General features: G+C 37.1%; 2 protein-coding genes and 1 long non-coding RNA gene across 4 annotated transcripts; 2 read left to right on the forward strand and 1 right to left on the reverse strand.

Annotated features, from left to right (window-relative positions):
* Positions 1-2,770: 2,770 nt before the first annotated feature.
* Positions 2,771-6,127, reverse strand: LOC137404300 (uncharacterized). 2 transcript variants are annotated; one of them, XR_010979663.1, is made up of 6 exons: positions 5,974-6,127; positions 5,507-5,613; positions 5,170-5,289; positions 4,215-4,854; positions 3,671-3,921; positions 2,771-3,187 (listed from the first exon to the last, which is right to left on the reverse strand). It is a non-coding gene; the product is annotated as an uncharacterized lncRNA (long non-coding RNA). The 2 variants fall into 2 exon arrangements; XR_010979662.1 differs by having other exon boundaries at positions 5,170-5,292.
* A 15,681-nt stretch (positions 6,128-21,808) lies between these two features.
* Positions 21,809-39,298, forward strand: LOC137404136 (uncharacterized). Its single transcript, XM_068090291.1, has 13 exons — positions 21,809-21,987; positions 35,147-35,297; positions 35,394-35,527; positions 35,633-35,797; positions 35,982-36,159; positions 36,493-36,660; positions 36,776-36,962; positions 37,070-37,233; positions 37,375-37,477; positions 37,651-37,819; positions 38,224-38,372; positions 38,636-38,846; positions 39,095-39,298. Exons 1-13 carry the CDS (start codon positions 21,809-21,811, stop codon positions 39,240-39,242), a joined length of 2,106 nt encoding a protein of 701 aa, XP_067946392.1. The 3' UTR covers positions 39,243-39,298.
* A 12,915-nt stretch (positions 39,299-52,213) lies between these two features.
* LOC137404137 (tigger transposable element-derived protein 6-like) lies at positions 52,214-54,263 on the forward strand. Its single transcript, XM_068090292.1, has 2 exons — positions 52,214-53,438; positions 53,953-54,263. The coding sequence occupies exons 1-2, from the start codon at positions 52,214-52,216 to the stop codon at positions 54,261-54,263; spliced, it is 1,536 nt and encodes a 511-aa protein (XP_067946393.1).
* The last annotated feature ends 17,826 nt before the right edge of the window (positions 54,264-72,089 follow it).

Here is a 72,089-nt window from a genome sequence, read left to right on the forward strand (position 1 = left end):
TATATTATGTTCTCCCACACTTACGCGCTGGCCAAGTGGTGGAAAATCAAATTATAATGATGACGATAATAAGAGATCTGACCAACTTACGTTGACCCGATAGCAAAAAATACCGCCAAAATAGTATAAAACAGCATGTAAAATACATTGTTGAACATTCATAATTATTGAAAATTGGTTACATAATTTATCAAACACATACATGTACAGTCTCACAGACAACATGTGTAGATTCTTCTTGAGACATATGGCTTGTGCGTGGAAAAATCTAGTTCCTATCCAAAAAGTCCTGCGATCGCGGTGCGCGATATACGGTATATACGGTAGAAGAATTTCCTATCCTAAAAGTCTCGCAACAACCCGCTTAATCTCTCTCACTCCAATCCTGCGTGTAATTGATATAGGAAGTAATAAGTAACTGTAATTTATTCAGAATAGTGCACCATCCTCATTTTGCTACTAGCCCGAGGTGAGATAAGTAGTTAGTGAATGGAGCCTTGTTGTAAAATAATAAACCAGCACCAAGTCTGGCTTGCATACAGGCTAGACCATCCACAGAGGGAGAGCAGAAAGTTCAGCAACATTTGTTATTGAGCTTGGTGCTTTCCTTCTGTGATAGCTAGTTCATCTTGAGTGGTATTATTGTTTACTAGGTTTATTTATTTTAAGAATCATTATATGACGAAACATTTACGTCAACATCCCAAACACCCACCCTCTTTTTCCTTGTTAATATTATCGCTTTTTGTGTGGCAGACTGATTGTAGTGGCAAACTTTTGATCGTGACTGTGTAGACTTATTAGGACTAAAGGTTAACATAAATCTCAGTCAATCAATAATCAGTACAGGCCCAGGCAAAAGTAAATGCAATGTAACAGTAATTATACCTTGCACAACATTACCCACTTACTTTAAACGACTGCAGCTGTACCTTTTTCACTTATCAGCATCACTCTTTAGAACAAGATTGCATTGGTCAGTAGATTTGCAATAGGGTTTGATGTTTGTTAGTAGTAGTCTGAGCCAAATACCGGTATTATTTCCTAAACTACTGTTACAGTACCCGTTCTGTTTGTTTACAGCTTGAAGACGGTGGTTACTCCATTACCATGTACACGGTAGGCTACATGCACTCAGTACTTTAGATGGTCTTCAAGCACCCATAGAATAATATGAGCTGAGACACACGATGAAGTATGCGGTCGCAAAGCAAGACAAGAGCTTCACTGTTCCACTCAATGCCGGTACGCTCTTAACGTTCTGAAACTGGTTACTTACAGGCTTAAATGTGTATATATAAATATATTTATGTTATATATATTTATATATAAATATTGATAATAAATATAATTGAACATTATATATATTTATATATAAATATATATAATGTTCAATTAGGCCTGCCTGGGCTAGCAGGGAGTCTGGAGTGACAGATTTTATTGCATGTATAACAAGCTTTCAGTTTTTGTTTAGTGATATTACACTAGGTTTTTTGGTTTAGTTACTAATAGGGTATGAATCCTTGAAAGACTACGCAATATATGAAGACCTCAATGGAAGAACGATCAATGTCACAATGCTCAAGCATGAGATATAGCCATTTTAAAGTTTAAAAACTAGGACATTGATCAGTTTTGCAAAGAGGTAGTTTATTTTAAGTAGGGATATCCCTAGACCTGGATCATTTTTGCTGAAAGTTTGTCAGAGACTAAACTTTGTGACCAGAACTATCTAATGGAAAATAAACCTAGTATTTTGAGAAAATGTGACATTGATCTTTCTTTCGTTGAGGTCTTCATATATATATATGTATATATATACGTATATACACGTATATATATATAAACTTTTCTTCTGTTTGGTGTGCTATAATTTTTTCTATTTCATTAATCTTTAGAAAGTCTTGCAAAGAAGTCCAGGCGTTTCGTCAGAAAGATTCCGAGTGCGATTGTTGGTTCGAAGATAATACTATGCAAACATGGCTGAGATATCAACAGAAGGAAGAAGCAGCAATACAAAGACAAAGTGCAAGTGAGTGACAGCGATATCTTTGTGTATAGGGCTGACGTACTGCACTCATGGTAGATGTCAATAGCAATGCTACTTTTTTGTACATGTATCAGGCTCGTCTGCTTTTTTCTTACCCAAATTATATTTTGTGGTTTCAGTGTAATCTTTTATCTGCTTCACTCAGTGATTTCATGCTTAGTTGGGTCATATAAAATATCTATCTAACTGTGTTGTAGAAAGAGATTAATTCTGATCATCCATCAGTGAGGAAACGGCGAAATCTGGTTCAGGATGCGATAAAGATGATTGCACTGACAGATTGACAATAAGTCAGAATTGTGCTCCTCAAAAGTTACAGAGGAGTCATTGTGGCCCATAGCCAAACGATAGGTTTAGTGAGCACCTGGGACCCATGATATCATTATCAACAGCTAAATGTTTTTACTGTAGTGTCTACAACTTAACATTGTCTCTTTTTGTTTGTGCACACACACAATATGCAAAACCAGTCGCTTTGAAATAGAATATGCATGTTAGGCCAGCGTAACTGACGCAAGATCTGTGTTATATCCACATTATCTTTGATATCAAAAGAAATGCTTTATTCACTACCTCACTCATAAAAAGTTCAAAATACATTATAAATTTAAATATCAATAAATCTATAAACAAGTATTCAAATATCTCTCAACATGTACATACTAGAAACACATAAAAACATTCCACCCTGATGGCTTGTGGTGCTAATTGGCCGTGGTGCTAATTGGCCATAATGAAAACAGTATAAAGCATCTCTCTCGACATATAAATGAGACGTTACAAAATATAAATGAAAACAGTGGCTGTTGACACAAGCACGCTTCATCATGAGCGTATACATGTTTGTAAAACTTAAAACTATTACTTAGACTAGAACAAGTTTATACATATCTATACATATGCCATAGCGTTAATCTTGCATCATGTATGTAAATAAGTAAAAGCCTAACCTAGAGGATCACACCTTCTACATTGCTATTCATTATCCACAGCTCCAGTGAAAGGCTCCAAATCTGTAGGTTGGATAATGATGCACCGACGATGAAACCATTCGTTGCAACTGTCACATAGTACCATCCCTCCGCCAGGCGCATCGAAATCGGTGTTGTCATGAGGTCTTCGACATGTGCAGAATAGCTAAAATGAACATAGGCTGGCTTGTTAACAGAAAGTATGGAAATCTTATCATAAATGTTTCTTTCATCATCATCGAAATATTTTTTTGGTGAATTGACCATTTACTATGAATAATAAAATGCCACCATCCAATGTGTTCCAACAAATGAAGAAGTTCTGGTATTTTCTCATTTCCCGCAAACTAAAACTGATAGCGGCAACTCAGACCAGATGTTAACTTTTCTTTAAACCAATGCATTGTGTATATAAAATTTTTGAAGAGCCAAAAGTTTGCAGAAAGTCTGTTTGAAACACCCCTTCCACTAAGTTTTAACGAGGAGAAAACCGTTTACTGGACGTTTTGCAGGATAATTGAAACACCCCCAGGTGTGTTTTGTGAACCCCAAGGTGTGATTTATGAATTTTGTTATCGACACCAAGAGGTTTGTTGACATGCAAAAGAATTGTGTGATTATTCGCGTGGTTGTATCAATGATTTCTTACCTTGTCACGGATGGTGTGGGCCCGGGTCCGTCTGACCTTTGATGGCAGTTGTAATCGAGGGAACTGTGTCCATTCACCCTGCTGGAGGCATGTCACAACATGTGCCCTGAGTTTCTGCTGATCGAATGCAGTTTTGCAGAGATTAGTTCCAAATAAGGTTTCGACCAAGTACATAACTGCAAAGAGGCCACAATCGGTGGAGCCATTTTGTGCTTGAACTGATTCAACTGCCAATGCCAACTCCTCTAAGCCTTCAAAGAGACCATCGTAAAGTAGTGAAACATTTGTCCCGCACAAACTGTAGTGGTAGAATTGGCTTCTATGCAACAAAAACAGTGGCTAACATATGACATTCAATTTAGTGAAAGTATAAAGTACATATATAAAGCCTGGCTATTTTCAGCGCAAATTAATTCGATCGTTAGCAAATACAAAAGAAAAATGATCGATTATGTGACTTTTAAGCATTGTCATAAAAATTCAATGCAAACACCCAATGAGAATCTCAGCTGTGGAATGAATACTACTGAAATTCAATACTAACATCATGGAAGAGAATGCAGAATGCATGTGATTGGCAATGCCACGATCTATAGGCCAATATCTTCTATTCGATCTGTCAGGAAGGGCATCATTGAACATGGTTTTAAGATACTCCAGTATATGTGGCCTCATCTTAGGTAGAAAGTTAACTCCTTGGGACACCATAAGATGAATGTGACACTTGATTCCGTCATCGACATTTTGAAGCACACCTGCTTGCTAAAAAGACTATATACAAGTGTGGGTGTCAGATAGAAAATAACTTGAGAAATGCGCAAATTTATTTATAACATATACAGACTGTGGGCACAATGTGTAATGGGGTACGTCTGTCTCTTTTCACCGATTCAATTGCATGGTGGAAAGGAGCAATCACACTTTGCTCAGCTTCTGTGATAACAATATACAGTTGCAGGGTTATTCTATTTTTTATGAAAGTCATACAAATATATCCAAAGACATTAATAGTAAAGATGATATTTTTAACATACTTTGCCAACTGGGTGATTTTGATGGCATTCCACTTTGAGTAGACTGAGTAAAAAGTACTCTTCTAGCCTCAATGGCCAGGCATCCTTCATGCTCCTCAGCATCTTAGTCTTCTGTGTTCTGACAGAAGTGTTTTCAGACATCGGCTTCAACTTAGAAACAAATAATGGTTTTTGTTAGTATAAATGTTATCATTGATAACTGCATAAATGACACTGAACAGACCAAGGAGACAGAATAAGTGCTCAATATGACTAGCAAGTTTGGAAAAATTGGACGTTTATATAGTTGACGTAGGACAATACCTAGAATGTTGGTGTGACATCATGTAATTTATTTCAATGTTGGCATCGCTATCTAGGGTAGTGAATAGTTTTAAAAAAGGTTTATACTGGCATTGGCGCGGTATTGACATTTGTTGACATAAATGTATTGACATAAATGTTGGACAACTTTGAAACACCAACCTGAAAATCAGGATATCTGACTATTCTCTTTATTGTCAATCTGACAGGGCAATCCATTTTTACCGTGTCCTGAACCAGATTTCGCTGTTTCCTCACTGATGGATGATCAGAATTAATCTCCTTCTACAACACAATTGGATAGATATTTTATATGACCCAACTAAGCATGAACTCACTGAATGAAGCAAATACAAATATTACGCTGAAACAACAAATCATAATTTGGGTAGGAAAAAAGCAGATGAGTCTGATACATGTAGAAAAGTAGCATTGCTATTGACATCTACCATGAGTGCAGTACGTCAGCCCTATACACAAAGGTATCGCTGTCACTCACTTGCACTTTGTCTTTGTATTGCTGCTTCTTCCTTCTGTTGATATCTCAGCCATGTTTGCATAGTATTATCTTCAAAACGAAACACCTGGACTTCTTTGCAAGACTTTCTGAAGATTAAGGAAATGGAAAAACTTATAGCACCCCAAACAGAAGCAAAGTTTATATATATATAAACTTATATGTATATGTATACAAGTATATATATCTCTATATACTGCATAATCTTTCAAGGATTAATACGGTATTAGTAACTAAACTGAAAACCTAGTGTAATATCACTAAACAAAAACAAAAGGCTGATCAATCATGCTTGTTATACATGCAATAAAATCTATCACCCGAGACTCAATTCTAGCTCAGACAGGCCTGATTGAACGTTATATATATATATTTTTTTTTATATATATTTAGATATATATACATATTTAAGCCTGTAAGTAACGAGTTTCAGAGCGTTAAGAGCGTACCGGCATTGAGTGGAGCAGTGAAGCTCTTGTCTTGCTTTATGACCACATATTTCACCGTGTGTCTCAGCTCATGTTCTTTTATATATGCTTGAAGACCATCTAAATTGCTGAATGCACGTACCGTGTACATGGTAATGGAGTAGCCACTGGTCTTTTAGCTGTAAACAAACAGAATCAGTATTGTAACAGTAGTTTAGGAAATAATACCGATATTTGGCTCAGACTACTACTAACAAACATCAAAGCCTATTGCATATGTACTGACCAATGCAATCTTGTTCTAAAGAGTGATGCTGACAAGTGAAAAAGGTACAGCTACAGTCGTTTAAAGTGGGTAATGTTGTGCAGGGTATCTGTTGCATTGCATTTTGTTGCAAGTCAACCTTTAGCCTTTAGTCTTAATAAACCTGTGCACATACCTGCCAACTCTCACGCATTGGGCGTGAGACTCACGCAATCACCCCAAAGAAAAACTGAAAATGCGTGAGATTTTTGCCCCAATTTCCATAGTTTTATATATACTATCATTGATGCATCAATTGCCCCAAAACCAAATCTCACGCATTTCCCCACTCTTGGGTTGGCAGGTCTGCCTGTGCAGTAATAATAATTAAGTACTCAGCTCAGGATGGTGGCAAAATGCTTATATAATTATATACTACTTAACAATATACCACTCAGTCAACAATACACCACTCCAAGTCCACAATACATCACTCTGAGTCCACAATACACCACTCTATCATCATATGTCAACGATACACCGCTGAAAGTCGACAATACACCACTGAAAGTGAACAATACATCACTCAAAGTGAACAATACACCGCTCAAAGTTAACAATACATCACTCAAAGTTAACAATACACTACTCAAAGTTAACAATATACCACTCAAAGTTAACGATACACCACTCAAAGCCGACAATACACCACTGAAAGTTAGCAATACACCACTCAAGGTCAACAATACACCACTCTATGTCAACAATACACCACTCAACGTTAACAATATACCACTCTTAATTAACAATGAAAATGATGCACTGTGTATTCCGAGTATTCTCAATAAATGATCATTAGTTATTACCTATTTGCTCATCAAGGTTCTAGCGGAATGACAACGAGAACGAATTTCGCGGGTTGTAGCGAGTTAATGGGAAATGAGACTTTGAGGATAGGAACGGAAATTTTTCTACCGTATATGCCGTATACCGTGGCTCTCCCCTAGGACTATTTGGATAGGAACTAGATTTTTCCCTTGTGCGTAGCCAGAGCGTGAACCGCAATAATAAAACATAATGCGCTCGCGGTGGAGTAACCTTAGTTCAATAGGTTAGCCTAGGTTGGTACGCGTCGTGTCATATCAGTCATATCAAAATCATATCAGTCACCGCAAAATCAGAATTGCTACTTTGGAACTTCCGTTATAAGTGCTTGCGGCTGCGTTTAATTACTACATCCGACGTCATTTATGAATCGTGAATGACAAATTCCAAGTGGTTAGGTATTAAAATTTCTGATAGGTTTTGCGTCACATTGTTCTATCAGTTGCATCGTCTACCATGTACGGGAAATTTCTCTAGTAAGAGTTACGTCTATGTTCTGAAAAAAAACCAAAGGAAATTATCTATTATAATGATCAGCAAATACGTGTGTACGTCCTTTATTATTTTTTGAACGAGTTCTCGACAAATAAGCCATTATAAGCGACTCAATTTGAGAAATGGAGAAAATTCTTAGAAACTCGGCAGTCAGCAAGACTATATGATTGGTCGGTTTGAACGATAACCGTCAATCTCTAGGCCAATCGCTTATGTAATATAAATACTGCTACTAATTTTTAGGCAGTTCAGCTTGGGTGTGACTCTTGAATTGGATGCATGATTAGTATTACTATAATAAAGTCGTTATTGTTGGAGAAATATCGTTTATAATCGTCACTAACAGCAAGCTCACACAAAATGACTACAAATAAATAGGATAATTAAATAATTATCCTTACAAGAGTTGTGTTCTCTACTGTTGGTTTCAGCAGGTCATAGCATTGGTTTTAGCGCACTCTGTTGGTTTCAGCAGAACGGAAGTGAGTTGGGTTCAGCTCCCTCCTGTTGGTTTCAGCAGGTTGTACAGTCAGCAGCGTTGGGTTCAGCGCACTCTGTTGGGTTCAGCAGAGCACAAGTGAGTTGGTTTCAGCTCCCTCCTGTTGGGTTCGGCAGGTTGTACAGTTGGCAGCGTTGGTTTCAGCGCACTCTGTTGGTTACAGCAGAACGGAAATGAGTTGGGTTCAGCTCCCTCCTGTTGGTTTCAGCAGGTTGTACAGTCAGCAGCGTTGGGTTCAGCGCACTCTGTTGGGTTCAGCAGAGCATAAATGAGTTGGTTTCAGCTCCCTCCTGTTGGGTTCAGCAGGTTGCAGCGTTGGTTAAAGCGCAGAGAACTAGAGCTAGGGGTTGTCCCCACCCCACTCTTGCGAGTTTTCTTCACCGCCAAAATAGTATAACACAACAGATAAAATACATTGTTGCACATTCATAATCATTGAAAATTGGTTATATAATTGATTAAACACATACATGTACAGTCTCACAGACAACAGGTGTAGATTCTTCTTGAGACATATGGCTTGTGCGTAGCCAGAGCGTGAACCGCAATAATAAAACATAATGCGCTCGCGGTGGAGTAACCTTAGTTCAATAGGTTAGCCTAGGTTGGTACGCGTCGTGTCATATCAGTCATATCAAAATCATATCAGTCACCGCAAAATCAGAATTGCTACTTTGGAACTTCCATTATAAGTGCTTGCGGCTGCGTTTAATTACTACATCCGACGTCATTTATGAATCGTGAATGACAAATTCCAAGTGGTTAGGTATTAAAATTTCTGATAGGTTTTGCGTCACATTGTTCTATCAGTTGCATCGTCTACCATGTACGGAAAATTTCTCTAGTAAGAGTTACGTCTATGTTCTGAAAAAAAACCAAAGGAAATTATCTATTATAATGATCAGCAAATACGTGTGTACGTCCTTTATTATTTTTTGAACGAGTTCTCGACAAATAAGCCATTATAAGCGACTCCATTTGAGCTTTTTATGACAGATGCGCTGGCAGCCGTGTTGAAACCACTAAATATTCGCCACGCGTCTGCCATTCCGAACCAACAATGAACTTTCAACTGGCATCAATTTGTATAAATATAACTATACACAAGTTTAGGCTCAACTGTAAGTAAGTATAAGTTTACCAGTACGACGACAGCCCAAACTAAATTGATTGGAATTGGAGAATCGTAGGTACCATGAAAAAAAGAAACATTGCATTATCATTGTAAGCCTAGTGGGTTGCATTAGGTTTTGTATAATTTTGTTTGAATACCACTTTTGAAGAGTCTAAAAAGAGCAGATTGCACAACCAAGTGAATAGAGTAAACCTAATAAAATAGTTTGTAGGGATTGGCTAAGGATTTAAATTAACCCTTTAGCGACCGCGAGGTTACGATGGAAAAACCACTAGCGTACCAGCCAATAACTGGCGCGATTTGAGCTTTCGACATGACCGCATAGAAACTGCAGTAACTTACATCAAAATTGTGGCAGTTACATAAATTGACATGCATAGGAAAGCTGAGAAATTTATCTACAAGCTGATGCTTCTGCTATGTAGATAGCTTGCAAATATTTACCAACAGAAGTCTCAATTTGCTGAAGCAATGATTTTTTTATTTTTGTACGTCATTTTTAATTGTATTTTTCTAATTGATAAAGGCAATTGACAGTGTTGTCTAAATAATTCTTGCATAGATTCATATCTTTACAACAATTTGCAAAAAAAACTGGACGTCAAAGAGCATTGAAAGTGTAGAAATGAGCTCCGTTACAATGCAGGAGCGCCTTTCCAAATTTTCACCGCGTGACCCTAACGACCTGCGAAAATCGAGGCTTAACATGGCCGACTAAAATTGGCAATAACTCGCATGCAAATTAGCATGGAGCTATAAATGAATATGCATTTGAAAGCTTAGAAATCTCTCAACGGATAGCCATTTATTCCCTGCAAATCGGCTGTGCACACGCTAGTCAAAAATCTGATTTTTAAAAATTGTCACCTCTCTATCATGAAATATCGATTACAAATATATTTTTAAAAGCAATATCTCTGCCAAAACTGGTTTATGATAAACATATGCACGGTGTCATATGTTTACAAGAGTTTGCAAAAAAATTGGATTATTCAATCGCATCAAAAGTTGAGTTAGGTGCTTCTGTGCATTGCGGGAGCAGACCTTTGAAATGCTCATATCGCAATGGCGATAAGCAGTGCAACTGTTACCCGACATGGCTTCTCAAACTCTGCTATAACTCTCGTGCAAATTGGCATAAGACTGCAAATGAATATGCATCTGAAAGCTGAGACATTTTCCTTCAAGCAGCTTGTCGAGACTGCAACTTGAGATGAATATATTCACAGATATGATTTTTTACTGGCAGATTTATGTGCATTTCTTGAAATTATAGATTCAAGTAACAATTTTGCATATAAACTCATTGCACGGATTCAGGTGTGATGCAGCTAAAATCAATGTGTGCTGCAGCGAGGATTAACTGGTTGTGCACAAGAATTGAGTGGTGAGCCTGTATTCACACATTTTGTGAAGCAGCAAAAGACAGGAAGCAACATTTATTATGAGCAGTTACAGCAAATGATGGAGAAATCATTCTGCTAGATGGCAAAGCAATATGAGAACTGAACTCTTTTGATAAGGTGGGTGATAAGGGCAATGGGCATCAAATACAACATATCAATACACAACAAATACAATAGATAATGACATTTCAGCGAACGTATGTACAAAAGCTAGCAATACAAAGCGAGGAAGCATTTGCAGAAACTAAATAAAATACAATTTGTAAATAAATTTATTTTGCATGGTCGGGATCAAAATATGACTCGCATAGAGATATTCCACAAGAGAATCTGCTGCCGGTACCTTCAGCTTTACTTGCTCATCACCCATGTATACAGACAACTTGTGCACATAGCCAGAGACAGCATCGGAGAGCAAATAACTTTGATCCATATCTGTTAGATGGAATACACTGTCTGAAGTTGAGCCGTCCTTTCCATGCCAGCAAGCTTTCATCTATAGATAGAAATTTATCAGGCAGCAAAACAGAATATAACTAGTCGCATATCGTGGCAAAAACATTTTTCAACTTGAACAATTTATTGCCAGCAGGGTCTTCAAAATTGTCTGTAAAAGGTAAACTTGCTTCTATTTTTCTTTCTACTTTCAATTTTATTAAAAATCCGCATAAATGATGAAGGATTGTGGACCAGTAAGACAACAGAGTATGCTTTTTGAGAATACCTATATGCAAAACTAATCCAATAACTCGTCACATATATTTATCATCAACAGGCTCCGAAGCATCGCGATGTTTTTGAAAGCCATATTTATTCGTTTCGTTAAATATTACATTTATCATGGCCAATGTTATAAAAAGCTTCAAATAATAAAAAATACTTACCTGTTCAAGTATTCGAACTTATCTCCTGCCATGCTGTCATCAAAATGTAATTATCTTGGTTTTAAATCAGCTCCTCTTTGATATCCGTCATTATTCCCTGTTTCAACGCCGGCCGTTTCAATCCCACTTTCGCAATCCAATTCACTCTGGCGATCTTCTTTTTCACTTTCATCGTCTTCCCCACATTCTTCTGACCTGAAATCCTCTTCACTTTCGAACCAGTCGATATCATCCTCTAAACAAATTTTTTAGCCGAGCTCAAATAATTACGAACGTCCATGTTGATCAGCTTTCCATAAAGAAAGATCAAATCTTTACAACGTGTTCTTTTTGCACATGCGCATAAAATTTATTATTTATAGCCTCAAAACAGTAGTAAAAAACTTACTGAAATTGCTCAAATTTTTAATTTTAATTTTTAGCGTTGTTTTTAAAATAAATACAACGTTTTAAAAATGGTCTATCGAAACCGGCAAAAATGTCGGGTTTGTCAGTTTTGGTACGCTGAGACATTGCTCGTAAACCGACAAAGGTCGGTCTTGGTACGCAAAGGGTTAACCGATTATTTTAACAGCTCTAGTTGAGACAAGAATAATTTGTATTCATATTTTGTTATGCTTATTTCTTTAATTTTAATTTATATACCAGAAGTTCCCCTGTCATACAGCCCACTACCAAAGTGATAATTGAAAAAGAAAGGGTACTGCCGGTTGAGAAATGCAATATTAGCAGTCGAATGACACTGCAGTGCAATAGGAGAACTGCAATGGTAGCTGTAATGTACTGGGTGTTATTGTGTACAACAAACAACAATAATGAAAGGAAGAGGTTATATGTTTACATATCTCCCATGCATTGGGAGAAATGCAATATTAGAAGTAAAATGGCAAGCTGCTGTGTAATATACACAGGCTGGGGGGGTGTATATCATTGGTCATAGCAACCAATACCAAGAAGCTGTGATATTCATCTAGATTTCTGCATTTATAGCTATACAATTATGCTGAATTCAAAAATCTAAACAGATTTTAGCTGGTTGTCACAGAAATATATATGTATATCTATAAGAAAATGTAGGCCTATTACTTAATTTTGCAGATATTAAAAACGGCTTAGCAGTGCCGCATAATAGGCCACAGCCGCAGTATCATCAACAAAATCTTTAGAAAAATAATAACAGTAACATATTGCACACCATCGGTCACTATAGGCCTGCTTTGATCTTGTAAATTTGAAAGGATATTCTTACAATTAAATCTTATAATAATCCTATAAAACCGAATAATTATTCTTATAATTTAATATTGTAATAATCTTATAAGAATCGTTAGAAAAATATCATCGTCATTTTCTTTACTTTCACTGCTTTAGACATCAATTGGAATACCGAAGTACTCATTATAAGTGTCCAAAATTTCAGAGTCCGGTATAATCGGCAAAAAAGAGACGATTACTTTTCAGTACTTCTACGTTGATTACAGAAACCTTTGACAATTGGACAATGCCATAGACTGGTGAAATGTGCACGATTTTTTCGTGAAATGCGCATGACTTAATGGTTCTACTCTCTGTTGCACGGCCTCATCGGCGTTTCGTTGGCCGGTCATAATTTTGATTAAAAAAAGGCTTGTCAAGTTTTTATTGCGATCTTAGGCCAAACTAATCTGTCTATTTATGTATAATCTGATCAGATGGGTCAGTTTTAGGATATTGCAGAAACTTTTCAAAGACTTAGTAACATATTTAAATATGTTTATACGTGTTTTGTATCATTATTAATTATTATACTTGAGCGGCTCTACACAAAAATGGTTAATATTTTTGATGGGATTATTGTACAAGGGTTTGATAACGGCCGTGGACGGATAATTTTCGGGAGTTGTGTGCGCATATGCATTTATCATTAAGCTCCCAAACATTTGTTTCGCTCGTGTTTGGTTGTAGGATAATTGACAAGGTTTAAAGATGTAGTTGCGTCAAAATTTAAGTTGATCTTAAAAGAAAGCATTTTTTTTCTCTATCAGTTGATATGTTGTTTGTTGTGTTACGCGATCGCATTGCCAAGATATTTGAAGATTAAAACCGAAAAAATCTGATCGCCGTAAAAACGCTCAGGCCACAAAAACGTGCCCAGCCTCGCCAAAAATGATGTCACGCGTTTGGCAACCTGTCTCTATCTCTCGTATTCACATCGGCTATTTGCGATAAAAGTCTAGTCTAACGCGGCTCTATTGGCATATATCTTATTTTGTATTTGCTCATGTTGGCTAGAATAAAATTTTAAATCCTGCTACAGATGCATTATTATGAATGTTTCAAAGGCCTCAAATAACGAAAATTGAAAATTTGTTCTACTCACTTTCTCCAAATGTTGTTTAAACATTTGGGTACCGACTACCAATTCTACCGGTCTACGGTAATTCTGTAAAGTCACTTTATGTAGAACGCGGTCTTTGTATCAGCAGTTATGCAGCTACCCATACAAACGATATACAGCCTCCCATAAGCCCCGCCCACATTATGTCGCCTATTACATATTGCCTACGTACTAGTTTCTTACTAGTAGCAATGATATACAGCTGTATACATTGCTGCATATCATTGCTAGTAGTATTCTTACCGAATACTAGATTAGTGAAATAAGCAAGCCACCTCTTTGAAAAGAATATAGACAGGGATAGAGTTTTAAGGATGAGAAGTCTGCTGCAAACTGGATTTGAACTCACATTCTCCAGTTCTGCGGACACCCATATACCATATCCGATTCACTACAATATTCTGCAAATCATGTTTTGCATTATCTTCAACAATATTATTTTATTATATAATTTTGACAAGCAAAAATATTTTCATCTCGGCATAAAGCTTTTATTAAAAATATTCATCAAGTCGTGGCCACTCACATAGTATTAGCTGATACAATAAGACAAATTCATCTACTGCAACAAACTCAAACAAAACATCATCCAGCACGCATTCAATTCTCGCTTTCTCCTTTATGGCAGTTTCCACACTGACAAAGCTTCTTCGGCTGGTGGGACGACATAAACATTCTGTAATCAGTAAAACAAGTAAATTTAAACAAAGTAGATGCAATAAATATGTCATTCATAGATATGTCATTGTAAAGCGTATCTATTGACAGCTTCCAAATTGGGAGTTGAATAGATTGTGAGTGTAATTTTAAAAACGAATAAACATTTAATAAAGGCACAAGTACGCCAAGTCAACGATTCGAAGCTTTGGTTCTGGAAATTAAAGATTTGCAATGATCAATCGATTTTACCCACTTCCTACGAGTGAAAATAATTTGTAATCATGACTCTAATTTACCAAAGAAAATTCGAAAAGAATATTATAGCTAGGTAAAACGGCAGATAAGCTATGAAACGATGATTGGAGATAGCAAAGAATTATCATTTTATTAATTAGTATATGTATTTATGACTATAAAAATATTACATTTACTAAAGTATAGAAGACTCTAAGTTAATTTACCTCTATTCTGTCTTCTTCTGCAGCAAAACGCTGCTGACGCCTGTCAGCTTTGGCCATAGGCTGTCTACTCTAATATTTTACTTAAGGTTGCTCAGAAAACTCTGAGTAGCGGTCGCTCGAACTTGAAGCCATTTTAAAACTATGTATAACTTAGTAAATGTTGAAACGCGTTGAATCAGTAACGAGTATTGAGATCTAATTAGGAGAATCTTCGAGATCACAGACCACGCGTTTTACGAGTGATAACATTTATTACGGCCTATATAAAAATTTCGCACGCATGATTGGCTAACGAATCGACCTCATATTTATTGCTCGTGGTTTCGTTTCAGATACCTTGCTTGTGACGTCACGAAATAGGCACCCGCTGGAACGTGAGCTTTTTAAAAGAGGGCCTCATTCAAACGCATATATCTCTGGACAGGGTTGGTCTACAAAGACAAAAATGGCATAAAATTGTAGCTGATGTTTTCGCCTTTTATGGGTCCTAATTTCATTTTTGACGCAACTACATCTTTAATGATGGAGAAAAAAAAAATATATTGTATTCATTGAAATTTTTATTATTTTTTTCATAAGACAAACAAGACAGAACAGGACACTAAACGTCAAAACAAGTGAATTACCTACATCAAAATACTTTTACAAGAAATATAATGTCCTACAGCGGGTTATAGTAAAACACTAATTGTTGGGAAAGAGACTTTGGGGATAAGTGAATCAAAGGCTATGTTATTATTTTATTATTATTATTATCAGTTATTATTATGTTACAAGTACAACTGTAGCCTGTGGTCTGTTACAGTTACAGCAGGTAGAAGCAGCATTCCAAGCTGCTGTGACTAAAGGTGAACACTTGAAGCTAAAGAACAACTTGATCCAGGTGATAGAGTTTACTAATGGTATGAGGTCTTGTAATAATTTGAACCAATTGTATGAGGTTTTACAATAAAGCTAACCAATAGCGAAGAGTGGTTCATAGCTGTAACTACTATTAGGAGGTCTTACAATATTTCCAAGACTTTGTAATGAGGTAGCCGACCTTCAGGAGAGTTTTCATTCAGTAGTATTTTCACACTGTGGTCACACTATACACTCTATGCTCTAGCTGCAGTTGTCTTGCCTTTTCCTATCTGGTAATTGTCTGTCCTATGATAGGGCTTAGTTTTCTATAAATAAACATTTGAGGGAGAAAGTGTGGCAGAGAGAGAGATGAAGAAAGAGAGAGTGCAGGAGAGAGAGTGTGCAGGAGAGAGGAAATGAGAGAAAGACGGAAAAGTAGAGAGAAACGGGGAACAGAGAATGGAAAGGAGAGGAAGGGAAAGTTGAGGGAGAGAGAATGAGTGGGAGGGAGACCGAGAGAGTAAGCGGGTGAGAATGAGCGGGAAGAGGACTGAGAGAGGGAGCCGAAGAGAGAGTGGGAGCGGGAGAGAGGGGGAGCGGAAGAACGGGAGAGAGTCAGAGAGAGGCGGAGAGGAGGGGGTGAAAAATAGAGAGTTGAATAAATAATAGTCAACACAATAATCAAAGAATAAAGATTGGGTTGAGACAAAAAGTGAACAGACAGACAACAGGCAATACTTTTATAAATAAGGTAAAGATGAACTGCATCTATTGCCGGAAAGCTAAATATCAGACACAGGTGCTTAGCCAAATACTCTGATGATGACTTTTGGTACTATAGTTGACAATCTTGGTGAAATCTTTCTACATGTTCTCTATAGCAGCCCTAAAAATGCAACACATGCGGTAAAGAGGCATGATATCATTCCTTCAGATAACCAGTCAGGTAAGTATTGAACTGTTTCCAAAAGTATTTAAGCAAACAAGAGAAAAGATAAAGTCTGAGATAGTCACCTAATGACTGGCTCACTAACAATGACTCAGGGTTATGAGACTAAATATACTTGTAATATATTGGAAGGCATGGAGCATATACATACAAAGTTTGGCTGAAATCAGTCAAACTTCATAATCTATGTGCTTTCGAGTGTGGAAAACAAGGAAACGCATGGTGTTTGTGCAGACCAACGGACACACACTTAATGAAAAAGTGGGGTTTGTTAATATATTACTAGACACTATATTAATATAGATAGTAATCTTTTTTACTAGGATAAGAGCCGTGTCCGTCTCCCTGCAACCACGGTTGCAGGTTGTGAAAAAACATTGCAGCTTATGGGATTTGAACTCCTCACATCTGGCTCAACAGCTTTTTACGCTTTCAAATGCCATAATCTGTCTTCTAAAAAAATTGGAGTTTTAGGTGATGTGATTGTCAGGATGTTTTCAGATTAAAATTGGCAAAACTTGATCGCTGTTAAAATGCTCAGAAGAAAAGATATATTTTTCTCTCGAGTGTTTTAACCAAAACAAATTTTGCTGATTTTTCTTTAAGCTTATTCGAAGGTTACAGACAAGCTGTTTGTACAGACTAGCTGTTTGTACAGACAAGCTGTTTGTACAGACAAGCTGTTTGTACAGACAAGCTGTTTGTACAGACAAGCTGTTCATATTTGCCGTGCTACCATTTTTATTTAAAGATATACTGTTCAAACATATAGGTATGTTGTTAATATGTATAGACATGCTGTTCATATGTATATGTATATGCTGTTAATATGTATAGACATGCTGTTCATATGTATAGACCTGCTGGTCATATGTATATACATGCTGTTCATATGTATATACATGCTGTTAATATGTATATAAATGCTGTTCATATGTATATACATGCTGTTCATATGTATATACATGCTGTTCATATGTATATACATGCTGGTCATATGTATAGACATGCTGTTCATAAGTACATATATGTTGTTAATATGTATACTTTTGCTGTTCATATGTACACTTTTGCTGTTAATATGTATACTTTTGCTGTTAATATGTATACTTTTGCTGTTCATATGTATACTTTTGCTGTTCATATGTATACTTTTGCTGTTCATATGTATACTTTTGCTGTTCATATGTATACTTTTGCTGTACATATGTACTGTCTAGCAGTACATATGTACAGATATTTTGTATCTAAAATTTCCTTGCTCATTTGTACAGATGTACTGATCATATACATAGATGTAATGTTCACATGTATAGATGTGCTGTTCACATGTATAGATGTGCTGCTCGTATGACATTTGTCCAGTTTGGCACTTTTTGCATCGTTTTCACCATCACTTTTAACCAGTTTGTCCAAAAAACTTTCTTAAACTCATCGGAAAAAATAGACAGAGTGATGCCGTTCTCTAAAGCTGCCTCTCATATTCTAGGGCACCTTGTGGTCGCTTCGACCACCCTTTCAAATGCTTGTGGCTTATATCACATATATCGTGTATATATATATATTGCTTATATTGTGGACACTCGTATGCTGAGATATGACTGTATTGATAATAGTCACCATAATAATCTACCTTCTACTAACTACTTTCTTAGAATCTATAACTTTTATTAATCAATCACCAACTGTTAATTTTCAACCAACTCCTCTAATTTAACCTGTGTACCATGAACCTAGAGAAGACAAGTATACTCGATACCAGATAGTAAAGTACTTGAGGCTGCAGCTAGGAGGCTAGTAGCACTGGTACTACTTGTGCTTGTAACTCCCCTCTGCCATGTGGATAGTAACTATTGGCTATTTTATTAGCTCATATTGATTGGTATTTCGTGTATAGGATGTTTGTATACTAAGGCTAGGAAATGAGTGGATGTATGTTACCTAATTCATATCTTAATAAGGTTCAATATTTCCTGTGTGCTTAAAGGCATTGCTACATGCCAGACAAAATATGCCTTTTCTGTAGCCAACCTTTGGAGACGCATTTATAGTGGAATAAACTTTGAATCCTTTGGAAGAATGCCAATTGACCAATTGAGGTCAATTGCAACATGCCAAATGACTTAATCAGCCAGTAGCCAATAGAGATAGATACCGCCATGACAGGTGCTGTAACTGGCTTGAGAAGGCTGGATTGTGTCTGACACCTTGAGAAGTCACCAGACACAATCACTAACATTACATGCTAGCATTTTTGAGCTTCAAAACGATGGTTTTGATCGTAGAATGAGGAGGACGAACTTACAGGATTCTCAGTAGTGGTCGCACAACTCCCAATTGTTTGTAGCTGACGAGTTCACACGCTACAACAAAATTGTCCGAGTTTTCTATATAAGCCTGTCGCGCTTGTAGCTACAGAGGGGCGCATGTTTTACATCGCAGCTGACACTATCTATTCAGCTGAGATGTAAAACACAGTTAATTCACAATGACTACTTACAGCTGACACTATTAAAATGCATTCAAGGTCAAATGTAAATCTTCCCCTTTCAATTCACAATGACTATTTTTCGTTAACGAAAAGTTTAAAACTACCATTGTTGAGTTTAGTGATGACTAACTCGTCTGAAAACAGAGAGTTCACCCTTTTGGAAAATAACTCTGAATTTAAAAGAAAAACTTCCCACAACTTTTGGCATTTTGAAATATTTATAAAATATTTGTGTTTTAACATTTTAAAATAAACATGTTTTTAAAACACACACGTTGAAAACAGAGCTGCATAGAAATGCTGTGAAGACGTCATCGATGAAGATGATGAAACTCCAACCTCCGGTCGCAAAGATTTGTGCAATAATACGAATATCGATGTTTACACCATACGCAGTACGTCGTTGTTGATACAATGTTTTTGAAAATACCCCTCCTTGAATCGGAGGTTTGAATCGCTTCGAAGAAGTAAATATGCCACTTTTCAAACCATTCATATGGTACGAAGACAAAAAATCTGTCAAAAATTGGTGGTATGTAACACTAGTGATTGAGAAGGCCTCCAATGTTTCTATAGAAAAATTAATTGTCACATAATCATGAAGACGCACTGCAGGTTTTCCATAGTCAAACTCCCTTGCTCCCTTACATAGCTTATTCTGTGTGTTGAATTCCTTGTGTGTTAATAAAAATTTATCAATGTTGTCTCATAAATTATTCTTTTGAATTTCTCAGAGCTATGACAGTGCAGTGATTTCCTATGTTTATTATTTATAGGTACACGAGGGTATTTATAGAAATGTCTCACCTCTGCTCTACATCTGGCTGTATTCACCTTGATTTCTACTGTTACTTCTATGGATCATCCATACATAGACTTGAGGTGAGTCTAGATCTATGCATTGGGAATCTTGTCCATCCATCCGTAGCCACAGGTTAAGATGGGAAAAAGATTACATCATACAAGATTTGAACTCCTGATATTCAGCTTGGTAGACTGACTCTCTAATATTTGGGCCAATCTACTACCCTTTGAAATATCAGAATAATCACACAGATAGTTATTGTTTGTGCTCTATCATCACACCTGATAATCTTTTACAGCACACTAGACTAGCTGCCTGGGTGCCAGTTTGATATAATTGTGGCAGACTTTCTTGTTCAGCCTCCACTGTTTGAGTTTTTTTCACAACCTTTGTAAAGGATAACAGGATAACATTTGAGTTATTCGTGAAAGCTTTGTAAAGGAGCGCGTAGAACAATCTACCCTACCAATTGTTGTTACGTATACGAATACAGTCGTTATTTTTATTGGTTATTAGGACACGCTATCTAGTTCTGTGTAAGATAATAGAACTTCAATCCATCTGATCTGATTGGCTGTTACAGAGGATCAGCCGTTTCGTAAACTGATCCAGTACAAACGACAGTTTGGCTGATTTCTTAAAACATTTTTGTTGATCTAATCAAGACTGCTAGGTGGATTGCTAGCCCTATGTGCACGACTCCTGTACCATAAAGGGGGTAGATAGGAAACTATTTGAAAATCCTTTGTTTAGTCATGCATATACCCCTAAACTTGAAGTTATCATCTACCTGCTACTCTCAGTGATTTGTGATCAACACTCTAGCTATTTATCTATGGCTCATGTACAAACCTCAGAGTGCAACAAACACTCTTATAAGATACAAAACCATCCTCAGCCAATTTTATATCATGGTTACTTAACAGTTTATGTATCAGAGTTATCTTACCACAACTTTGGCTTTAAACAACTATTGGAAAGTTTTATTGTTGTTATAAAATGGTGTTGATAATAAAAAGTTGTTTAAATTATAAATTTTTAATCCAATAAATCAACAATTGTAAACAAGTTCACCAATGAGAGAATTTAGACTATTAGTCATATTGAAATTGCAGAAATACTTTTTTTGTCATGTTTTACAATTCATGTATCATACCAGCCTGTTTTTATGGGAATAATTGATAAAGCTTCAATATATTTTATTTATTTCTTATGTTGAAAGAGGTGTGACACAAAACTGTCTAAGCAACTATCCATACTTAACAGCAGGGTGACAACTTCTTCTAAATTGGATTCGTTAGGACATGAAATAATATCGAATAATTATGCATGTATGTGCAAACTATGGTACAGGTCAAAAATAATACAATATCCTTTTGTTATCATTATATAACCTACTGTTAACTATAGTAGAGTGGATGCCAGAACCAAGGCCTCATTCAGGTTATTGTTATGGGTAGAGCGCTTGAGGTCATTGATATGTATGGAGCGCTAAAGGTCATTGCAATGGGTGGAGTGCTAGAGTTCGTCGTTATTGGTGGAGCACTAAAGGTCATTGTTATGGATGGTGCGCTAGAGGTTACTGTTATGGGTGGAGCACTAGAGTTTATTGTTATGGTTGGAGTACTAGAGGTCATTGTTATGAGTGGTGCGCTAGAGGTTACTGTTATGGGTGGAGCACTATAGTTTATTGTTATGATTGGAGTACTAGAGGTCATTGTTATGGGTGGAACGCTAGATGTTATTGTTATGGGTGGAGCGCTAGAGGTCATTGCTATGGGTGGAGCGCTAGATGTTATTGTTAGGGGTGGAGCGCTAGAGGTTATTGTTATGGATAAAGCGCTAGAAGTCGTATTTATGGGTGAAGTACTAGAGATCATTGTTATGGGTGGAACGCTAGGGTAATAGTTATATACATAGCGCTAGAGGTCACTTTCATAGGTGGAACGCTAGAGGTCATTGTTATTGGTTTAGTTGAAGAAGTCATTGTTATTGGTGGAGCACTAGAGGTCATGTTGTTGATGAAATGCTAGAGGTCATTTATATGGGTATAAATACTCGAGGTCATTGTTAAGGTGGAATGTTAGAGTTCATTTATATAGTGGAACGCTATAGTTCGTTTATATGGGTCAAGCTCTAGAGATCATTTTTTGAGTGTCTTGCTAAAGGTTAGTTCTACCATCCTCTATAGGTCTATTTTCTAAAGCTGCTTTCAGTCATCTGTTACTGACACAGTGATTAATCTGACAATGACCTTGGTCCCTGGGTCATGGCTTTTGTTGATTCATCATCATGTAACACCCATATCCATTGTCACCAGACCAAATCCAACTCAGTCATCATGTGTCACTGTGTACCCAACTTAACTAAGCTTAACTTAGCTAGCTTAACTATATGCATGTAATTACATATATGACTTCAATACATTAGCCTTGGGTCCTAAGGTTGATAACGACATTAAATGAAGAGGTAAGACTTATAACCATGAACATATCATAACAACTAAATACACTAAAGTTATTGTAAGCAACTATAGTTACTCAGGTTAACATACTATTTTGTTACGAATATTTAATATGTTCAGTACAGGTATAAATTTTAAGGCCTATTGCCAGGGTTTTGCATTAAATAGTTATTATTTCGGAAATTTCCACCCTTTGATGCCAAAACAGGAACAGATTGATGTCGTATGGCAAAGGTCTATTGTGGCTCCATTGAAGTGATTTTTGCTGTTGCATTTCTAAGAATCCATAAGCAAGCATTCTTCCCAGTGCTTAAGCATTTGTCCCAATCAATGCAATGATCTAAAACCTGGTTCCCATATGCGTCACAAAGCTGCAGCGACAGCACCACAGGTTATTAGCAGTGAAATGGGAAAGTATGCGCCGGGTACCGCCAAGGACCGCTGGTAGTTGCCGGCGGCAACGCAAGAGTTTAGAGCTGTTCAACTTTCTCAAATAGCTGAAATGCACTGTACAGGTGAAAGTCAGCATTATAAAAACGGCATAGCAAGCGTAAATTTTTATGCCGTTATTAGTGATGCAGTTTTAAGTGAACATAAGCCGCCGAGCCTAGCGTCGCAAGCGTTTTGCTCCGCATTATTATTGCCTGAGTCTCGAAATCGATGTGGGAACCAGGTTTAAATTTTTTACTTGTCCTGGCTGTTTACTACTGTTCTATAAATATCCTGGGATGAGTGATTCCTATTTGGTTAGCTGGCCTGATCATTGCTTGGTCATTTTTGTAGCCTGTAGTCCAGTTGCTAGTTAAACTCTTTATTATAATGATAGTATTGTCTATTTTTGTTTTTATCACAGGTAAATCCATAGTTACACGGATTCGAAATAATATCTGTAGTTTTTCTGTTCTGTTTTTGCAGCAGTGCTCATCGTGTCTACTGAAATCTCCTCTCTGCATATATACAACCGATGTGGAGCTCTGACCAGCCACTATTCATTAGAAAATACCTACAAACCATGATGATGACAGGGAAGTAGATGACAGCCTCCACCATAACTGATGCTGATGTCCGCAACAGAAGTGAGTTAGAAGTTGATGCTGTCTGTTTTGAGAGTAAAGGTACAACCACACTTGGTGATAATTAGAGCGATAATACACTGTGTGGCGCTAATCTGCACTAGAAATCTCTCAGCCAGCTCATGCGGAGCGATAACCCTAGACATTCTCATCACAACTTTATTGCTTGTGAGATGCATATTTATTGGTTGTTCCCATAATCCAATATGGCGTGTTTTTGTTTCTTGTTTATGCTCACCAACATACCGCGGGAACATTTCGCTATTTTGGTTACAATTGAAACATCATCAGAATGAACACTGAAATGTTCATAAGTTTATTATAAGTATATATAAAAATAATAAAGTATTAAGTACTGTTGAAAATACAGGAATCATATATTCTTGTCTTCTCGTAGTGGAAAATCCAAAAAAGTGAGATAGGCCTAAGAAGCTAATGATACGTAATTTCATTGGCAGTTTGTGAGTGTGCCCACGTTATCGTGCCCACGTTATTGCCTGCTTGTGAATGACTCATGTGTGTTTAGGCTAACCCCAGTGATATCTCCACACTCCTCATGACGCAAGAGATAGAAGTCAGATTTAGAAGTCTCAGATGGCTCAGCATACGGATAGATCTTAGTGAGATGCAGGGTGCTCCTTAGGGGGGTGGAGGGGGTGCCAATTTTTTATAAAGTTTCTTCTTTTATATAGACTAGTACCCTGGCTGTTTAGTTTGCCATGAGAGATTGTCAGGTGTATTGTATCTACAATACTCAGAGAATAAGCAACTACTCAATTACCCTAAGACACTTATATTTCGCTAGTATTCAGTTTCGTGAGTAGCATAAAGAGTAAAATTTTGCTGCAGCTTAATTTCGCAGCTCTGATGAGTGCGAAAATGTAGTGATGCCAAAATAAATGCAGTGGAACAAACATAACTAGATCCCTCAGATTCAGTTCATCGGTAAGAAAAAAAAAATTCAATTTGGGACAAGTTAGCAATTGTGAGCCGCAGGTAGAATTGTGTTGCTAAGACCGATATTGCAATTTGATCGCTTGCTGCCATTTGTTTCTTGGACTATCAATAAACAAAGCTATTTAATTCCGCGTTTTTTCTCGTTCGTTATGATAGTTTAGTTCCGCTCATGAAATTTTCGAAAGAGGATGACTCCGCGAAACTGTGAAAGTTAGATGAAGCGAATACATAAGTGTCCTAGGATATTCAAAAAGACTTGAAGGCGACCGATGGGTGCAGGTGTTACAGCGTCGGTCTACCAATCTGAATGTCATGAGATGGAATACTGTCAAAAGCTACCTTTTATCATAACTTCAAACTCTGGTGATGGATAGATGGACAGACGGATAGAGATCAATCTGAGTTTAGTAAAGATATATTTTCGTTTTACCTTGTTTTAAACCAAAAATATTATTTAGTACCTTTCCGCTACAAAATAGATCTGTTCCTGTGTAGAAAAAAGGAAAATAGATATGTATAAATCGACATTCAAGGTGTGAGCTCCCCTTAACTTGTTGTTAAATTACCATAATCATAGACCATGAATCGCATGAAATTGATACGAAAAAGGAGAAAAGTTGTCAATATGAACCAATAATACTGCAGTTATGGTAGTCATTAAATTAAAACATTATGTCTGGTCCTCCTTTTTGAATGACCAAAGGGGGTGAATTTGAAGATGTTTGAAAACAGTTTAGGCTATTTACATGTATTTTACTGTTCAGATAACATAACATTCATATAACATGTACATTCCAGGAATGGATTATTCGCATTGTATGAGCATCTGCTGCATTGTACTGATCCAATTTCTCTCGGTGCTGGTGTGATGTCAGTCTCTCTCTGTGTTTTACTGATCTAATGTCTCGACCTAACACTAGTATGATCGGTCCCATGGACAGTGGTTCATAGACATAGAGACCTTACAGATAGTGGGTGGGCCCATGGCTCCCTGGTTCAGTGTTTACAACGGTAGCCTGAGATCTTGGTAATAGGTAAACTTTGAAGGCTGTGACAATCAAGCATTTGTTTGCTTCCCATGAGTATGACTTAGAACACATCTCACTCAGTTCCTTTTGCTAGCGAATCAGCAGATCACAAATGTTTTGTTTTTATTTATTTGACAGTTTGGAGTTATGGTATATGTAGCATACATGAGAGGACAACTTTTGTTTTTTGACGTTCAAGTTTGGTGTTTTCTGTATGATAATTGTTTGTCGATTTTGCCGCTGGGAAATACTTACAATTTGAATTTTTAAGCACACTTATCCTAAAAAAACCCGACACAGCAATACAACACCAACGTATTCTGAACACTGTCGGAATAGCAGAATGGTATTCAGAACTGGTATGCTGCCAGTTTCGTGCACTGGGAGAGATTATCATGTGCAACAACTATGCACACGATTAGTTTTAGTTGTGCAAACTTAGTGATATTCAGTGTCTGTATATCAGTGTTCTATTCTTGTGCCGTGCAATCTTTCTTCTTCATACACTTAGTGTGCTTTTCGACGGACACGACACTTATTATAGTAAAGATCAATATGGGTATATATCATGTTCATATATGTTCCCGGAATGCATTGTACGGGTGAAGGTCACCATTATAGAAACGGCATGGCTACCAAACATTTTATTCGATTACGCGATTATGTTTAGCGATGCAGCTTATACGTGAACATAGAATAGGCCACCGAGCCTAACGTCGCAAACGTTTTGCTGCGCGTGTTACCGCCGGAGTATCGCAGTTAATATGGGAACCAGGCTTTACAATAGCTATGAGTTTTTCAGCTGCGATCAATTGAAAATAAAAAAGCACAAATACTGAAAAATACTAAATTTTCTAAAGTTATACTAGACACATTATCACTCACATAAATCATTAGTCTTCTATGATATTAAAGATATTGTACAAATACTTATTCTCTGTGTTTTATTGAAATACCTGACTGTCTGTATCAGCACATCTGACTGCTAGGCTACTAGTAATTGTAATAATATATAATGGTTATGGTTATAGCAAGTATCTATGCTTATGGCTAGCTTTTCTTATAGTAAATAAACCAAAGGGTAGCTTTAGTGTAAGGCCAATATGATTTCTAATCACATTGATTTAGGATCTTAGTCTATATTTACTTGCAGGTCTTATATGTAGAATCAGTAGCTAAGGCAGATAACTATAATTTGTTTCATGAGGAAACCATCTTTGATTAACCCTTTCACTGCCGAGCATGTACAAATTTGGGTATCTACCAAGTGCCAGCCATTTTACCGAAAATTGCCGATATTGCTTCATGATATGTAAACAGTATTTTTTCCAATTTCAATCTCTATTTAGAGCAATTTTGTTACATATTTTAATTTGCTAACATTTTAGCCATCATTGCTATGCAAAAAATCAATGAATCTATACTTTGTGCGATGATAAAGCTGTGTGATGCTATGATCGATGCGAAGCTAAAACGATCTTCTATGTTTCTTACTCTTACAAAGTTATTAATTTCACCACTCTCACAGACAGTGTTGCTGCTTTAATTATCTGTATAATCACGAAAATCTGAATCTGAAATGGCTATAATGTCATCAACATTACTAATTACCTGTTTTGTGACTCGCGCGCGGTAATTAATGAACTCACACAAAAAAAAGTTTGTTATTGAATTAGAAATTCTCTAACAAAAGTTCAAAATTGCTTCGTTATTCTAGGCTAATGTTATAGACAAACTTTCGGACAACACTGTCAATTTCATAATAGCCTTAAAGACCGTGGGTTATGCTGTCAATAAATAATAAAATGAGGTAACTACGCAATTGCAGGGAAAGTCGCAATAATGCGTCTACGGCAGTAGTCCCACGAAAACGCATTTGTGCGTCTACTGCAGTGAAAGCGTTAAAATGAAATCGTTTTCTCTGCAACTGGTTTACCCCAATTCCCTTGAATATGCCTCTAAAAGCTGCTTTCAACAATGAATTTCATATTCTCCTCAACCTAATTTTTTATCAAACAGGTAGATAGTAGCAGGTGTTTGAATGTTGGTCCGCCCTGCCAACAGTTGAGTGTTTGAATCCTGTTGAAACTAATATTTTTTCCTAACCTTTAGGTAGGGCCTCATATAGACAGACCCGCATAAATCTTATTATAGTAAACTTCATTAACCCTTTCACTGCCGAGCATGTACAAATTTGGGTATCTGCTAAGTGCCAGCCATTTTACCGAAATTTGCCGATATTGCTTCATGATATGTAAACAGTATTTTTTCCAATTTTAATCACTATTTAGAACAATTTTGTTACATATTTTTATTTGCTAACATTTTAGCCATCATTGCTATGCAAAAATTCAATGGACCTATATTTTGTGCGATGATAAAGCTGTGTGATGCTATGATCGATGCGAAGCTAAAACGATCTTCCATTATTCATACTCTTACAAAATTATAACTTTTACCACTCTCAGAGACAGTGCCGCTGTTTTAATTATCTGTATAAGCACAAAAATCTGAATCTGATATGGCTATAATGTCATCAACATTACTAATTACCTGTTTTCTGACTCGCGCGCGGTAATTAATGAACTCACAGAAAAAATGTTCGTTATTAAATTAGAAATTCTCTAACAAAAGTTTAAAATTGCTTCGTTATTTTAGTCTATTTTTATAGACAAACATTCGGAAAACACTGTCAATTCCATAAAAGTCTTAAAGACCGTGGGTTATGATGTCAACAATTAATAAACTGAGGTAACTACGCAATTGCAGGGAAAGTCGCAATAATGCGTCTACGGCAGTCGTCCCACGAAAACGCATTTATGCGTCTATGGCAGTGAAAGGGTTAAATGGCGAGCCATGATTTATATCTTAAGTTAATCATCATTTCGTCTTGATTTCTAATAAAAATGCAGATTAGAAGTAAAATTACGTTTTTCAGTGATCCCTTTGGCTAATATGAACATTTAAATTTTTAGTAACCAAAAAGCAAAAAATCCTAGAATAATTCCTGCGTGCAAAGAGTGCACAAATTCCTAAAGTTCTGGTGCACACACTAGCATAATACATGGCATATGTATAGTATAGATATTGCCTTGGGCTATACACATCAGCCTTATTAAATGTTGTCATGTTGACAAATAAGTCGACCAATGAGAATTGACCTCATTCGTGAAGGCCAATGGTATCCTCTACGAATTTTTCAGCGCTGGTATCTAATTAACAATCAAAGTGTTTTTATTCTAATATAGATCATCAATATTGTTTCTGGAGCTATTTCTGTTGTTTTATTTTACTTGGGGAAAAGTGCTCCACTTTTACGGGGGAAACGGAAATGTAAAAACTTACTCCAGGTAATGACAAAACTGCGAAGAAATATGGAATGTTGAGAATGTACGAGTGAGAATATCTTGGAATATATAAAATAGTTGTGTATAACAAGTACAGTTGACACTATTCTAAAGTCACTCTCAGACACTACTAGCTTGTATTGGATATGAATAACATGGAATCCAGGTGGTTATAATACACTATTTCAGCTAATCATATATGCATAGCTTTTATCTCCTCTGATGCAGACTAACACGTTTATTTTTAAATGAATCCTTGCCGATGCGACCATGTTGGCAAATCATCAGCAATGTCTGAAGGTCACAAAACCAAACTGAAGGTCACGAGTTGAAATCCCTCACAAACCGGCTTTTTATAAGACTTGTTAAAAGTTAATTTGCACAAAATTGTAGTAGATTTATCAGAAAGTGTTGATATTTTTTATTATTTGCGATTGTTTTTCATGTTTGAGGTCATCTGATTGTCAGAATGTTTCAAGATTAAAATTGATAAAACTTGATTGCGGTTAACCACTCGTATCAAGCACAAGTGTAATTATGAAGTCTATAGTTGTAAAGAGACAGAGCAGAGACACGTTACACTGTAACTTGAATATAATAGTCGGTATCAACCACCACAACGACAACAACAAATGACATCATTTTGCACGTGTTTTTCCTTTGAGTGTTTTCTGTTTGAAGTTTTTTCAATTTAAATTCTGGAACATGTTAGTCAAATCATCTCAAGAATCAACAAAAATTTCAAGTTTAAAAAATATCCACACATTCCGATAAAGTCTACTAAAGTTTTGTGTAAGTTCATCATTAAAGAATAGAAAAAGCATAATATTATTATGTTTTATTATTTATCTTGAGGTGTTGACTGGTGTTTTAAAAAAATAATCATAGAGATTGACCGACTAGAAGCTGAGATATAGCCAGCCAAACATGGGTCTACCTAAAAACGAATCGGAGAGAAAACCCTTCGAAAACCCCAAAAGTTGTGACGTATGAAATCGACTTATTGGACATGTGCCGGAGTTGCGCACCCTTACCTCCATTGCGTATACTGATTGTTTTAGGCTGTGAGATGCGAAACGCTTCTCGCGGTAGTAAATACTTGTAATTTACAGACTAGCTTTGGTTTCTCAAAAAAATCAAGCAAATATTGTGTGGTTAAGGCAATTGCCCACAACCCCCTGCCATGATTTGTCAAAACAGAAGAGGATATTTTGACTATTGTGCCTCAAACTTTAACTCTATATACACCGATATGCTCCGGAGATCGTCTGTTGAACAAACGGCGCGTGTATAGTCTATGCCAGTCTATAATTTACAATATCCGCTTTTCGCAGTTTGTTTACCAGTCAAATAAGACACGCAGATGTAAATCTTTGTTCCTTCTTCATTGTTGCACCTACTGCAGCATTCAGTTGATTTTTAGGATTATTGTCACTGTTAATTAAACTGTAAGTTCACTACAGCCATATTTTTGAAAAGAATAACTTGACTGTGCTGCTCTTGTTGTAAGATAAGAAAACAACTTTTGATTTGATTCTATCTATGTTATCTATAATTGTTTTTTATGATTAATTAATATAATCATAATGCATATTATACAAACTAATAATATAACTTTGTATAGAATCAACGATGTAATTAATATAATTTGTAGAAAATTCCAAATGATAATCGCGATTGATGATTGATTGAAGAAAACACTATGCAGATACTTATGCTGAAGTTCATATCTTATCATTTAACATTACTTACTGAACTAAACCCAACTATCATCAATATCCATTTAGTTTTTGGTCATGGTAGTCAAATTGAGTATGAAGTGCTTTGACACTTGAGACTGAAGTGGTTACCAGCAATTTCATTGTTACCAGATTTATATATATATAATTTGCTGATTCTTGCTTGGAGATGGAATTGAAACTAAATGATATTCTTCTGCTTGCCACAATGAATATCATGCTCAGCAATGATTTCTTATCTTTGTTTAGACTAACATTGTACGCTTCTCACCATACTGTTGGACACTGTTACCATGGCAACTTATGGCTCTAAGAAGTCTGAGCGTTCTCACTGTTGTTGCTGCTCTCTGTGAGAACACAGAGAGGCTATTTCATTGGCCAAAGAATGAGGCGATTGCCAATAAATGGCAGAGCTGCTTTCAAATCACTTTTTTATGACTCAAATCAAATCAATTCATATCCAGCGAACTACAAATCAAATCAAATCCCCATCCTCGTCAGCAGATTAGAAGCAAAGCAGATCAAATCGAATGAGCCCAATAACGAATTCAAATCTTGAATCATTTGAGAATGATTAGAAATACTCTTTCAAATTGTTCGCTCAATTGTTGCATAGTATGATCAATTTACAGTATAGCCGTAGCGGCGTAGCCTGTACTCTTATCCATAGAACCTGAACCAGGTGGAAAGAGTAGGGGGTTTGGCCCCCTGCCCGTTTTTGGTTCTATGGATAGGAATAGTATAGCTGTATCTCTGTAGCACTATATGTATTATGTATGCTAAATTCATCATTAGATACGGTTTTGTTTTTTGTTCTACAAGGTATGTTAAAACATAATTGCAGAGCACATCATACCATTGGCTCGATACATCAATGAATGAGTGGAGGGTTATGTAACAGTTTATGGTCATGGCTGTAACTTTGTTTTTATTGAAGCTCTTAAGCAAGAATGTACAAATGTAAAAAAAAACTTTAGATACTTGTTTAAAGTTACAAAATACTGGAAATTCCACGGTCATACAGCCCACGACCAAAGTGATAATGGAAAAAAGAAAGGGTACTGTTGGTTGTTGAAAGAGTAGTTCTTAGCAGGAATTGACAAAGTATAGTGTAAATGAGACTTGTTTGAAATAGAAATTGAAATAGAAATGTTCTAGAAATATATTGAAAAGCTTGGTTTAATACAATAATAAATCACACCTAATCACACAAACAATCACACCTAATCTACTACTACACCTAATCTCAAACTTGTTACGATAAAAAAAATTAATTTAAGCTGTAGGCCTAACGTACTGTAATGTATGCATTTTAACAACAACGACAAAGGAATATGTTTATCATAACTCTGAAAGGAAAAGTGGAAGTAAAATGGCAAGCTACTGTGTACTATGATTCAAAATGATTTGGTGCAAAAGGTGCAAAATGATTCAAGCAAAGCTGGCTTGTCTTTGTCCTGACAAAGTTATTTACCTTAATTCACAGAAAGAGGTGTTACTAGTTTAAATCACATCATAACACGGACCACAAATATAATTTACCAGCTCAAGGAAATCACTGCTAGTGCTGGGTTTAGGTTAACAGACCTAGGATGGCTTTTGACATACCTTATCCAACACAAATCTAGTCCATTTATCAGAGCTGCTCTAAAATCATGGTGATTTGAATATTTGAATATTCGAATATTTGAAACAAATCATATTGTACTGATTTGACACAAATGGTGATTTGATTTGATTCGATTTGAAAAGTTTTGGAACTAACTTGATTTGATTTGAAGTTTCAGGCTTATTTGAAGACTTGATTTGAAAATTAATTCAAATCACATCGCTATCGATAGCCTTGTTTTCTGTAACTGATCGTAAAACATTTACGACGTTTGCGAAGTTAGCCCAAACTTTGGCAAGAAATGCGCACCATCGATACCGAGGCTAGGCAACCGCGTGCGTGTCCCTCTACAGAAAAAAGAAAATAACTGCGTGTCGTATGTGTAAAAAAAATCAACATGAGCAGCTCTGGTAAATTGTGGAATAGGCATGTTTGTAGTTTTGATGCTGGTATTGAATACTTTGATGTCAATTATTGTATTGCTAGAAACTGGTTGTGACTATCCCACTCTAAACTCACAGTCACTAGTCAAAATAAAAATTACTTGTGCTGTGCCTACGGTATGAATGTGAATGAATGAATCACAGGTATCCTTTAGCGGGATATTGCCGAAGCCGAGGCCGGGTCATAGTCTACACACACAAAAAACAACAGAGGTCTACGTGGTTATGAGCAAAAACATAAGTATCCACCCAAATATCTCACCAATCCGATGAGCAGCACACACAAAAACTAAACCAATCGTCAGAGCCACCCAACATGTCAAAATATTCCAAGTTTCAAGTTATGTCTTGCACAACTCACCTTATGGTTTCTCAAAACTTGTACCAAAGTCCCTATTAATATGAGACTGTCCGATTGCTGTTTTAGAAATGGCCGCTGCTAGCCTAGCCTAATGTCCTAATTCAACATCTCAGTAACTATCGGGGCATTGCTGAGTGCTCTCGAACTTTTTGGTTCCCTCTTTTAGCAATGCCCTGATAGTTAGTGAGATGTTGAATCAGGACGTTTGGTTAGGCTAGAAGCGACCATTTCTAAAACAGCAATCGAACAGTCTTAAATTAATAGGGACTTTGGGACAAGTTTTGAGAAACCATGAGGTGAGTTTTGAAAGACATGACTTGAAACTTGGAATATTTTGACACGATGGGTGGCTCTGCTGATTAGTTTAGTTTTTGTGTGTGCTGCTTATCGGATTAGTAAGATATTTGGGTGAATACTTTTGTTTTTGCTCATAATCACGTGGACCTTTGTGGTTTTTTGTGGGTTAGACTACGGTCTGGCCTCGGCTTCGGCAATATCCCGCTAAAGGACACCTGTGGAATGAATAAAGTATTACAATATATAATATTCTACAATGAGACGAATCCTTGTTTTGAAATCTCATCAACAAATTTAACCATCGTTTTGTAGAGTCGTTAAAGTATAATAACGATACAAAACACATTTAAACCTATTTAAATATGTTACCAAGTCTTTGTAAACTGTCGGCATTATCTTAAAACTTACCCATCTGATTGGGTAAGTATACACAAATAGATAGATTAAGTTGGACGAAAATCGCCACAAAACGCTTGAAAAGCTTGGTTTAATAAAAGTTAAGACCGGCCAACGATACACCAATAAAGCTATGCGACAGATAGTAGAACTATTTAGCAATGCGCATTTCATGAGAAAACCGTGCTCATTTGACCAGTCTATGACATTGTTTACTTGTAATCGAATTTATCCGAAGGTTTCTGTAATAATTGTGGACCGTTTGAGGCGTAGACCGATTTTCAGGTACAAAATTGTGGTAAACAGTTTATCAGCCTATGTTTTTTGTCCAATCACCGAAAGTTTCATTATTGAACACATTAGCCGAATTTCTTTACAGCTTATGTACAAGCTAGGGCCGAACTACAACACCCTTTTATGGCGAGAACATTTTTTATTTTGCTGCAGTTTGCAGAAAACTTTCAGACGTGTGAATGCTCATACTTGCTTTCTGTTAAAGATCTTTATCAATACCATTCTACATTCAACACAACCAACTTTTTGATCTCACACAAACAACCTGATATGATCTCTAATTATCAAATGATGGTGATGATGCCTCAGGAAAATATAAGGTAAGAATGATTGATATGTCAATTTCTTGTCTGCTGATTATAACCATAACAAATGTTTTACACGCCACTAACCATGTTTTCTATCTCCAATCAGACCACATTTAGTACCAGATGCACTGCCAACCATCCAGGTGCAGGCCACCCTTCCTACATCTGTCATTGAGCGCATGGTTGACACAGAACTAACTAAGAGAGAGAGATCGGCTATCATCCGAGACCTGACACTAGAGAAGTACTACTAATATTATATGACATAAATCATTTGCCTGAACAACAATAAACTTTTTGAAGCTGTTAACATCACGACTAACTAACAATACACAACCACAAGGGCATCCAGTCATTCCTACTTGTTGACAATCTGAACTATCATTTGTACAGTTGAGGTAGACACCTATTATTATAACACTTTCTTTCACAGACCTAAGATCAAACCCTTCCATGTTGTCAAACCTAAACCCTGGTACTCTTTTCCAATTGGGGTGACACTTTCTAAGCCTGAAACTGTATCTCTACCAGTAAACAGTAACTGCACAGGTAAGAGTCCTTCATACAAAATGTTGTTATGGCTATTTTGAGTCTTATAGAACCGAAATATTCTGTATACCATTTACACACACCAACATGCCTCATGTAATGCTAATGGATGTGGTTATTTATTCATGATCGCAAATCCACATACACTGTACTCATTTGTTCTGAAAACCTGACGCATTATTTCATTACATCAAGAACTCAGACAGGGAAGCGTCTTGGAAGATGTAAAAGACGGTCTGTTGCAACGCAGTGCAATCTAATCAATGCGCCACCACTTCTCACAGCAAATCAATCTGACGGATTTTCAGATGAAGAATTTTTATCTGACTATGACACTGGCAGTGAAGTAGGTAGGTGGTACCTTACACCTAATGTATATACAGTTGTAAAATTAAGCTTATATTGATTCAGGTGGCCTATTGTCATTTTTATGCTTTCACAGGATGAGTTAAGCTCAGTGGCCCCTTCATCCAGTGAGTCTGAAGAGGATCCCGATAATGATGGGAATGATCCTGACTACGAGCCAGATAGTGGAGATGATGACCAGGATCCAGAAGAGGTTACGTTCAGTCAGGGGTAACTTACACCATTGTTAATCAACATCATATCAGCTGCCTACTATAATTGCCATACACGCTGGCACCACATAGTAGTTCGTAAACTCATGTATTATATTCTTAGCCGAGGTACTTGGTTTGATGAGCCAAAAGTTACCGTGTTCGTAAGAAAGTTGGCGGAGTTACTGGGAGTTTGCATGTTGTGTGCCAAATCTTGCGATGTAGAAGGAAGAAGACTCGGTGCCACCCTCACACTCACCATCACTTGTCAGTATTGCATGCACACAAGGTTAGTGGAGCGGAAATCACGTCATTGTGAATATTAGATTTTGTAGTTTAAACGCTTCTTCATATCTACACTGGTTTAGATTTTGTGGCGCTACACTTGTAGCGCTACAAAATCTCTCACCATCCAAAGCTAAACCAGTGTTGCTAAAATCGTCATAATGTTGTTTGTGTTGGTCTCCCTGCAGAACATGGTCAACTTGTGATATGATAGGGGAAGCTGCATCCATCAATGCTCTTCTAGCTGCTGCAGTGCTATTTACAGGCTCCCTGCCAGCAAAGTCTTTAAGGCTTCTCAGTTCCCTGAAGGTTTGTGTACCGGTGGTACAAACTCTTCACTATTACCAGAGGACTTATCTGCACCAGGTATGATATATTTATATATCATATATACAGCACTTGACTTGGGTTGATGAATGTGTTTTCTTTGGCACAGTTGTTATTGTGAGCACAGCTCTACACAATTGTGTGGTGAATTTGTGTAGTTGCTCACCCACCCAAAAACCTAGACCTGTTTCCAATACTGCGATATATATTATTGTATGTGCTAAATTTGAGTTGAATGCTGATGTCATACAACACATCCACAGCCATCGTCTGATCAAAATACAAGCCGTTTATATTGGTCTCTGAGCTGCCATAACATATGTCCCAGTATCATTAATCATTTGAGCAATCATATTGTATGAAATATTTCAGATCATTAGAGATGAATTTTCTGCCATGAAAACTAATCTGTGGAAGACGGTGAGGGGACCTGTGGTTGTGGCAGGAGATGGAATGTGTGACACAGGAGGGCACTCTGCCATATATGGGCTCTATAGCTTGATGGATTGTGAGACAAACTTCATCCTATCAGCCAAGCTAGTAAAGGTAGTTAAAACAATTTTTAATTCAGGGGAAAATAACAGCATATTATCACACTCTACAGTGCATTTAAACTTCCTACATGACATGGATTGGTGTTGTTTTATGTATGTAGGTAACAGAGGTATCCAGCTCCAACGCTATGGAATTGGAGGGACTCAAGAGATGCCATGGAGAGATATTAGACGCAGTTTTGTTCATAAGAGAGTTAGTCACGGACCGGCACAAAACTGTGAATGCCTTTGTAGCCAAGAATTTGCCTAGCATTACACATACATTCGACCTTTGGCATATTGCAAAAGGTAAACATAAAGCTTAGGCTGGAGCTGGTTACTGTGATCGTACTTTAATTTAGCTTTGTTTCATTCACCCAGATGGAATCACTTTTATGATTGATTGACGATTGTAGGACTAAAGACTAAAATGCTAGACATTGGTAAGATTGTGTCGCTGAGACAAATTCTCAACTGGATTAAGCTTGTGGTCAGTCATGTGTACCATTGCGCTGAATTTTTGCCTTTCACCTCCTCTCTTCGTCTAGAAATGTGGAAAAGTGTTTTATTCCATTTACAGGTTGGTAACTTTGTTGTAGGCCAAAACAATTACTTATACTGAACGTACTTGCAGAAGGACACAAAATACCAGTATTATCAGTGATGGTGTTCAATTGCTATTAAACTGAAGCATTGACATATTTTTGTTCTTCTGCTATAGGATATCCACGAGTTTCCTGCTAATATGCACTATAAAGAGTGTCCGCATGACGACTTGTCTGGTGTTGATGGTAATGTTGAAATAATAGACTGGCTGCTCGAAGGTAACTAACAGCTATGATATAATAACATATTTATGGTAATCAATAACACAGGACAGTGAGGTAGTCTAGCTGCCTCAATAATTCATTTCTTCTCATCCACATTTAATCCATTGTCAAGCAGACACATGATTTAAATAACCCTACTAATTCTTATTTATATGGCTATGTTTTAGGTGAAAAGGTATATCAAGCTCTAACTCCTGTGGTGCACAAAAAAGACATTCTTGAGGCAGTGATGAGAGCCAGCTCTGCAGACACGGCAGCCCTCGAGAGCTATCATGCCGAACTCAGCAGAAACGCACCAAAGATGAGTTACTTCTCATACTCTGGTATGCAGTCAGGGTATGTAGATCACAAATGTGTAGCATTATTTGACCATATATACAGGGACATCTGTTGGTAAATTCAGCAATGTGGATGGTATCACGTTTGTATGATATTGACTCAAGGCCATCCAGTTATAGCAGTTTGTAAATGCATGAACAAAATACTATTCTGTAACCTGGACTTGGCTCTATGTTGAGATAGGCAATGTGCCAAGCCCTTGCCCAACCATAAAAAGGGCACACAAAACATCGCCCGCCTACTGTTCCAGGGTGTTGCATCATTGTACATATTTTGCTTCATAAATGCTTTTACTATGGCTGTAAATGTTGATGGTAAATTAATGTTGTCGTAGTGGTATATGCAGTGCCAGTGGTTTTTACTGAATATTCTATGAATCATTGTGTTCTTTGGTGTGACAGGATTCAATTGACAGATATGAACCATAATGAGAATGTCAATCGGCCAGTCATCATCAACAAGGATGGGACTGTAAGGCAACAAATTGTTAGAAAGAAGATTACCAAACAACAGCAAACTTCAATTCCTTTGAGGGTGCCACCAACATATGGTGAGTTTCGGCTATCAAAGTTTTGCATTGGTATAATATTTCAACATGTTCATGGCCACAATAACTCAAAATGGGCAGTGGGAAAAGACCAGAGAATCTCTTTTCATCCAAAAAACATCATTGGTCATTACCACTTTATGCATACCGCATTTACGAGGTCTCATAATTATATGAACTTAGAAGGTTATAAGAAATAAGGTTACTAAAAAATATGTGGTCACTGTTCTATTCAATTAACAGATAAAAATGCTTTCTTTTACCAGCATACAGAGACAGGATGTTTCTACAGTTCGAATCCTACCTGCAAAGCAGGACAAAGCCTATTCCACTAGAAGACATCATACCACCAACACTAGCCTCGACAGGATCCCAGTTAACAAGGGAGGAGGTGATATCAAGACAGAAGAGCAGACCAGGAGTGATACGAAAGCCACACCATGTTACAATGGCTACCACTGAAGCTAATAGGAAAAGGTTCGTTAATCCCTGACAATCCAGTCTGTAGCTAATGGCATGCTCTGACATGTAATTTGCACTAATATTGTTCATGTCAAGGTTCGGTTATTGGGCCATCAGGGCTTTATTTCTCCTCTCTTCTTTCTGGCGGAGGAGGGGTTAAATATAACCCAGATTGCTCATGGTTTGATTGTCCATTCCAGTCTGGAGCTGATGGCATGCTATGACTATTTTGAAATTTGCATTAATATTGTTCATGTTGACAGGAAGATGAAAGCTACCTCAGCAGCAGCTAAGAAAATAGTGGTAGCAGCTAAGACCACAAAAAGGGGCACAGCTAGGAAATCAAGAGTTAAGAAAACTACAACGTGTAAGGTGCTCATCATCCCAAAGAAAAAGACTAAGAAGCAATAAAGAATCATCAAAGACTGAGATTGGTTACAATTAATATATATTTATATATAAACATATGTGTGCATAAAATATGTATAAACTAGAGATATATATATATATATATATATATATATAAACATATGTGTGCATAAAATATGTATAAACTAGAGATATATATTTATATATAAACATATGTGTGCATAAAATATGTATAAACTAGAAATATATATATAGAAAAAATTGTTTCCTTACCCCGGATACCCCGTATGGGTGGTAAATTCTGCTCTAACTCGGGTCTCCTACCAGAGACCTGGGAGTTTGAGCACTCGCCTCAAGATCTTAGCTGTTCCCAATAGCGCACTTTTCTGCAACTCACCTGAGTTGATTGTCTTTGGTATTTGGGCAAGCCACATTTTATGCGCCGGTGTTATTGCGCCCAGTGCCCCAATGACTACTGGGATTACAGTTGTTCTTACATTCCAGCATTTTTCAATTTCTTCTCCAAGAGGGAGATATTTCTCTACCTTTTCTTTTGTTTTGCTGGCTATATTGTAGTCATTGGGTACTGCTATATCTATTATAGTAGCCCTCTTGTTCTCCTTGTCTACCACCACTATATCTGGTTGGCTTGCTAGGACATGCTTGTCAGTTTGGATGTAGAAGTCCCAGAGGATCTTAGCGCGGTCATTTTCATTCACCTTACCAGGAGCTTCCCACCAGTGTTGTGGTTTATTAAGGCCATACTCATCACATAGACTTCTATACACAATACCTGCAACATGATAATGCCGCTCAGTGTATGCGTTCCCCGCTAGCTGCCTGCATCCACTGATGATGTATTGGATGGTCTCAGGTGCATCTTTGCACAGTCTGCATCTAGGATCGTCTCTAGTGTGATAGATTTTCGTTTGGAGTTGCCTTGTTGGAAGCACTTGCTCCTGGGCTGCCATGATTAGCGATTCTGTATTGGTCGTTAGGTTTCCTTTGTTTAGCCACATATATGTCTGGTGAAGATCGCCAACCTTAGATATTTGTTGGTGGTAAGCACCATGAAGAGGTTTCGTGTGCCAGTCATTTTCCTCATCATCAGGGTGTAGGTCCGTTGTAACAGCAGCCGATTGAAATTCAGCTAGCAACTTATCTGAGATGGCCATGGAGGCTGCATATGCTTTGATGCTTTGCTCCTCCTCTTTCACTGTCTTCTGTACACTTTTGAGTCCCCTACCGCCATCTTTCCTATCAAGATACAATCTAGTAGTATCAGATTTTGGGTGGAGTGCTCCATGCATGGTCAGCAGTTTACGAGTTGCCATATCTGTTTCTTTGATGGCTTCCTCAGTCCACTTTATTATGCCCTCTGGATATCTTATTACTGGCAGCGCGTAGGTATTTATTGCCATGATTTGGTTCTTGGCATTGAGCTGGCTTCGTAAGACCTGCCGAAGGCGTTTCTTGTATTTGGTAATGGCTTTGTGATGTACCTCAGCTTCGTGGTTAATGTTGCTTTGCATAATCCCCAAGTACTTGTACCCTTCTTCTATATCTTTGATGGTACCATTTGGCATTCTTAGGCCATCTGTGAGCATAGAATGGCCTTTCTTAAGAATTAGCCTTCCACATTTCTCAATACCAAAGGTCATTCCGATGTCCTTGTTGTATACCTGAGTGAGGTGTATTAGCGAATCAATGTCCCTTTCTCTGTTAGCGTTCAGCTTGATGTCATCCATGTAAAAGAGTTGGTTTATCTTGGTGCCACTCTTAAACTGGTACCCATATTGAGTCTCCTCCAGCATATTGCTTAGAGGGTTTAAGCATATGCAGAAGAGCAGCGGTGATAAGGAGTCACCTTGATAGATGCTTCGCTTAATTTGTACACTCGCCAGCTTTTTGCCATTAGCCTCCAGTTCCGTCTTCCATTTGGTCATTGACATCTTGATGAATGCCACAAGAGCAAGGTGAACATTGTACATACTGAGGCACTCAAGTATCCAACTATGGGGAATTGAGTCATAGACCTTTTTGTAGTCAATCCAAGCCATGGCAAGATTGGTTTGCCTTCTCCTTCTGTCTTGACAGACCGTCCAATCCACCAGTAACTGATGTTTAGCTCCTCGGGTGTTGCGCCCAATTCCTTTCTGAGCACTGGTCATATTGTGACTCATGTGCTCTTCCAGATTGTCTGCAACTATTCCTGAGAGCAGTTTCCAGGTGGTGGGCAAGCACGTTATTGGTCGATAGTTTTTGGGAATCGGCCCCTGCTTTGGATCTTTTATCAGAAGTACAGTTCGTCCTTTGGTCAGCCATTCTGGATGGTCACCTTGTTCTATTAGGCATTCCATCTGCTTAGCCATTCTAGTGTGAAGTGATGTCAATTTCTTTAACCAGAAGGCTTGAATCATGTCATGGCCAGGTGCTGCCCAGTTCTTCATACGCTGCACTCTGCACTTGATGTCCTCTTTGCTGATGGTGAGTCCTTGCTGAGCCACAGTGTGTTGATGGTTCTCTTTAAGCCTCTTCAGCCAATTTTCAGTGGTGTTATGAGTAGTCTCTTTCTCCCAGATGTCTTTCCAGAACTTTGAAGTGCTAGATCGGGGAGGCTCAGACATTGGCCTCTGCAGTTCACCTTTGAACTGGAAATACACTCTAGATGGATTATTGATGAACAGTTTGTTCATTATCTTGTTCTCCCGCTCTTTGGTGTACTGCTTCAGTCGTGCCGAGAGTGCTACTAGCTGCTGTTTGGCAGATTCTAGAGCTTCTATTGTGGCTTCCTTTTTTGGACGCTAACTTTCTTGCGCAAGTCCTTGATCTTATTTTGTAGCCTCAGCTGCCAGGATGGAATGGCTTGAAGCCTAGTTGGCATTGGCTTAATATCCATCTCCTCCAAGATGACAGTTGCTGTACTGTAGATTAAGGCATTAGTCTCACGGATTGATCCAGTTGAGATCGACACCAGTGCCATGTTAATGTCTTCTAACAGCTTCTTAGGTATGGCCTTGCTAACTCTTCGTAGTGGTACCCTGCTTCTATAATCATTAGTAGCTGACATTTTGTTGATGATATTTTCCGCAAGCTCTCTCACCCTTGGGTCAAGGTCCAAGTGCATGTCTTCTTCAACCCGTGAGTCAACACATGATTGTGTATGCGTGACAGTGTGTGTTGATATGCACTCCTCGTTGGTTAAGGTTACTTGGGTGAACTATTCCCTAATTTCATCTACCTCAAGTTCCGATATGAGGTGCCGCTTGATTATGTTACTCCTCTGAGCTACAAGTTGCTTAGCGGTTAGTGGCAATTAAGGGCGCATGTTTATCCACAGTTGCCGCATCCTTCCCATATAGCCCCACTTTTGAGGTTCACTCATCAAGTAGCACTGCATGAGGTCCGTGCTATCAGTCCGAGTCCTTCTCATCCGTTTTGAACCAGTAGCCCATTTTTCACTGCCTTGTCCTGGTTCAGCTACAGGCAGCGCGGACCTTGTTTGACCGGGCGACGTCCGAGCCGGCATGGCTTTGGTTATTGCACTCATCATAGAGGTTGTAGACGTTATACAAGCAAGGGTCTTGTTCAAGGACCACCAGAAAAGTGCAGTTGTTGGGGTTTGAATCACGGTCCTGATACCTTACCAACTGCGCTATCTGTCCTCTACCTATATATATATATATATATATATATATATATATATATATATATATATATATATATATATATATATATATATATATATATATATATATATATATATATATATATATATATATATATATATATAAAATTGGGTGAAAATGAAAGTTAAAGTTAGGTTTAAAACAACTTTATTACTAATAGTTTCATATTGCCATGCAATAATCATCAGATTTTCACCCAATTTTACATCGCTCTATTTTAATATTGAGCACTTTCATGCAAGAGACTGTGCATACTGCATCTACTGTATATATATATATATATATATATATATATATATATATATATATATGTATAAACTAGAGATATATATGTATAAACTAGAGATATATATGTATAAATTAGAGATAAAAATAATCACCTTGAAACAAATTTGCTGAACAAAAGTTAATCAGGTTCATCATCGTCATCATTATTATTATTAATAAAAGGGAATTTCTTTCTCGCATACTGATAAACACATGCATTCAGGGCACGCCTATCCCGCTTCTTTAGGCCTGAGAACAACCAAAATTCAATCGATCTGTAGGCACTGAACCTATCCTTGCGCCTGTAATCATCCTGAGTTGGGTTTTCTGGAAACATGTCTTTTGCAATAAAAGAATAAACAAACATTATATTGTTGTTAAAAGGTAAGCCGACCATCCATAATGCTATGACATAGACCAACAACTAGTAATGTATTTGGTATATGATGAAACCTGCAACTATAATGTAACATAAGATGGTAATTTTTATTCTTACCATGAAAAGCAAGATAGTGGTTGTACGCACTCTCTAGCACTGCCTCAGATGTCAGCTGCTCCAGTGCAGGGTTGTCAGTAAAGCATAGGAAGGTCTTCCCCATCATCTTCATCCGTGCACCTTTGTGGCTCCAACAGCAACGATTCATTTCCGGGGTGGGTTGCAGCGTACAGCTGCCACACGTACACCACTTCATGTGGCCAAACTTAACACTGACATAGAATGATGAAAGGACTGCAAGTCTCAATCACTTACACAATAAGCTCAATGAGAGCACCGTCAACTATCTACAGCTTTGATTTGAACAAACCTTCAGGTAGGAGTGATACTTATCTTTTGCAATAGCGATCAATGATGTTAGACATTCGTGATAGATAGCGCTCACATATATACACATATATATATATATATATATATACATGACATGTCTATATGATTATTAAAAATGCATAACATACATTTATCGTTAGTATTAAATGTAACAACATGGTCATAGATATTAACTTATAGACAGAGCGAAAGATTGATCATTATATTTACCAAATTTCGCATATCAATCCTCCTTTTTACTTCCTGCTCCTCGCTGTCAGGCTCAGCAGCACGCTTTCTAGGCTCAAAACCAGCCATTCAACAGATATAAATTAGAAAATCTGAGCAGCGCTAAAGACGAGTACGAATACGGAAGCCAAGTGGGAGAACAACGAAACTGAGCTGGACTACCAAGATAGCGAGACACCGCGAAATAATAGATGCATGTAATTAGTTCATGCTAAAACTAATCTACACGTCAGAGGGACTGGTTCGGAATTTTTGGAGCAATGATTGTTAGGCCCAATTTGTTTAGTCTATACTTTCTAAGATTAAACCAATTAAAACGTTGTGATTGTTATAGGAGCGCGCATTAGTTGACTTGATTGACCAATGGCACACAAGTTGATTTCATACGTCATATATTTATACTAACATGAGGATTACCAAAACACTTATGTTTTTTGGTAGACCTATATTTGGCTGGCTATATCTCAGCTTCTGGTTGGTCAATCTCCTTGATTTTTTTTTAGAACACCAGTCAACACCTCAAGATAAATAATAAAGCATAATAATATTATGCTTTCTTTATTCTTTAACCTGTTCTTGATACTTCAAAATACGGTACTCGCTCCTACAACGTAAATAATCTGCTCCCGCCAGGTTTATGTTATCAGGATTTTACGTTATAAGAATGGTAAAATATATCTAAATGAGCTCATCTGTTCAAAGATCTTTTTAAACTCACCCCTGTAACTATACAAAATAGAAAAACTTAACTGAACTTTTTTATTTGTGGGCTGTCCCATAATTGCTGTATTATTGGTTTGAATTAATTTACTTTTAATAGAATAGGCATTTTATAGAAGTTGATAAGAAACACACATCGTCGACATTCATTCAAATAGATTGGTTTATTTATTTGATTGAAAACATTTAAATTTGAAAACACATCCGACCTGACACTTTACATTATATGGAACTTTTTCTGTAGTACGAAAGTAAAACGTCACATAAATTCTTTATGTTATCTGGAACTTACATTATAGCAGCATCTACTGTACCTTTATTAGCGGAGCCCTGACTTGCCTCCTCCAGCTTTATTTCATTTTTATTATCTTTCCTTGTTGGTCTATTTTCATGATTAACCCTTTTGTTATTAGTATTTTCATATCAGATTTATTTTTTGTAGCAGTTGTCTTCTCTTTAAACCAGTGTCATCAAAGATATACAGCCTCCAAGGATAGCCGACGACTGTCATATTGGCGGGGCTTAATGATCGAGCTCTGTTGGGATTGTGCTAGCCTGGGTTTCAGAGCTAACACAAATTCTCGCGGGGCAGTCGCGTTGCCTTGTTAGGCTTTAGAAAACATGACTCGCTGTTATCGTTTCATTAGCTCATTCAGTCAGTACCCCGCGGTTCACAATGGCAAACCTTGAATTTCTACAATGTAGCGGTAATACCTAACAAAAATAATCAATCCATGCAAAATAAATTGTTTTAAATTACCTACTTTTACTAATTTTGAATTTGGTAAAGTTCGTAATATATACTTGAAGTTGAATATAATTTACCCAAAATCACCCAAGCGATGGCCTTTTTTCCCTAGTCTTTGATTAATACTTTGCCACCCTTAAGATAAAATGACAGAGTCTTTCACTGTTGTCACATTGTTTCACCTGGCCAAAAAGATGGGACAGTAAGCAAAGCTGTGCAATGAAATTTTCATACTCAAAATCTAAATATAAAGCCGAATTTGGGTTATTTTACAATTGTGACTATTAATATCACGAATACTTGTGAATGGCAACTGACTGGTCATAACGGTGACAATATTGGGATACTATATTTATTTGTCAACAAAATGAATTCAACAGATCAGTAAAACAACCATGATACATGTAGTTCATAATATTTGCACATTTAAAAGTGGCTTTTTTCAGCATATTTGTTTGTTTGAGTGCCGTGTTCGGGTTCATCCCCACAGAGCTCGACCATTAAGCCCCGCCCACATTATAGCCATCGGCTATCCTTGGGGGTTGTATATCATTGGTGTTACGTTCTAAAGATACTGTCATGAAGCTCTACCACTGTTTAATAAACTCTCCTTTGAGTTTCTATTGATATACATTGTATTTGGTATTTGTGGTTTTGCCTGCATTTTGGGGTTGTCCCCTCTCCTTCTCATTTTTTCAGAAGCCAGACTCAGTCTTCTGGTCCATAAAGGGGACGCTCCTCTTGGCCCTCTTGTCGGATGGCAATCTGCTCCTCCCGGAAGGCTGTGTTTGTTTCCTCCAGGCCTCATGGGAGGCTTGGGCCTCTGGTGATGGAGGATTGTATTGGATTAACCGTCTCAGGCTAGTAGTAGTTCCTTGTTTAATGCGGGTCAGGATACTTCAAAGTACAGTACGAGTACACGCTCCTACAACAAAAATAATACGTTGCAGGAAAGTTTACATTGTAGAGATTTTATGTTTCTTTTTTGTTATTTTTCCTTGTTGGTCTATTTTCTTGATTACCCCTTTTTGTTATTAATATTTTCATATTAGATTTGTTTTGCCATAGAAGTTGTCTTCCCTTAGCAGCAGTGTTACACTCTGAAGATCCCGTCATGATGTGCTACCATAGTTAGATAAACTCTCATTTGAGTCTCTGTTGATAAACATTGTACCTCGTAGTAGGCTACTGTATTGTATATGTATAGGTTATGTACACTGTGATGTACTTTCTCACCTTTTCTCTTTCTCTACTCTCTACTGCTTTTTAATAGTAAGCGTAAACTTTCATTAAATGAAATAAAGTTTAAATAATTTTCAAGTTTGTTCTTCTGTTCACCTTCTGCTAGTGCAAAAACATGTAAACAAATGTTAGACTACTGCAGAGTACATTGTGGTAGATGTGATGTATTTTTACTTATTCTTTATGTACATTCATTGTATTTCTCCTTTCATTTAATGTACCATTTGTATTTACTATAGGTCTTCTGATACAATTTTACCACTTTACCTGATTCATAATTTGTCTTGGAATAATATTAATAACAAACCGATACCAGTTTGTGAATTAAATCTCTCTGTACCAATCTGCTTGAATTGCTTAGCTAAGAGCCTAAATGGCAGTTGGTTTCCTTTCCCTTTTTATGAACTATGTTATAGGAATGTTTATTCCTCATCTGGTATTATACAAAGTGACAACCATGACAGGTAGCTGAAGTGGTTGAACCAGGCAGGTGACTAGTCATGGCTGGCATCAAAGCTTGGATAAAATGTATCACATGCTGACTAAAACTACAATGCCAAGTAAGTAAATTCTATTCAAAATTAGTCTAATTTATGATAAACGGACCAGTAACAAAGGCAGAGGGGTTAATACTTTTGGCCATGACTATATATTACTTAAACAGAAATCTTTAGTTCCTTGTTGCTCTTTTCAATATTTTAACTTGAAGCTGATGCTCCATAAATATTCAAATCAGTCATTTAATATCCTTAAACTGTTGATAACAGATTAGCCTGAGGAAACAGTCTGGTCAAAGCAAAACTCTGAGCTGCTAGGGAGCAGCTCAGAGTCTGATATCTTATCATTTAATAAATAAACCTCTCGACATTGACACTCCTTTTGTATACAATCCACGTCAAGGACTGTCTAAACAGAGCATTGCAACACCCATAATGCCGGCTGTTGCCAAGAGATCATGAAATTTCTCTACTATTTGTATCAATAATTCCACCCCATTGTAGCAGCAGGAAGGAGCACCTCTTAACCCAATTAATGGAAGGGTAACAGCAGTCAGGCCTTTGTATTTTACATAAACGGGCAACTTTAATCCGGAGGATTTTTTCATGTAATGACTTTCAAGTTTTATTTAGATTGATAAGGAACCAGACATTACATTGCTGGGTATGAGCCGACATCTTGTAAATTATAACAAATGGTGCATTCCTTGATATAGCCTCAGGTCATCAACAAATTCCCCATGATTTATGGAACTAAAGGCTATTTTAGTAGCTCGAGTTTTACCCTATTAGGAACTGTTAGTCATGTTCATCAATGTGACTCCAATGCTGCTTCATATAGCAAAGTTATGAATTTTAAAAGAAGAGATTTAGTTATATATTGTGGTTGTTAAAAAAATTCTAACGGTGCATTGCAATATGAATGATGAGAGAAGGTTGAAAGAATAAGTATATTTAATCAAGAATAATAGAATACAAGCATGATGTCATACAGTACAGAGAACAATATAATGTGATCTCTTTGATAATGCATGCCTGGGGAGCTCCTAGGTGTCTTTATATACTATTAGGCCTGCCCTTCCGGCTCGAGGGCTGGCTGGTCATTTCTCTTCCAGTTGGTATGTCACTGGTTCAGACTGAATTGTCTTATCGGTTTGGTTGGGCTATATCGTAGGTCACCCGGCAACTTTAATGTTTGTTTGGGTAGATTGTCAGCCGCATCTACAAAACTATCAACTGTCTGTAGATTTCTTGTTAAATCCGTATCACCCGGAGTCTGTAGGTTTGCAGCAAATTGTTCCAGCCTCCGCTGCATCCACCCATTCAGTTCGTTTTCTAAACTTAAACCTGTTGTCACCAAACAATGGTAGCTTCAATTTTGATTTTCTTGGCTTTCTAGCCTGGTCTCGTTCATATTAATTATGGACGGTTGCTCTATGAAAGTTTCCTATAAGAAGATTTAATTTCGGGGTACATAGATTAAACTATGCTACAATAATCATGTTTACAGTCTGGTATGTTTGTTATAGGATATGATGTAGCATGGCTCTTGCAAATAAATATATATGCTCCCACTTTTAGTCTCACAAAGATATAAACTTTTTAGCTTTATTATTTTACTATTCATGGATATTTAATATATCTGATGCGATATATAATATATCCGTCTGAAACCGTATGTATGAGTTGATTATATAAACGCCGCTATAAATTAAGGACAGGTATTTGGCAATTGCACTCTTTGTTTTTTGTTGTAAATGAATAAGTTGATGCTAACAACTCTTTATGTCACATGACCAGCTCTGATATTATCACTCAACTGTGGTCACATGACTAGTTGCTATGGTGAATCACTCTTTTTCTGTCACATGACTAGTTGCTATGGTGTATCACTTATTTCTTGTCACATGACTAGTTGCTACGGTGTATCACTTCTTTCTTGTCACATGTCTTGTTGTCATGGTTTATCACTCCTTTCCTGTCACATGTCTAACTGTTATGGCGTATCACTCCTTTCCTGTCACATGACTTGTTGCTATGGACTATCACTTCTTTCCTGTCACATGTCTAACTGTTTTGGTGTATCACACCTTTCCTGTTACACCACTAGTTGTTATGGCGTGTCGCTTCTTTCCGGTCACATGACTAGTTGTTATGGTTGATTACTTTTTCCTGTCACATGACTGGTTTCTATGACTCACAGTTCTTTTTCAATTGTTAGTCCTTGCATTTATTGTGCTCGTTTTTCCGTTGAATTAAGAGACCTGTTTGTACTTGTCAGTAGGCTCACTCTCTCAAGATTATAATAATAAGTGTTACCATATGACTATCTTATTTATAATTTATACATGTAATAAGTTATTATAAATTCCAAATATATAAAGGCCTACCTTAGCTTAAGACCTTAAAATGGATACACTTTGAATCGTCTAGTTAGTCGAAGATTCACACAGTTTCTTTGCACCAAGGTCAAGGAAATGTCATGTTGCAATTTACTAACCTGACAAGTGTCACCAGTACACTGTCTTGGAGCATCTGGGTCTGTTTATGTAGCTATTTACTTCAATTACAAATGGATCATTAGCTAGTTCTATTGAAAGAATTTAGGGTTATCTTCTGACACAAATATGGATAGTCTAATTTCATATGAATCCCTTGTAGTCTAATAGGGGCCTGTGTGAGGACCCCTTCCTCACACAGCTATTGTAGATAGGAGGATTCGACTATAGGACTATGATGCAACTACAGTCAAACATGGATAACTTGCCCACGGATCGCTCGATTACATGGTTAATTCGAACTGTTTCTTTGGTCCGTTCCCATGTAATGATAAATTGCTATAGATAACTCGAACTCAACACTGTTAACTCGAACTGTTTTTTTGCCCAACTGCTACCGAAACGGTTGTTATCGCTTTAGAAAATCACTTTATTCCAAGCTATAGAGGTAAACCTCAACTTTTCGTAATTCATAAGCGTCGTTATTACCACAATCGGCAAAATATTTTTGTCAACGACTTTTTTAAAGGTTTGGTGAAATTTGATTTATACCAAACATCCGCTTAGCGATCGCCCTTTGGAAGCAAGGAAAAGTGAGGTAATCTTTGCATAAACTTCAAGAAAAATCGGCAAAAATGATCGTGGGTAAAACGCTCAAAAGAAAAAGATGTCTTTTCTTTTGAGCATTTCAACAACGATCAATTAAGTTTTGCCAATGTCAATCTAAAAAACGTCTTGGCAATAACATCACCTCAAACAACAAACCAATGTCAAGTGATAGATAAATCTGTATACTTTTTGTATCTTAAATCCATAGTTACACGGATTTGAAATAATATCTGTAGCTTTTATGTTCTGTTTTTGCAGCAGTGCTCTTTGTGTCTACTGAAATCTCCTCTTTAAATATATACAACTAATGTGGAGCTCTGACCAGCCACTATTCACTAGAAAATACCTACAAACCATGATGATGACAAGGAAGTAGATGACAACCTTCATCATAATCGATGCTGATATCCGTAGTAGAGGTGAGTTATATGTTGATTCAGTCTGTTGTGAGAATAAAGGTACAACCACACTTGGTGATAATTATAGCGATATCGCACTGCTTGGCGCTAATCCGCACTAGAAATCGCTAAGCCAGCTCATGCAGAGCAATAACACTAGACATTCTCATCACAAGCAAGAAAATTCTATTCAAATTTAATCTAATGTATGCTAAACAGACCAGTAACAAAGGCTGAGGGGTTAATACTTTTGGCCATGACTATTTAGCAAAAATTCCACTGTCATACAGCCCACGACCAAAAAGATATTGGAAAAAAAGAAAGGGTACTGATGGTTGAGAAATGCAATATTAGCAGTCAAATGGCACTGCAGTGCAATAGGATAACTGTAACGGTAGCTGTAATGTATACTGGGTGTAGGTGTTATTACCGTACAGGATGAATTTATTCGCGGAATTATATTTCGTGAGAATTGCCATTTCATGCATATCCGCGAACTAATTTCGCGGCGAAACACTGTCACTCTCTATGAAAATTTAACTCTCTTACGTCTACCAATAGAGTTAACCCTATATGCATGCGCGGCTGCGCACATTGCGCGTTTCGTTTTCTATTTAGCTTACAACTACGAGTCGATCATGCTAAGCTATAAATTTTTTGCTGCGTTCAGAGGTTTTCACGAATATTCATAGATTTGGAGGCCTTTGATGAACCAACAATTTCAGGTAAGTAATGAGTTTTTCACATTTACTAAATTACAGTCAAACATGGATAACTCGGCCACGGATAGCTCGAAAACATGGTTAATTCGAACGGTTTCTTTGGTCCCTTCCCACGTAATGGTAAATTGCTATAGATAACTCAAACTTAACATTGATAATTCGAACAGTTTTTGTGCCAAAGGAACCAACTTAAAACAAACCGAAGTTGGTTTTAATCCGAAGGAATTTACATTAGTCACGGAGCTACGACTACTCTGCCTTAATTCCTAGCGAGGAAAGCGCTCTCTATATTTATATAGTGTATATATATTTCCTCCGTACCGTATAATGGAACTGATTAAGAAACCGTATAAAACCTGATTAATGGGGTCGCTAACGCGTCGGCTAAGTTACGGCCAAACTAAAAACGTTAAAAAGTATTAGCGATAAAAATTTAATAAAGATTGACACAACAAGCAAAATGCATATTGTAAGAGTGATTATAATTACGCGGATATACGTGTATAAAGGAAAAATGTTAAAAATATATTCGTGGCCCGGCGTCCGCTATACCAAACATCCGCTTTGCAATGGCCTCACGAAAACAAGGAAAAGCGTGGAAACCTTTTGAAAAACTTAAAATAACCGAGCAAATTGAAGCAGGACAAAAGTCATCTGCAATATCAAAAAGAGAAAATCTTCCAAGAAGTACATTGTCAACGTGGATTAAACAGAAAGAAAGAATAAGATCGTTATGTGACCAAAGTTCATCAAGGTTAAGAGATCGTTCAACGTCGCACGATGATTTGGATGGGGTGTTATTGACTTGGTTTAGACAAATGCGTGGTAAAGGCGTACCTATCGATGGGCCAATTTTATTAGAAAAGGCTAACAAGTTTTTACAGGATTTAGGGAAAGATACTATTGTTTCTCGCGGTTGGATCGACAGGTGGAAGAAAAGGCATTCTATTGGCAGTCAGAGAGTTGTTGGAGAGTCAGCTGCAGTTAATGTTGGAGAGGTTGAAAAATGGAAGGAAGAGGTGCTAACTCCATTACTTCAAATGTATACTTATGATGACATATTCAATATGGACGAAACCGGGTTGTTTTACATGCTCATGGTTGACAAAACGTTGCACTTTAAAGGGGAGAAGTGTAGTGGAGGGAAGCTGTCAAAAGAAAGACTGACTGTGGCACTTTGTGCTAACATGTCGGGCACCGGGAAGGAAGTTCCTATTGTAATAGGAAAGTTTGGAAAGCCCCGCTGTTTCAAAAATGTTACTAACCTTCCATGTCAGTATTACCACAACAAGAAGGCTTGGATGGTGAATGACATCTTTCAAGCATGGGTAAGAGATTTTGATCGGCGGATGACCAGAAAAAACAGAAAAGTTCTTCTCATCATTGACAACTGTCCATCACACCCAACTATGAATAGGCTTATGTCAATCAGGCTTTTATTCACACCACCCAATACCACAAGTGTGCTGCAACCTATGGACCAAGGAATTATTCGAAATTTCAAATCTTACTATCATCAGCAAGTTTTGCAATTTACCGTTGATTACATTGACACTCATGGAAAGAAGCCAGATGCATCTATTAATGTTTTACAAGCTATACGCTGGGTGCACAAAGCATGGCACTGTGTCACGAAAGAAACCATAGCTCGCTGTTTTCACCATGGGCTCGGTCATACCAACCTTGATCAAACAGATGTGACTTCAACTGTTGATGATAATGAAGAAGGTGGCACTGTGAGAAATCTAAATCTGCTACTACATACCATAGATCCTACATCAAATGTGACAGCAAGTAGGTAATCTTGAAATAGCCTATGCTGTTAAATTATCATGAATTCGACCCAATAAAGCCTGGTTCCCATATACGTCGCAAAGCACCGGCGACACACCGCAGGCTATTAGCGATGAAATGGGAACGTATGCGCCGAGGACCGCCGAGGATCGCCGGTAGTTGCCGGCGGCATCGCAATAGTTTAGCGCTGTTCAAATTTCGCAAACGGCCGCAGGCAAAACCTTCTCGAAATGCACTGTACGGGTAAAGGTCACCATTATAAGAACGGCATGTCGAGCGAACATTTTATTTGATTACGCAATTTTGTTTACGAAATTATTAACGATGTGGCTTTTATGTGAACATTAAACTGCGCCGAGCACCGCAAGTGTTTTGCTGCGCGATATTACCGCCGGTGCTTTGCGACGTATATGGGAACCAGGCTTTAAGGGCTACGTTTATGACCGTCAATAGTGCCTAACAAATGTTTTAAACGTAGTGTTACTTTCCCTTAAAATAGAGTTTTGTTTTGCAGATGAGCTTTTAGCGGTTGATGCAGACGTCACTGTTGCTGAGCATTTGAGTGATGCGGAAATTTTGCAGTCTGTGACATCTTGGGGTACTCTGGATGATTCTGATGGAGAAGATGAGGCTGAGATTGTTGAACCTAATCCACCTACCATGGCTGATGCAAACAACGCTTTAGATGTCCTCAGACGTTTTATAGATACGAGAGAGGTCAAGGACTATAATAACTGCTTAAAAGCTATATCTACACTCAGTTACACTGTTGATTTTTCTCAACAAAACATCTTTTCACAGACTACACTCGATAAGTTTTTTTAAATGAAACAACTGATCAGATGTAAAGCATGCGTTTTTGCATTGGTCGTAAATGTGTACTCGTGTGAAGTTTTAAAAATTATCTGAAAATTTAAATATTTTTCTATCAGCTGAGATTTGTTTGTAGTTTTAGGTGATGTGACTGCCAGGATGTTTTAAAATTAAAATTGGCAAAATTGATCTCTATTAAAACACTCAGAGGAAAATGATGGGTCTTTTTTCTGAGTGTTTTAACGGCGATCAAGTTTTGCCAATTTTAATCTGAAAACGTCATGGCAGTACATCACCTAAAACAACAAACAAATCTCAAGTGATAGAAAAATATTTATACTTCCTGATAAATACTTTTGAAACTTTACATGAGAGGCCCTATAACTTGCAACAAGCAATCTATGATTTCGCTTTATACATATTTTGTATATGTACGTTTATCTTCTGTTAAATACATGCACTTGTGACAGTGCTCTGATAACTTGAACACTCTGATAACTCAAACACTTTTGCTCGGTCCCGTGAAGTTTGAGTTATCCATGTTTGACTGTAGTTGAATTTTACTTTGGTTCTTCGGTAAAACGCAATATTTATTTTTTCCATCCCTAGTGCTTCGTTATTTGTTTTAGTGTGAGAGAAAGATTTTTCATCGTACACGGAAGAACAATGATTGCAAGGGTGGTAGATGTCATTCTTAGAAGATCACTAATCATTCAGGGAGGTCTTGAAATTGAGGTAGAAGTGGCCGCAGCTCCTAACGAGGAAAATATATCTGTTTTAAAAAAGGAACAAAAACGCCTTTACGAGCACAAATCTTTGGCCAACCGGCAGAACATTACAATAGTAAGCAACAATGAGAGTTCTGATGATAACTTCCTTACCAGTCATGTATTAGCGAGAGAATCGTCTTTAACATCTACCCAAGACAGTGACAGAGCTGCTATTACCAAAATAACTAGTCAGAGAGCACCATTACACGCTAGTATTCACTTATTAAGAGTACCAGTTTAATTTTATTGCTCTAGACAACCGTCATATAGACTAAACTGTTTATATTTACTCCATTCATCGCTTGTAAAAATTTTTTTGTGTTTGAAATATTTTATTTGTACACTCAAGTTTGTAATAAATTATAATATATATATTCATGAAATAAAATATATAATTTAATCATGTTTGCTGCAGCGAATCAAGGGGTTGTTGTTGATGAAGGGGTCTAGGTTGACTAGTTGCTTCTCTGCCAATATTCCTGCCTTGATGAATAATACTACTTGTCTCTAGTTTTCGTAATCAGAGTAGGTTGTTTCATTCTCAATCTGCAGTAAACACAAAAATGAAAAAATATTAACAAGTGTTAAGGAAGTACAAAAACAATTGCTGAAGTACTTAATAAAAGCGATCAGTTTTAAAACAAAAGAATTAACTAATGCAGTTAGTTATGGAAAAGCGTATCTGCACTGCAAATCAAATACATACCATAATCTTCAGATCAGAATCATGATCGTCCTCAACTTCGGCAAAGGAGATTGATGAAATTGATTTCAATGTAAAAGGACTAGGAGAGATTTTTTGCGATGATGAAGCCATGCCGAATAACTTGTGAAAACCTTGAATAATTTTGTAAAGTTTGACGCAATGGCAATAAAATTCGAAGCCCGGCGATGATTTTAAAGAAGTTTTGGAACTCGGCTACGTTTAGTACTTCTGTCTAGCGGCTATTTTTGCGATGACGCTATTCTGCATATCTTGTGACAACCTTGAATAATTTTGTAAATAAATGTGATGCATTGGCAATGGTGTTAGCTCAAGGCCCAGGCAATGATTTTAAAAATGTTTTGGAACTCAACTACGTTTAGTATTTATATTAAAAACTAGCCTAGCGACTAGTTTTCAATTTGATGCAGTAGTTATTCTCCCTTTTGATTAAAAATAGAACTACTTATTCACGGAATTTAATAATTCGCGGAATTGATTGCTCGCAAAATCGCGAATTTTTATGACTAACAAATATTTTCATTCTGTAGGGTATTTACAAGAAATAGCAATAATGAAAGGAAAATATTATATGTTGATATCTCTCCTCCTGCAATAGGAGAAATACAATATTGGCCAATATTAGAAGTAAAATGCACTGATATTATTAGAATAACCAATATTATTAATAGGCCTAGAGTAATAATATAAAACCAATGGACAATTTTGTTTACATTTAAAAACGTCATAGTTAGCAATACCAAGAAGTTGTGATAATTATATAGATTTTTAGAAAATCTGTACTACGTAGTCATTGTTCTGCAGTCATCCAGACTTATATCTAAATATTGTAATATTCTCATAGGAATCATTAGAAAAAATATCATCATTATTTCCTTTACTTACACTGCATTGGACATCAGTTAGAATACCAAAGTACTCAAGTGTTTAAAATGAAAAAAATGAAACGATTTCAGTACACCTACGTTAGTTACAGAAACCTTTGGCAATTCGACAATGCTATAGACTGGTGAAATGTGCACGTTATTTTTTCGTGAAATGCGCACGACTTAATCGTTCTATTCTCTGTCGCTCGGCGTTTCAATTTCCAGTCTTAACTTTTATTAAACCAAGCTTTTCAAGCGTTTTGTGACGATTTTCGGCCAAATTAAGCTGTCTATTTAGGTATAATCCGATCAGATGGGTGAGTTTTAAGAAAATTTGGACAATTTACAAAGATTTGGTAACATATTTAAACAGGCTTATATGTGTTTTGTATTGTTATTATACTTTAATGACTCTACAAAATGATGATTAAATGTTTTGATGAAATTTTGATACAAGTGTTCATCTCATTGTTGATGAATAATTTTCGTAAGTTGTGTGCACATGCATATACCATAAAAACTCTCAAACTTTGCTTCCGCTCGTTTGTTCGTGGGATTATTTAAAATAAATCTTTAGTTCCTTTTAGCTCTTTTCTATATTTTAACTCGAAACGAATTCGTAAAAAATATTCAAATCACCCATTTAATATCCTTAATCTGTTGATAACAGATTAGCCTGAGGAGAAAGTTTGGTCAGAGCAATACTTTGGGCTGCTAGAGAGCAATACTGTACTGTCAGTGGTAACCAGGCCTTTGCCCCGACAGACAGATGCATTCTCCTCCTATGAATATAACAGACCCTCCAGCCGCTCCTTCTCTCTGTTGAGTTTAGTGTCTTCAACAATTCGGTTAAGGAGTGGAAACTCTTCCATGAGCTGGGTTTGGGGGAAGGTGGTTAAATTTTCTTTCCCAAACAGGTTTATCTATGGCAGTAAAATCTTTGCTCCTGATTGGTTTCTGTAATTGAGTTTTAGTATCCAAAGCCTACATCTTTATATTAAAAATGAATAGTTATAATTAAAAAGGAACAAAAAATTCTAAAATTTTTATAAAAAATGGTTTATATCATTGAGTTTTAAGTGAGTGCCCTCTTACGTTGTGACATCACTTTTGAATGATAACACAATTTTTACTACATCATTTGAAATTTTGTGTTCCTTTCTAGTTATAACTATTAATTTTTAACGTAATGATGTAGGTTTTAGACGCTAAAACTCAATTGCAAAAACCAATCAGGAGCCAAGACTTTACGGTCATAGGTAAACCTGTTAGGAAACATTTTTGGTGCCGGAGAGGGGTGGGGGTTGTACCTAATGGCTCCAACTCTTTTCTCTTCGTGGCAGTAAGCTGAACTAGAGCTGGACTCGGGGGCTCAGCTGGCTCTCATGAAATTTCTTTTTCTTGTTCCAGTCGTTTGTCCAGTTCCTGCCTTCTTAGAAGCTGATACAGCAGACCTTCCAGCTATTTACTGAATGCAGACAAGGTGTAAGCCTCTGTCCTTCACTTTGCCAACTCCAGCTCCTTCTCCTGGCTCCTAGCCCTTGTTCCTTTCATGTTGGGCCTTTTTCTTGGATTTATGGTGGTTGGTGTCTGTCCAAGGTCGTCTCGGCATACATGGAATGGTTTCAGCCTGCATTCATTCTGCATCAAGGACTGGCGCTGTCCTTCTTCTAAGCACGTATGGTTTGGCCAAACCTTTTTTTACTTGGATAGATAGACCTTACACATTTTGCCTGCAATTTGGGGTTGTCCCCTCTCCTTATTTTGTTTAGAAGCCAGACTCAGTCTTCCGGTTCATAAAGGGGACGCTCCTCTTGGTCCTCTTGTCAGATGGTATTCTGCTTCTCTCGGAAGACTGTGTTTTTTCTCTCCAGCCTTTTCAATGTCTTCACTACATCTTCATGGGAGGTCTGGGCCTCTGGTGATTGAGGATTGTATTGGATTGACTGTCTCAGGCTAGTAGTGGTTCCTTGATTAATGCGGGTCGTGATACTTCAAAGTACAGTATGCGCTCCTACAACAAAAATAATACGTTCCAGGAAAGTTTACACTGTAGGGATTTTATGTTTCTTCTTTGATATTTTTCCTTGTTGGTCTACTTTCTTGATTAACCTTTTTGCTATAAATATTTTCATATTAGATTTATTTTACCATAAAAGTTGTCTTCCCTTAGCAACAGTGTTACACTCTGAAGATACCGTCATGAAGCGCTACCATAGTTAAATAAACTCTCCTCGGAGTCTCTGTTGATAAACATTGTACTTGGTAGCAGGCTACTGTATTGCATATGTATAGGTTATGTACACCGTGATGGACCTCTTCATGTACACTGTGATATATGCCTACTTCCTCACATTTTCTCTTTCTCTACTCTCGACTCCCTTTTAATAATAAACGTAAACTTTTAACAAATGAATTAAATTTCAAATAAATTTCAAGTTTGCTCTTCTATTCACCTTTTGCTAGTGCAAAAGCACGTAAACAAATGTTAGACTGATGCAGAGTACATTTTGGTATATTTGTTTGTATACATGTAGTTGGTTAGTGTAAGCTAGTTGTTAGTTTCACTTTCTCTTCAGTAGTTGCTCTAAAGGACCTCTAAAGTTTGACTATAAACCATCTGTTAGAAAAGGGACTTCTAGAAAAATCTACATCTTTCTACTTTTTTATTCACTCTAATTGGTCACAACATAGCTCATAATTGTTAAGCTTTATATAAAAATAGAGAATTTCATAGAGCTACCCTCCTAACATATAATAGTCGTCTCTCTAGCGACAGCATAATGTCAGCCATGTAATTCTGAGCTATGCAATGAAACAGTCAGTCATCATCAGCTTTCTACTCACCAACCTTCCACACTGAGCAAACTTTGGAACTTCTATTGTTTATTTGCTGTCAGTTGGTTGTCAAACATTAAATACCATCCTGGCATCTGTTTAGTGTAAAGCTGTCATTAATTATAAACAAAGAAATCAAACAGGATGTTGAGGTATGCGCACAAGGCGAGTGATTATTTATATATGAAGTTCTGGTAAACCTCAAGGACTCACTGATATCAGTGTATGGCTGTCATTTATAGTAAACAAACTAATCACAGTTTTGTAAATTAGTATATATTTGCACCCCTCAGCTTGAATTAATGACCAGGCTAATAGCCCAAAATTCGGATGATTATTTCTTCATTTTTATGAACATTGCTATAAGAATGTTTGTTCCTCATTTGATGTTATACTCAATAACAAACATAACAGGTAGCTGTAGTGTGTGAACCCGACATGTGACTAATCATGGCTGCATCAAGAATTTGATAAAATAAATCAAATGCTGACTACAAAATCCAAGGATATTTTATTATCTGTACATGCCATCAGTAAGATATGCTGACTGGTCTACTATAACTATTATTGATACTGGGGTGAAGGACTGTAATTAAATCATCCCTGTATAAGATGTCATTCTTATACATGGTCTACACAAGCAGTGATTTTTACAAGAGTAATATTTCATGTGAATAATCAATCAGCATATCAAGTAACTCAGTGGGTTTCTGCTGCTAGGAGGAAAGTTGGCCATCAAGCAATCCAATTAGAAGCTACTCTCTACCCCACCCTCTATCCGTCATGCTCATATAAAATGATGAGGACCTTTGAACCCTCCGCCTGACCAACTCTTACAACATTTACTTGGTGTTCTATTTGTTACAAGCAGACATAAGAATACTTTCCGAGATGTTTACTGATTTACAGCCACCTGAACAGGCATGTTGGTGTCTGTATATCACTCAATACAGATAATTTATCAGCAAGCACTAACACAAAGACCTGCCTACATATTGGCAGAGCATCAATCACTTTCACCAAGGTACATAATGATTGATGGTATTCTATTAATTGATGTCTATGCAGTATCACATCAAACACAACTACAAACTAGCTATCAGTATCTTCACAAGTACCAGTATTTCTACCAAATGTAATCATGGCCGATTGTACTAACACCCTTATTATTATGTAACATTAATTAGGTTTATGTTCTTTTAGTGCTACTGTGTGCTACCCAGACAATATAAATTAATTCAAATATACCAAATTATTCTTGAGAAAATATTCTCGCCTTTAAAAGCATAAGGCATTACGTCATCCATTTCATCTGCGCCTCAGCATACTTAGGCTCTGGCAGCGCTGTTCTTTTTGTGCTTTTTGTACTTCCACTCTCCAAGACGTTTAGGTGGCCAAGTGTTATTGGCTGGCCGGGCAGTACCTAATGACCCCATGTGTTTTCCATTCTCGGGTAGAAAGCCAGACTGGTGCTGGACTGGTGCCGGGCCAGTAGGTTCAGCTGGCTCTCATGGATTTTCTTTTTCTGTTCTAGTCGTTTCTTCAGTTCCCGACTCCTTCGAAGCTCCTGCAGTCGGCCTTCCAGCTCGTTACTAAATGGAGGGGAAGTGTAAGCCTCTGTCCTTGACTTTTCCATCTCTAGCGCTGCTTCTTCCTCCTGGCTCCTATAGCGCTGGCCCCTTTCATGTTGTGCCATATTCTTGACTTTATGGTGGCTGGTGCCTGTCCAAGCACCTCTGGACAGACACGAAATGGTTTCAGCCTGCTTTCATTGTACATCGAGGACTGGCTATGCCTCTCTACTAGGTGTGCATGGTTTGACCAAACCTTTTCTACTTGGAAAGGCCCTACAAATTCTGCCTGCAATTTGGGGTTTTCCCCTTGCCATCTTCTTTAATTTAGAAGCCAGATTCAGTCTCCTGTTGCACATAAGGCAGTCTCTTTTAGGCCAATTGGTTGAAAAGCCATCTGCTCCTCTCAGAGGTTAACGTGTCCTTCCTCGAAATCTCATTGCCCTCACCATATCTTCATGGGAGGGCTGGGCTTCTAGTGGTTAAAGGTTGACTTGCAGCAAAATTCACATTACAGTTATTTGGTATCAAAATATTCACCATGTCTTATTCAGTTGTGTTGTAGGTGTCAAATGTGTGGAAATGTGATTACAAGCTCTTAAAAGCTCAAAAGCAATAAGCCGTCATAGGTTGGAATCTATTTATTTCTCTGACGTAACCGCGTAATTTGTTTATCGTCTTGTCACGTAAGTTCTCACGTGAATTGAAAGGCCAATGCAAAGCTCAATATAAAACCTATCGTAGTACTAGTTTATGACAAACACTTTGGGTTTTACCGAAGACCCCGTATCAAATATAGACACTCCGCTACTTTGAAGTTTAGTTTCGGCATTATTCAATAGTCAAGTCGTTATAGGATCACGTGACACAATACTTTGCAAATAATTTTTGCAGCACTTTTCGATTATCACAGGTAACCAGCAGGCTCGTCATTATTATCAGACAATGATATGTACTTCTTCGAGCTAAGGTTAAAATTTTTAACGATTTTTTACAGTAATTTATAAGATATCACTGCTAAAAGTGACAGCATTACAATGACGATAAAACAGACGCGTGAGAACAATAGACATAGTTTTATTGAATGCATGAAGTATATTTGTGAAAATAAGGCTGCATGAAAGTGTAACCAAAAACCCATCTCTCACAACTACATCACATTTAAGCTGTTTTGGAAAGGGAATCCAAACTACGGCGGTCTCGTGTGGCTGCGATTTTCTGTTCGTTTTTGAGCTTTCAAGAGCTGGTAATCACCTTTTCACATATTTTGCACCTACAACACAACAGAGTAAGACATGGTGAATCTTTTCATATCAAATAACTGTAATGTGAATTTTGATGCAAGTAAACATTTAGGATTGTATTGGATTGGATTAACTGCCTCAGGCTAATAGTAGTACCTTGTTTAATGTGATCTTGATACTTCAAAACACAGTACTTGTTCCTATAACGTAAATAATCTATTCCAGCGACGTTTATGCTATAAGAACTTTACGTTGTAAGAGCAGTAAAATACACATAAATGGGCTAATCCATTCCAAGATCGTTTTAAACTCACATACTCCGCCATACAAAATACAAAAACTTGCCTGAGCTTTTTTTATTTGTGGGCTGCACCATAACTGCTGTGTTACTGGTTTGTATTAAATTTTTTTATCTTTTTCACTAATAAATATCACTGGTTTTATAGACCATCGTTGCGGCAATCTATAAGAAGTTTATAGGAAACAAAAATCGTCAACATTCACTCACATAGATTTACTTATATTTTCTAAACAGCAAAGTCTATTCTTCAAAGCAAAAAAAGAATAACAAATGTTTATATGCATCCAATGAAGTAAAACAACATATTATTTTTACTATAAAAAGAGGTACTACCTGTTTGTCGTCTATCTGTATCTATGGTCAAGGTTGGACAACATGGACCTTGTGGTTATATACACGAACATAATAGATATAACGCTATACACATGGTGTTTTTTCTCTCGCAACTGTGACAAGATAGATTAGCATTCAAGTCAAGCATTCAAGCAAAGTTTCAGAACATGCTAAAAATCATGCTGACTACTTTATGAATCTCACCAATCGGATGAGTTTTGGTAAAGGCAGGCTGACGACCAATCACTGAGGAAAGGAGGGAATTTGCTTTGTTTGTCTATATATTATCCTTCTCTGTGTGATGTGCTAAGGTCAACTACTGGTGGAGTGTATGGATATTGATATGCAAGGTTACAAATTAGTGGTCTGTGATGATAAGAATTGTGTGTCACATTCTGCAGCCAACAAAGTGCTGTCATACGTATGCAATTGCCGTCAGTAGGATATGCTGACTAGTTTACTATAAGTATCGGTCTACTATAACTATTGTTGATACTGTGGTGAAGCACTCTAGCTAAATCATCCCTGTATAAGATGTCATTCCTATACATGGTGTACATGAGCAGTGATTTCTATAAGATTAATATTTCATGTAAATAATCAATCAGCACATCAAGCAGCTCAGTGGGTTGACTGATGGACATTATTTTGTTTTCCGCTGCTAGGCAAACGGTTTGACATCAAACAATTCAATCAGGAGCTAATCCTACCCCACCATCATCATCTATCATTTAGGCTCACGTCAAACTATGATAACCTTTGAACCCTCCGGCTGAACAACTCTTACAACATTTACCTGCTGTTCTATTTGTTACAAGAAGATATAAGAATACTTCCCCCCTCATCATGTTTAATGATTTACAGCCACCTGAACGGGCATGCTGGTGTCTGTATATCACCCACTACAGCTAATTTTACACAAAACACTAACACAAAGACCGGCCAACATATTGGCAGACCATCAATCACTTTCCCTGAGGTACATGATGCTCCATGTTATCCTATTAATTGATGTCCATGCAGTACCTCATCAAACACAACTAGCAAATAGCTATCAGTATCTTCACAAGTACCAGTAATTCTACCAAATGTAGTCATGGCCAAAAGTATTAAAGATGTAGTTGCGTCAAATTTAAGTTGATCTTAAAAGAAAGCATTTTTTTTCTCTATCAGTTGATATGTTGTTTGTTGTGTTACGCGATCGCATTGCCAAGATATTTGAAGATTAAAACCGAAAAAATCTGATCGCCGTAAAAACGCTCAGGCCACCAAAACGTGCCCAGACTTGCCCAAAATGATGTCACGCGTTTGGCAACCTGTCTCTATCTCTCGTATTCACATCGGATATTTGCGATAAAAGTCTAGTCTTACGCGGCTCTATTGGCATATATCTTATTTCGTATTTGCTCATGTTGGCTAGAATATAATTTTGAATCCTGCTACAGATGCATTATTATGAATGTTTCAAAGGCCTCAAATAACGAAAATTGAAAATTTGTTCTACTCACTTTGTCCAAATGTTGTGTAAACATTTGGGTACCAACTACCAATTCTACCGGTCTACGGTAATTCTGTCAAGTCACTTATGTAGAACGCGGTCTTTGTATCAGCACAGTTCTGCAGCTACCCATACAAACGATATACAGCCTCCCATAAGCCCCGCCCACATTATGTCGCCTATTACCTATTGCCTACGTACTAGTTTCTTACTAGTACTATTCTTACCGAATACTAAATAAATGAAATAAGCAAGCCATTTCTTTGAAAAGAATATAGACAGGGATAAAGTTTTAAGGATGAGAAGTCTGCTGCAAACTGGATTTGAACTCACATTCTCCAGTTCTGCGGACACCCATATACCATATCCGATTCACTACAATATTCTGCAAATCATGTTTTGCATTATCTTCAACAATATTATTTTATTATATAATTTTTACAAGCAAAAATATTTTCATCTCGGCATAAAGCTTTTATTAAAAATATTCATCAAGCCGTGGCCACTCACATAGTATTAGCTGATACAATAAGACAAATTCATCTACTGCAACAAACTCAAACAAAACATCATCCAGCACGCATTCAAGTCTCGCTTTCTCCTTTATGGCAGTTTCCACACTGACAAAGCTTCTTCGGCTGGTGGGACAACATAAACATTCTGTAATCAGTAAAACAAGTAAATGTAAACAAAGTAGATGCAATAAATATGTCATTCATAGATATGTCATTCTAAAGCGTATCTATTGACAGCTTCCAAATTGGGAGTTAAATAGATTGCGAGTGTAATTTTAAAAACGAATAAACATTTAATAAAGGCACAAGTACGCCAAGCCAACGATTCGAAGCTTTGGTTCTGGAAATTAAAGATTTGCAATGATCAATCGATTTTACCCACTTCCTACGAGTGAAAATAATTTGTAATCATGACTCTAATTTACCAAAGAAAATTCGAAAAAAATATTATAGCTAGGTAAAACGGCAGATAAGCTATGAAACGATGATTGGAGATAGCAAAGAATTATCATTTTATTAATTAGTATATGTATTTATGACTTTAAAAAATATTACATTTACTAAAGTATAGAAGACTCTAAGTTAATTTACCTCCATTCTGTCTTCTTCTGCAGCAAAACGCTGCTGACGCCTGTCAGCTTTGGCCATAGGCTATCTACTCTAATCTTTTACTAAAAGTTGCTCAGATAACTCTGAGTAGCGGTCGCTCGAACTTGAAGCCATTTTAAAACTATGTATAACTTAGTGATTGTTGAAACGCGTTGAGAATGAATTCTCTAATTAGGAGAATCTTCGAGATCACAGACAACGCGTTTTTCGAGTGATAACATTTATTACGGCCTATATAAAAATTTCGCAGGCATGATTGGCTAACGAATCGACCTCATATTTATTGCTCGTGGTTTCGTTTCAGATACCTTGCTTGTGACGTCACGAAATAGGCACCCGCTGGAACGTGAGCTTTTTAAAAGAGGGCCTCATTCAAACGCATATATCTCTGGACAGGGTTGGTCTACAAAGACAAAAATGGCATCAAATTGTAGCTGATGTTTTAGCCTTTTATGGGTCCTAATTTCATTTTTGACGCAACTACATCTTTAATATCCTCATCATTTTGTGACATTACTTAGGTTTTTTCCGGTTTTTGTGCCACAGTGTGCTACCCAGACCAGACAATAAACATTTTTTTATCTTTTAAAACAAGAGGCATTATGTCATTCTTGTAATCAGCACTCCCCCTCACTTAGTCTCTGAAAGCACTGTGCTTTTTGTGCTCTTCATTGGCTCTCACCATAGCTGACCTTTCCAACTTTCCTTAACATTCCGGTGGCCGAGCATATCTAGTTGGCCAGGGAGCAGTTTTTTTTTCAAGCAGGTTTACCAATGGCAGTAAAATTTTGGCTCCTGATTGGTTTACAGATACAGTAATACTTCAACTTGCGAGTGCTCCAACGTACGGGAAACTTGAGATGCGAGCTAGCTTTTAACCAAGTTTTAGCACTAACATACGAGCAATGTTTGAGATACGAGCATGTGAGTCAGTTGCCAAGTATGCCGAAGGTGTTTTATGAGAACAGCATCACTCTGTATTTTTCAACTACTCAGGTTATACTTTTGTACAGTGATTTCTGTGCGCAATTTTCAGTGCAGAGTTATGTGAATTACAAGTACGATGCGTAGACCGAAAGTTTGCCAGTAAAATGAAAGATAATGGAAAGAAAAGCAAATGATATCAATTGTTGTTAAACGGAAAAATATTGTAAAATATGCGAAATGTGTATGCATGATTGATCTAGCTCTATAACAGAAATACATCTACAATTATCAAACCGAAGGGTTATATTCATGGCATTTAGTTTGCAAAAGGACTAACCATAGTTTCTAAACGACGCAGTGATCTTCACAACCGCTGATGGAGAGACTGCTCAAGCATTGGATAAAATATAAACAATTGGCCGGTGACAGTGTAACTGAAACGATGTTTAGATAAAGGCAAAAAGGCCTATGTGAAAAGGCCGGTGCTATCTATAAAAATAGACTTTCGGACAAGCTGACTAGTGGTCGTGCATTAACCCTTTGTGACGACACCAGGGTTCGTCCTAATCGCAACACGTTGAAAGGGCGACAAAGGCAAACGTCCTTAGATAGGTTTATCTTCAAACGGCCGGCTAGTCGTGAAAGCGAAACAAAGGAAAAACTAGCTAACCAGCGAGCAACTTCCAACTATGAACGCCGAAGAAATTTTAATTACAAAAAATGAAAGTTTGCTTTTAGGCTTGCTTTTAAGTTTGTTTTTTAAGACTTTGATAAAAGCCAAATTTATCAAATTCAACTGTTGTAATGAAGGATAACTTATATCTCCCTCCCTGGCAAATGCTAGCGTTAGCTGCTACTGTATGTATTTAAATTTACATTTTAATTAAACACATTTCCTTGCATTGTTTTTATTTGTTGCTTTTTGAAAGCAAGTGGTAAGTTAGGACAATAACCAACATGTTTTTTCTGTTACAACATCTTGTTTTGAGTGTTTTCTTTGCATTTTTTAGAGTATAGAAACCAATTAATATATATTTAATTGTTCTATATATACATAAATTGCACCAACATGCGAGTAAATTGACATACGAGCTCAGTCTCGGAACGCATTAAGCTCGTAAGTCGAAGTATGACTGTACACGCATAATAAATATTCATGTTATGAGCTCTGAAGGTATTACTAATAATAAATAGGTAATAATAAATTGCTTATAAATTTGTACTATACTTATAAAGTTGTAAGTGATGTAGCAGTGATCGTTAATCGGCATTGTGTCTACAACGTCCACGCTCGAACGGTAATTCAACACTTTGTCGTTGATCGACGGCACAAAACAGACATTAATATATTATAAACAATGTGGTAGTTCATGGTACCTGTTGTCATACATAACATATTTTATGTAACAATCTTCAAGAGTTTACCAGTGAACAAATCTTATAATGTCGAGACAAGCTCAATGTATTCCTGTGTGTGAATATGCGTGCACATCAATTATCATGATTACAATATCTCTAATGCATGAGTAGAGCGCAGTTCATGCGATCTGAACCAGTCAGGAGCCAAGATTTAACTGCCATGGGTAAACCTGTTTGGGAAAAAAATTTCGCGGCTGGGAGTTGTACTTACCGACTCCAGGTGTTTTTTGCTAGCGACCAGGAAGCTAGAATGGTACCGGACTCACAGGCGCAGCTGGCTCTCCTGGAATTTTTTCTTGTTACAGTCATTTTTCCAGTTCCTAGCTCCTTCGGATCTACTGCAGCGGGTCTTCCAGCTATTTACTGAATGCAAGGAAAGTGTAAGTCTCTGATCGTCGCTTTTCCATCTCAAGCTGTACTTTTTCCTCCTGGCTCCTAGCCCAAGCCCCTTGCATGTTGGGGCCTTTTCTTGGCTCTATAGTGACTGGTGCCTGTCCAAGCTTTTCCAGACAAACATGGAATGGTTTCAGCTTGCTTTCATTCTGCACCAAGAGCTAGCCCCGCTGTTCTACTACGCAATTATGGTTTCACCAAATAATTTTTTACTTGGAAAGGCCCTAAAATTTTTACTTTAAATTTGGGGTTATCCACTCATTTTTTCTTTCATTCAGAAGCCAGATTCAGTCTTCCGATGCAAATAGGGGAGGCTCTTTTTGGTCCCCTTGTCCAATGGCCATCTGTTCCTTTCAGAGAGTCGTGTGTGCTTCCTTCGACCTGTTCAGCATCTTCGCCACATCTTCATGAGAGGGCCGGGTCTCTGGTGATGGAGGATTGTAATGGATTGGATTAATCGCCTCAGGCGAATAATAGTTCTTTGTTTAACACAGTCGTGATACTTCAAAGTACAGTGCGTGCTCCTACAACTTAAATCATATGTTCCAGGAAAGTTTACAATGTAAGGATTTATAAGGAAGTAAAATACAGTTAAATTGGCTAATCTGCTCATATATCTTTTTAAACTCACCTTATAGCCATACAAAAAGGCAAAACTTTACTCAACTTTTCTAATTGGTGGGCTGCACCATAACTGCTATATTATTAGTTTGCATGAAGAACTTTTTTTTCTTACAGCTAAATCTTACTGGTTTTATAAACCATGGCTGCCATAATTTTATAAGAGTTTCATGGGAAACGCACATCTTCGATATTCATTAACAATGATTTGCCTATTTCTTGTAAACAACAAAATCTATTCTGCAAAGTAAAACTAATAACAAATATTTTGTGTGTCCAATAAACCGAAACAACAAAATATGCAACATAAAACTATAACAACAAAAACAACAAAAAATAACAATAACAATATTGCAAATAACAACAAAAACACCTGCACCAATCTATCGATATTCAGTATTTATAAACAATTGTGCAGTTACTTATTCCCATTTTTGTCGATACATCTGACGATCTATCACGATGAACTAGAATGTCTTGGAAGTTGTAAATATAATAGATGTAACGCTTTACAAGTGTCATTTTTTTTCTAGCGAATGCGACAAGATATGTTGACATTCAAGTTGAATTTGAAAACTCACCCGGCCTGACTCTTTAGATTATTAAAATTTTTTATGTAGTACAATGCAAAAAACTTCACATGAATTCTTCAAGTTGTCTGGAACTTACGTTATTACAACAGCATCTACTGTACCTTTATTGCCAGAACCCTTACCTGGTTCCTCCAGCTTTATTTCATCTTTATTATTTTTCCTTATTGGTATATTTTCATGATAAACCCTTTTGTTATTAGTATTTTTATGTCAGGCTCAATTTGCCACAGAAGTTGCCTTCCCTTAGCAACAGTGTTACCTTCTGAAGATCCCGTCATGAAGTGCCATAGTTAAATAATCTCTCCTTTGAGTCTCTGTTGATAAACATTGTACTTGGTAGTAGACTATATGTATAGGTTATGTACACTGTAATGGACCTCTTCACCTGGTCTCTCTCTATTCTCTATTGGCTTTTAATAGGTTGTGTAAACTTTTAACCAGTTCATTGAATTTTAAATAGAACATCAATTTTTTTTCTCAAGTCAACTTTTGCTAGTGTGAAAGCATGTAAACAAATGTTAGACTGCAGAGTAAATTGTGGTAGATGTGATGTATTTTTACTTATTATATGTGTACATTCATTGTATTTCTCTTTCCATTTACCATTTGCATTTACCATAGGTCTTCTGTCACAATGCTACCACTTCACAATTTTCTATCTAAAACACGAGGTCGTAACTCCAAACCAATGTAGAACAAGTCTGTAACATAAAGACAACTTGTATGTACTTGCTAGATATCTCAATCATCTATGCTAACCTTTGATCTGTGTTATACATTGTTTAAAGACTGTTTATTGACAGAATATCTGACACTATGCTAGCAAACATCATTATATTTATTACGGAAGGTGATTTAGTCTATTAAGGTGTATCAGGCGTAAAATTCCTGTTGAGCAACTGCGTTTTACCTGTTGCACAATATGGTTTGGAACAATATTCATAACAAACCAGTTCCAGTTTGTGAATTCAATTTTTCTGTACCAATCAGCTTGAATTGCTTAGCTAAGAGCTCAAATGTCAGTTGGATTCTTTTCCCTTTTTATGAACTTTGTTATGGGAATGTTTATTCCTCATCTGGTGTTATACAAAGTGACAACCATGACAGGTAGCTGAAGTGTGAACCAGGCAGGTGGACTAGTCATGACTGGCATCAGAGCTCTGATAAACTAGATCACATGCTAACTACAAGTACAACGCCCCCTGATATCTTATCACTTAATAAATAAAGCTCTCGACATTTAGACTCCCTATGTATACAATCCACGTCAATGACTGTCTTATCTGAGCATTGCAACACCCATAATGCCGGCTGATGCCAAAACCATGAGAATAATATATTTCATCTCTTTCATTTGTGTCAATAATTCCACCAGATCATGGCGACAGGAAGGAGCACCTTTCAACTCAATTAATGGAGGCGAGACAGCCGTCAGCTCTTTGTATATTATATAAACAGTAAATTTTAATCTGGTGGACTTTTTCATGAAATAACCCATAAGTTTTATTTAGATTGATAAGGAACCAGACATTACATTGCTGGGTATAAGACAATGTCTTGTAACTTATAATTAATGGTGCACCCCTTGAGATAGCCTAAGGTCATCAACAAATTCCTTATGGTTTATTAAACTAAAGGCTATTTTAATTCCCAAGAAACTAGTTATTTTCATCAATTAGGAACTATTAGTCATGTTCATCAATGTGACTCCATTGCTGCTTCATATAGCAAAGTTACGAATTTTAAAAGAAGAGATTTAGTTATATATTGTGATTGTTAAAGAAAGTCTAACGGTTCATTGCATATGGATGAAGAGAGAAGGTTGAAAGAATAAGTATTTTTAATCAAGAATAATAAAATACAAGCATGGTGTATTACAATGCAGAGAACAAGATCATGTGATCACTTTGACAATGCGAGTCTAGTGGGGCTCCCGTGTGTCCTTATTTACTATAAGCTTGCCATCTGGTTTGAGGGCTGGCTGGTCATTTCTCTTGTCATTGCTCATTGGCTGGTTGGGCTAAAACGTAGGTCACTCGGCATCTTTAGTGTCTGTCTGGGTAGATTGTCAGTCTCGACTGCCACACTATTAACTATCCGGGTGGTGACATTGATTGCCTGTCAAATGTGTATCACCAGGAGTCTGTAGATATGCAGTGAATCGTTCCAGCCTTTGCTGAGTAGCAGCCAAATCTGAATAAACATATATTTCTCATTATAAGTAATATATAAACAAGGGTTACTTTTACTGATGAGCAGGAGATATCAATGACAAATCTCTATCAACATGCTAAAGGCAGTCTAAAAGTCAACCTGCTGCCATTTTGATTTAACACCATGAACTTATGGAGTAAATTCTCACATACTATGTAACTCAAGCAGCATCAACATATCTACATAAAGTTACCAGGAGTGAGCCATGATTGATCAACCACAGCCTTATAGAAACAGACCTTCAGAGGAATACCACAGCTAGTATAATATACACTAGTAGGTAATTTATAGGTTACTAGCATTGGGTGATAACCATCTGTTACATGTGCCACACCGTTACTGCATATATTTGTGCTTGGACGTAAATAGATCTGCCTACTCTGACTCTGATATGCATAGCCA

Source organism: Watersipora subatra, chromosome 9, assembly GCF_963576615.1.
Source record: "Watersipora subatra chromosome 9, tzWatSuba1.1, whole genome shotgun sequence".
Taxonomy (NCBI): Eukaryota; Metazoa; Bryozoa; class Gymnolaemata; order Cheilostomatida; family Watersiporidae; genus Watersipora; species Watersipora subatra.

Excerpts from the sequence above, each read along its gene's own strand:
- LOC137404137 (XM_068090292.1), top strand. The coding sequence starts at position 52,214 with ATGGCCTCACGAAAACAAGGAAAAGCGTGGAAACCTTTTGAAAAACTT. Across the intron at positions 53,439-53,952 it reads TACATCAAATGTGACAGCAA|ATGAGCTTTTAGCGGTTGAT; the intron begins GTAGGTAATCTT and ends TTTGTTTTGCAG.
- LOC137404136 (XM_068090291.1), top strand. The coding sequence starts at position 21,809 with ATGGGTGGAACGCTAGATGTTATTGTTATGGGTGGAGCGCTAGAGGTC. Across the intron at positions 36,963-37,069 it reads CCTTTGGCATATTGCAAAAG|GACTAAAGACTAAAATGCTA; the intron begins GTAAACATAAAG and ends TGACGATTGTAG. Across the intron at positions 37,820-38,223 it reads TACTCTGGTATGCAGTCAGG|GATTCAATTGACAGATATGA; the intron begins GTATGTAGATCA and ends TTGGTGTGACAG.